This window comes from Sminthopsis crassicaudata, chromosome 5 (assembly GCF_048593235.1).
Source record: "Sminthopsis crassicaudata isolate SCR6 chromosome 5, ASM4859323v1, whole genome shotgun sequence".
Lineage (NCBI taxonomy): Eukaryota > Metazoa > Chordata > Mammalia > Dasyuromorphia > Dasyuridae > Sminthopsis > Sminthopsis crassicaudata.
In genome coordinates, this window is record NC_133621.1 from 266228268 (window position 1) to 266294055 (window position 65788).

Consider the following 65788-nt stretch of genomic DNA (forward strand, 5'->3'; position numbering starts at 1 on the left):
CAGCTGTAGTAGAGTAAGACTGCTGGAGAGGGATAGGAGGGTGGAGGCTCCAAGGCAGGGAAACCTAATTAGGAGCCGGGAGGGAGCAGGAGAAAGTATCGGAGCTTCTTAGTTGAGAAGGACAAAGCATCTGAGTATTCCCAGAGTCCAGCTCTGGTAAGTTAGGAAGGTCTTTCGGGGGATCAGAGTCTCTGCCCAGTTCCCCCTCGGTAAACTTAGGCAGAAACATCCTGCAACTTAACCGCAGTTTGGGATTCTGGGAGAGGCCCCAGAAGGCTTCTACATAAGCAACTTGTGACCATTTGCTGTCGTCTGCAAAATAAATCTAATTCCCTAATAGTAGAGAAATTAATTGAGTGAAAAACTAGGCCAATATGCCTGATTGTCCAGTTTATAGATGGGCTATTCATTGCAAAAATGAATAAGGCTTTCTAATTTTAAATCTTTGATACCTGTACTTCCCCCTAGTCTGCCCTCTCCCAGTTTTACCCAGAAGGAAAAAGAGAAGGCCTCAACTCTGGGAGCAGTTAAGAACTTGGAAGGATGATGGCTCTTACCTGATGGCAGAGAGGTACTGACCAAAGTAAGTATGAGGCAGGTCCTACAGCAACTGCACCAGGGCAGTCACTGGGATGTCCAACCTGTGTGATGCTTTGCTGACAAGGTATGTTTCTCCCGGCCTATATAATATGGCCCCACAACTGGTGGACTAACAAGATTGCTCAATGCCAGAGCCCAAAACGGGGAACGACCTCCAGGAATCAGACCATTCCAAAGCATCCAGGTCGACTTCACTGAGCTGCCACCAGTGGGTCATCTCAAATACTTGCTGGTCATAGTGGACCATCTGACCTCATGGGTGGAGGCATTCCACTCAGGCCGAGCAACTGCCTCCACAGTAAGTAAGATCTTATTAGAACAAATTATTCCCAGATATGGATTGGTGGAGAGGATAGACTCAGATCAGGGAAAACATTTTTCTGCCCAAATATTGCAGAATATGATTGGGGCCTTAGAAATCACTTGGGATCTCTTGTATGCTCTTGGCATCCTCCCTCATCTAGGAAAGTAGAAAGGATGAATCAAGAAATAAAATGACAACTTACTAAATTATCTTTTGAGATCCATCTACTTTGTACTAAATGCCTTCCTCTCATTCTGGTCAGAATCAGAACCAAGCCATGTAGAGATATTAGGCGTTCACTTTATGAATTATTGTATTGTCATCCTTTCCAAGCTTATCATGAAGGAAACTGGGACCCTATTTTAGAAACAAAGGATTTATTTCTTAAGAGATATGTTAAATCTAAGACATTTATAAGAATTTCAACAAAAAGGGTAAATAGCTCAGACTTTTCCTCTAGGTTTCCTTGTTCATAGAATTCAGGTTGGAGATTGGGTGTTGATCTGTTCCTGGAAGGATGAGAAGCTGACTCTGTGCTGGGACGAACACTATCAAGTGATACTGACCTCAGACACTGCGATTCGCACCCAGGAACGAGGCTGGACACCACACCAGAACAAAAGGACTGGTGGCGCCACCTTTATCAAAGTGGAAAGTTGAAGATAAGGGAGACCTCAAATTACATCTGAGGAAGGGACCTCCACTGAATGGGAACACAGATTCTGAATCCAGTACATTGTAACTGTATGACTTTTCTTTTCTTACTTTGAGTCTCTTTGCCTATTTGGAAGCTGATATATTTTCCTTTGGGAATTTCACCTTAATTTCACAGTGTAATAATAGCTGAAGCTCATGGGGCTTTCCCTGAGCCCCTATTTCCCTATTTCCTCATGATAGTCCTAGAAACCAGGCCTTTACCTTCCAGAGATGAGAACCAGTTCCTCTTGCTCATGCAGAATATAGGGAGAACTTTTAACTTATCAAATTAATTGGATCTGTGGTGGATCCCAACAATTGAACCAATGGCCATGGGTACCTGTCTGCTTAAGCCCAGCCTGGATCCTTAGTAACCAGTACCAAATTCATAATGGGACTGGTTTCTGGAACTTAGAAGAGAAACATCAGTGGCCATTGACAGAAGATTGGAAAGGGAAATACTGCTTATATCAGACAGGGCAAGGTTTGAAGCTGGGAAATAGTGTATTTGAATGGACTTATTCAAGAACAGACCTAAAGCCAAAGACAATTGATTGTATGAAAATGTCTAAATATTGGCGGGACATGGGGAGGAATCCTCAATTGAAGTATGGGGAGGACTGAAAAAATTGTACCTTGAATGTACCCAGAAACAGGAGAGCAAGGTACTGCTATCAACAAGTTACTACTGCTGAGTGTAATGAAATAGAGTGGGATGTATTAAGTTGTATAAAAGAGAATGAGAGGAAAGGGAACAAAAAATTGGGTACAGTTATCAGTAGAGTTGGTATAATGTCACCCTGATGAGGTCTAACCAAATGATGAGGTCTAGATAAGGTATACCTAAATAAAATTAGGATTAATTGAGGTCTAGTGGCAGGTTCAGGGTACAGGAGTCAAATGGAGCTCCCCTGTAACTCCTTTGGATTCAGTGCAAGGATACAAAGTTAAATGAGTTCTAGTGGCGGCGCGAGAGTCCCCTGTAAAGGAATTTACAGGCCCGAAAACCTAGATTGATAAAAACAAAGTTTATTGTAGGGTTTGGAAGTAAGGTCTGGTTAATAAAAGGTATTAGAAGAAGAAATATACCAAAAGTAGAGGACAGAGAGTCTGTGATGCAAAGCATGGTGCTTGCATGTTTCAGCTCTCTGCCAAGAGATGATTCCAGCTTGACTCTTTTATTTGCTTGAAGGAGCCTATGGGTGGAGTCCCAGGGTGGAGAGTCAGAGCCCACCTGAGCAGATCATTAGAATGGGGGCTGGGTACAGCCCAAGTTAGCTCAGATACGGAGCTCTCCACTTGGAATACAAAAGGGTGGTTTTTACCAGATCTTGTAAATCAAAGGTCACTCCCAAAGGGGGTTGGAGATCAGAAAGAATCTTAAGGGGGGCTACTGCCTGCATCAACTCCAGGAACACCTGGGAAACATGGGACTCTGTTTCCCACATTTTGGAATACCTCTAACCTAACAGATCAATGACCAGAAGCCAATTGTAGATGGAGGAAGGAGCAAGGTTTATGGAAATATCAGTATGTCACCTTTGTGGGGGAGAGACCCTAGGGATGAGAGACCAATAATATTACCCTTTTACAAGGAATAATTCAGACATATTTTCAATGGAATAACCTGCTCTAACGGGTCTTTATTGGATCTGTGGCTTAACTGCCTAACCTCACCTACCTCTTAATTGGACAGGGATTTGATATATTGGACTAATAAGGCCAAAATTTTTCTTTCTTTCTGAACAGGCAAACCAATATTTAGGGATTCAGTTGTATGAAGATTTGGGAAGAGGAAAACAGAGTTTAGATACCTCCATTACTCAGAATGGAGATGCAAAATGGTTGGGGTGAGAGTACGGGCCAGCCACCTGGGCTCAAGATGGATGTTGGGGACATAGAACCCCAATATATATGTTGAACAGGATAATTAGGCTTCAAGCAGTTGTAGAGATTATCACCAATCAGATGGTTAAGGTACTGGATCTTTTGGCTGATGGAGCTACTCAAACCAGAGAGGCTGTTTTATAACATAGACTTGTGCTGGATTATTTGTTGGCCGAGGAAGGGGGAGTTTGTGTGAAACTAAATTTATCAACATGTTGTATAAAGATTGATGACAATGGCAATCTAGTAAAAGAAATCACTAAGAACATTAGGAAACTTGTTCATATTCCTGTACAGACTTGGATCTCACCGTTCAATACTTCTTGGTGGTCCTGCTTTAGGGAAAGCTGGTGGAAGAAGCTCCTTTGGTTTGGCCTTATAACCCTTAGTGGTGTTATATTATTCCCTATCTGCATACCTTTTTGATCCGATTGATAACCAGAATAGTCCAAAATTCATTATCTAGAATGATTGGGCTGGAAGGGAAAGCTGAAGGGTCTGTTAGATTGATGGTGTTAAAAGGACAAGGGTGGGAACCAGTGGCCCAAGGCCAACAGGAGCCAGAAAGATATGAGGAATTTGATAAGGAATGTGAAGTTATGTTACAAAAATCTGAAGAGATCTCAGTGACAAATAAGAGGAGGGACTGAAAGAAATGAGGTGAGATCTTTCAAGACAGTTGTGAAAATCGAGTAAGGCTTCATCTATTTCAGAGTTTGAGTAGGCCTGAAGGACTTTCTGCTATCCTCTTCTGACATCATTTTCTCCCTATTTCAGCCAAATATGGGCAACTATGTACTTATTGGTCAAGTTCAATTTCTTGGGTAGATCTTGCATTTAGAATATAAGATCCTCAGCCAATGAGGATGAAGGTCAGTGGTGGGAGGGGGTATTTGCATTAGGGATTCAAAGTGTTAACCCTGCCCCAGAAGGAATGTATAATAAACTTTGCTTTGCCTCTAGAGATCTCTCCAGATTTCTTATTAAGTGGTGACCCCCTCACCATTTCTGTACCACACATTCACAAAAAGATTGTGCTTCATTATTATGATTTTCAACTAATGTAAGAAGCATTCATCATCATTTTCAGGAATAGTGTGTAGTGGTGTTGATAATTATCAAGGTGGCCAAAGGTACAAAGGAATGAAGAAGACCTGAGTTTAAATCCAACCTCAAATATTCTCTAAAAAACCCTGGATAAATCACCAAAATTTTCTCAATATCAATTATTTGATCTGTCCAAAGGGGATAATAATGCCAGCTCCCTCACCACCAGTAGTTCTGAGAATTAAATGAGATTTACATAAACAAATTATTTTGAAACTTACACATAGGCTAATTATTGTGTTAGGAATATTCTCAGCAATAATTTTACTCATTGGTTTATTCAACAAAACTGACAAATATTTATGAACTGTATTTTTCTTTTCCCAGTTCCTAAATATTAAAGCCCATTCAATGATTTTAAGAATTATAAGACAAAAAGAAATAAACATGGCATCATCTCCTTTCTATTAATTTAGATTAAGTAACCCTGAGCCTATGTTTTTGTCTTCTAAATAACTGGCCACTTAGAATTTTAAAGTGCTTGTTTTGTGCAAAATTGGATTTATGCAATTAACTTTTAATTAGAGGGAGGAAGTTTTAAGATATAAAAACTTTTTAATCACGGCATCGAAAAGGAAAAAAAATGACCTTTTTTGGACTGTTCAATGTAAGTCTGGAGAAATAAAATTATAGAACTGCTAAAATATTTTAACAGATTGTGGGAGTTTTGAAACTAATCATTAAATTGTTTGGCTCAGTCCCTTTATCAGTTAACTTGAGTTAGTCTATTGTATTTTTAAGTAGGTCTAATTTGTATGATTAAAAGCCTTCTGAGGGCCTGAAGAAAAAAAAAAAAAAAAGCTTTGAAATTTTCCACTTTAAAGAGGCTTATCCTGGATAAACTGGTACCCCTGGATAGCCTGGATTGTTCTGGAGTATCTGTTCTCCAACATCTTTGACATTGCTCCTCAAATTTGTGGCATGGAGGATGAGCTATTCACTGGAGCACAAATCCCCAGGAAGACACCTGGGTCTAAAATTCTCTGACCCTCTCCCCCACGGTCCTAATGTCCAAAAATTTCTTAAGGCCCTTCTATAGCCCTTACACCAAAAAGGAGAGCTCTGCATGTTCCTCTAGCTTGTGTGTGTGTGTGTGTGTGTGTGTGTGTGTGTGTGTGTGTGTGTGTGTTTATACATAGAAAGATATGGTTTATCTGCTCAGCCATGATGCATCCTCTATCCCTTCATCTTTAACTGAAGAAGAGTTGAATTGGATAGAGGGAATTAAAAGTGCAGTTTTCTGCCACCTTAAATTTTGGGGCTGTGTTTAAATTGGAATTCTGATTCTGAAATTGAATGAGATGATAACTATTAACTAGTGCATGCTAAAATTGTGAATTACTTTATTCTGATATAAGATTTTAGAAATATGTATACATTAACATTGAAGTGTTCCTACTAGAAGTTTACATCTGTATTTGATTTGATTTTAAGTTTTAAAAAATCAGTATTAAAACAAAGTTCTTGGTTACAACTAAAGAAGTAATGATATGGTATATCTTCTAGGGAAATATAGTGGTGATTTTGGAGTCCCCTGACATTGGGGGGTGGGGGGGAGGGGAAGGGAGGGAGAAGGGAGGTTCTGTTCTGGCAATCTATCTGATTGCAAAGTCCTCTGGCCCAAGGGCCCCTCCCCGAACCCAAAGTAGGAATGCTATTGTACTGGCAATCTGCTTGATTCTGAAGTTTTCTAGCCTCTGGATAGTCCCACAAATCAAGTTCCTGAGACAAGGATAAATAGACCATTCCTCACTTCATTGCTGTCAGATAGCTAGTATTTTGGCAAGGGAGAAGCAAATTCCACAGACCACTCCTTGGTCTTAGCTCCAGGCCATAAAATGCTGTGCTGGGCAAGGAAAGAATTGAATTAGCTCAAAGGAAGAGGGAGATGCACAAAATTAGAGAAGCCACCTCAAATGTTCATAAAGACTATCTGTGTCTGATCTGTGGTACAGGATTCCAAGGTCATATTGGTCTGATCAGCCACGGTCAGACACACCAACTTAACTAAGTTAAAAATAGCAATGTCATTTTGGTCTTTGAAAATGAAGGATATATAGATGAAGTCTGAATACACATTGAAGCATGCTATTGTCACTTTTTTGTTTGTTTTTCATCACTTTCCCTTTTTTTTTATTCCTTTTTTCACAATATGACTAATGAAGAAATATGTTTATCTGATTGCATATGTATAATCTCTATCAAGATTACTTACCATTTTAGGGGATGGAAGACAGGAGGGAAAGAGGGAAAATTGAAACCCAAAATGCTATAAAATTCTATGTTGAAAATTATCTTTACATGTAATTGAAAAAAATACAATATTATTTTAAAATGTAAAAAAAAAAATGAAGGATAACAACTAGCACCTTACATTATTCTCAGTCACTTGTAGATAAAAGAAATACACAAGAAAGTCAAAGGAAAACTGGTGGACCTCGGAGAAATATAGCTAGTTGTGGCCATATTAGACTCTTTATTTGGGAAGGCCCCCCACTCACTGTATAAGAGAATCTCTCCAATAATTATCATCATCATCATCATTATGCTTACTACATGCAAGGTCCTATGATAACTGTTGTGCCACAGTTCTCTTTTAATGTCCTGACCCAGTTTCCCTAATTGTCCTATTCAGTTACTCTGCATCAGGTTATAATCATTCCCTTTTAATGTTAGGATAAAGGTCTTATATCTTAGACCTTATGTTATACTTATTCCCTCTTAATGTTTGATGGGATGAAGGTCTTTATCCATTTTAGACATCACTAGAATATCAGGAGCCTCTCCAGTACCTCCCTCCATCATGTTGTCCTAGGTGTCTCCCCCCATTAGGTCATCCCCATCCAGGTACCTCCCTCATTATGTCATTATTCTTCTTAACCTATAAAAAATCTTGTGTATCTGACATTAGTGCTGGATTCTTTGAGATGACAGTCTCATTCAGCCGTGGGACCAAATCATGGATCCATTTGGTCCCAGTAAATCTCTCCCTTTCAAATAAATTATTGAAAACTCTCTAATCTCTATCTTGCTCAGTTTTCCCAGCATTACAACACCACCCCTAAAGGAGTTGCTAAGCAGTTTTTGCTAACACAGATGTTCCTTGTGGACTGGAATGAAATAAATTGGAGGCAAGAGGGAAGAGGAGAGAGAGAACAGAGATTGCAACTGGTTCTCAGTCTCCTTCTATCATCACCATCTGTAAGGATTAAAAAGCCTCTAGAAGGAATGCAGTTCAAGGCATGTGGGAGGACCTGAAGGATGAGAGGTTCTGAGGCGCAGGTGAGTCCTACGTGGAGGTGGGGCATAGCCCCAAGAGGTGGTGTTTAACTCCAGGTACCACGCTTTTCTCCTTAGTGCTCTCAAAGCCTAGCACGCCTCCCTCCATCTTCTTGGGCCAATCCCATTATTCCAGGTTCCTAGAGGACTTCCCCCTTCCCCCATATCATCAGTGGGATATAAATATGTGCTATCTCAGAATAAATTTCTCTTTTGCTTCACCCCTACCTAATGGTGGTCTGTCTCTATGGGATCCGGGTTGGTGCCTGAAGATGGGTAAGTGTGGCCTAGCCGTGCCCGTTGACGGACGGGCATTAAGAGTAGCTCTAAGGGGAGCTATCAGGTGTACACCAGGGGTTTAACAATCATCCTCTCACATGAAGAAGATCCATTCTACAAGTCTGAGTTAGATTCCCAGCAGCCACTGGCAGGTGGCTCCCATGTCACATCTAGAGTCATATAAGTAGTAAGCATCTGAGGGTGGTTTTTAATTAAGGTTTTTCTCACTCTCTGTTTTGCACTCAATCCACTGAGTGCCCTAGTTAACCTATAAAAGCAAAGGATTCCAAAATTACCCCAAAAAGTGCTCACAGCAAGTGCAATGGCTAGATACATATCCCTTGGCAGAAGCCACAAAGAACCTTAACCACACTAATGTTTGCCCTTCATCTACCTTCAGCCTTTTCCCAAGGTTCAATTTTGGGCAAAGCTTAATGCTCAAATAGCAGAAGAAAGCAATGAACCTGCAAGCTGCTAGAACATCCTTTAGAACATCCTTCCCTTTTTTTCTACTCACTCCCACCCTACTTCAAAGGGAAAATGGCTATTTACAGGTTTTCCTCAAAGGAGATAAACTAAAAATGCTTTCTCATCCCTTAGATAATAGGTCAGTTTCTTTTCTTCCCACATAGAAAATAATGATGAACATAAGGGAATTAGAGTGTGCATTAAAAGAAAAAGTTAAATATAACTTGTAAATTCAACATATAGCCAAGTTGTAGCTTGTAGTTATCTTCCAGGAGGCAAGTCTTCACATATAATTAGTTCAGTTTGACAATTGTTCAAATTAATGATTTCACATTCTTCATGATAAAGGTTCAAACACTGTGTGTGTGTGTGTGTGTGTGTGTGTGTGTGTGTGTGTGTGTGTTTCCAAGACAGATCATTTCCAGTGGTGACTTTTTCTCAAATGCCAACTCTTCCTTTTTTCCAGCCTGCTGCTACCACCACAACTGACCACTTCAGTAAACAACCATAGCCACCGTCCAGGGCCCCATGACATTCTGAAATTTACATCATCACCTGGGCTCATCCATCTTGAGATTTTGACTCAATGACCTAGTGACTTTGGAAAAAGATCAATTTTCCACCATTCCCTTACTCTACTTTCCCATAAAGTTTTTTGAAGAGTCCTTAGGATGGGAAGCCATAAAACAAAAGAACATTTGGGGAAAAGGGTAGAGGTTGGACCTCCCCATTTGTACTTCAGCCAGTACTGTAGGTATACAGATAACTCTTAATTAGTATAAATAATGATTTCTCTGAAGTTGTCCCACATAGTGACATAATTTGTAGTTATACTTCGGTAAAACACGGCCATTGGTTCTAGTCCAGTTCCACCATGTAGTGTAAATTCAATCATGTATGTTAATCAATTTGTAAGATTCAGTATTTGCATTAATTGTAACCAAACTAAGTTCTGGCTTGAGAAGCAATGAGGAAATATAACTTATATAGACACAATCTGATACAGACAAAATCTATATCTTCTCAAAAACAGCTGAAGAAAAGGGCACCAATACTAATATGTCCCACATGTAGGAAAACCAAGGAAAAAACTTCAAAAGAATAGCTTTACTAAATTTGGCATTTGAAGAACTGGGTTCAAATATAGCCCCTATTATTTAATAGCTTTGTCCCTCGCCATGAAAGAAAGACAACTGCACTTAAAGTGCTATTTCTTGTAAATTTGCAGTAAAAATAGAGTTAATGTAGGTAAAGTCCTATATGAATCATAAAATACTAAGTATGTGGGAGTTAATTATAACAATAATTATAACAACAATAATAACTGTTAGATGAATTCTTTGTCCATTTTCATCCAGTCTATTTTCAACTTCCACAAATTTTATATTAGTTTCAGTCAAAGATCTGTAAGTCATATGATTTTAATTAATGATTTGCCTCTGTATTTGAAGTATTAACTAACTAATATGAAGTTAGTCTTCATATACATTGGCCTTCTCCCCAATTTAAAAAAAATGATTTTTCAAATAATTATATAATTCATTACTTTCTGTCCACAATTTATACACAGTATAATATGTATATAATAATGGAGTCTGTTACTTTCTCAGTAGAGCTTTGAACTAGCCAAGCCATTGTCCAAATGTATTCAAAATACTAGATCATGGTGCTAAATATTAGAAAACATTATAGAGCATCATATGCAAGTTAGAGACAGTATTGAAGTTCTACAGGAAGTCATCAGGTATGACCCAAATAATGGAGAGCATCTATCTTTGAATTAATGAGCCATATACAGTATAACCAACAATGTATTGACCAATGAATTTACAAACTGCTTCACAAATAATCCCCACTAAGACAAAAGACCTACAAGATGAGCTGATGTTTTGGTTGCATGGAAAGGAGGAGAGGGAAAAGACAGGGAGGAGAGGGAAAGGGGGACTAGGAGTAGAAAAGGGAGGAAGGAAAGAAAACGAAAGGGAAAGGGGAGGGGGAAACAGAAGGGAAAAGGAGAAAATGAAAAAAGAGGGGAAAGAGAAGGGAACAAGGAGATGAAGATGAGGAGCAAGAGAAGTAGAGCTAGGAGAAAACCAACAAGCAGCAGCAACAGCGATTCTTCAGGATGGGTATGCAATAGTCAGTTTTTGCAGATTCAGTGAAGAGGACTTCAGATTTCAGAAAAAACAAATAAAAGTGCGTTGATGGTGCAGAAGATACATTTCACATCTTGAATGAAACATAAAGAGGAGGGGAGGGACAGCAGGGAAGGGATAGCAAGAGGGGGTAAAAAGCCAGATCAGCTATAATAATAACCAGTATTGTTTCCCTTTGCAGAAATTTCCTTTCAATTTGGGGGTTAAACACAAGTCGGTAAAACAAAATACTCCAAGATTCTATTCATTATATGTAGCCTTAAAACAAAGCAGATTGTAATGATCACTCCCAATGGAAGCCTGCAACAGTAGGACATAAATTAATACATTGAATCAAAGTATCTCTAGGATATTTGAAAATCGTCATCATATCTTCTTCCCTTAGTCTTCTCTTACCCATATCTCTTGTCTCCGAATTCTTCAAAAGCCCTCCTAGAATGCAGCATGCTTAAAAAAAACAGGATACTCTGGACTGGGGCTTATCAGCCCAGAGTTGAATGGGACCATTATCCTCTATATACCCTCTATAGTCTTAGGATATGTTTAAACCTTCCAACTAAAAGTGACATATCTTTTCTCCCCTGAACTACTGTAATCCCCTTCTTCCTTCTGCCCCTCCACAAATAACAGCATGAATAAGGGAATTTAAATGCTGTATAGGATGGGTTTGAACCCAGGGCTGCCTGGTTGAGAACAGCTCTCCTCTCCATGGGACAGGCTCTCTGTCCCATACAAACCTTCCCAGACACTCTTGACAGCAGTAACGGGGAAGGAAGAATCAGAAGAGGAAGCTAGACTGCATTTGTCTAACCCGGGCCCAAGGATCCTCCTTTTCAGGCTGGGCGCCTCCTTGGTCTTCACAGAACTGTTAGGGGCTGGAGGATATTTGAGAGATTATCTAGTAGAAGTCTTCATTTTACAGGAGAAACCACTGAGACTCACAGAGGAAGTGCTGTGCCCATCAAAGCAAGCAACAGCAGCTCCCGACATTCGAACCCAAGAACTGGAGGTTTGGCCTCGTCCAGCTGTGAACTAACGGATCCCGCACCTGGTGCACTTACCAGGGCGTGACTTGACCATTTCTCCCATCCACATGAGCCAGGGACCTGACAAACGCATGCGCAGTTCACTTCCCCTCCTGCCATTGCCTGGGTTGCTGGCCGCTCTAGGGCTGAATCAGTTATAACTGCTGCGGGCTCACAGCTCTCTAAACCTTCGGCCTAGGCTTACTGACATTTCCCCTTTTAATTCCCCTTCTGTGCAGGCTAAGAGGCCCAAGAGACGACTCCTCTTTGGTCTAGAGAACAACCCTGAGCTTGCCTCCAGGAGGAAGAAGATTTTTCACTTCGGCCCGTTCATCAAGGGGACTAGTTACTTTGGAGTCCAAACCCGATACCCCACCAAAGGATACCTGAGAGAGCAAGGACTTGGAGAAGATCTACAAAGCTGTATTGCTCGCTGATGTGGGGAAAGGTAGTAGAAATAATAGATATGCATTGGATACACTCTGGACTGGGGGTATATCATATTTTGTTTTTTACTTATTTCTTATTTATTTATTTATTTTTTAGCTTCTCTTCCCAGGAAAGCTTGAAAAGAGAAAACATACTGGTCATATCATATCATACTGAATGTAGCAGTACTATGCTCCATCTGTGGGGAGTATGTTGAAAAAGATGAAACAAATGTAGTCTTTTCTCAACTACCTACATGTAAATCCCAGATTCACTGTTATGTCAGGTTGTTCTTTCTGTTTGATATCTGCTAGAAAGATTATGCGCTGTCATTGTGAAGCAGCCTGCTAATAAAAAAGTTAATGCAAACAAATCACTGACATATATCAAATACTTTTAGAAGAACTCTTTCTACCCACAAAATCTTGACTTTATCTATAGCCTAATTCAATTTATATCATGGGTGCTTTTCAGGTCCAAAAAACACATTGTAGCAAAGCTTCACAAATTATATTTTTCACATGGATTTCATATATTGGTGTTGGTGTTTTAATTCTATTTTACTACTTTCTACAATAGTGAAAGAATGTTCCTCAGAAGAATCTATAAGAAAGTTTCATAGCAGATTAATATTTTAATTAATCCTCATGGCCCATTCTCCTAATATTTTTTTCTATCCAAGAGGAAATTAAATCTCATGCCATCCCCAAAAGACATATATGCAATTTAACCTATTTTCACTATCACATTAATCCATGCTTTTACTTCATTATCTTGTACAGAATTAGGTCTACTTAAGAATTAGTGTGTGTATGTGTATACATACATGTACATGTATGCATACATGTATATGCATATATGTATTTTGTGTATACAAAGTAATTACAAAGAAAAGATTATGCAAATAAATGCATTCAGAAACATACACACATATAGGTAAATATGCATTTGTAAATGTTTGCCTACATGCCTAATATACAACATAAATAACAAATAACCATACATACATACATATATACATAAATATGCACAGGTGTGTCAGTGTGCAAAGGCAAGTGTGTATGTGTTTGTGTTTATTTACTTAGCAGAATGCCAACTGTTCTGTGTTATTATCCATCTATGAGGGATTAAATGGCTTGCTTGGATTTACAACACCTCTATGTAAAAATGGTAAAATTTGAATCCATTGTATTTTTCCTTCAAGACCTATCCCTATTCACAATGCCTTAATATAACCATTAAGAAATCATTATTAGGTGAATGAAGACTGAACAAGCTATGTTCTTCCATATGGCCTGCTATGTATTAGCCACATGAGATGCATTACTAAAAAGACTTCTAAGGCACATTTTTTTAGTGCAAATATGTATCATTTTATAATTGTGGAAATTTATTTAAGTGTTCAGACAAAGGAGTTATCAACATGGAGTAGGGATTATTCAGTGGCACCAGGATCTTAAAACTAGACAGGAAAAGAATTTGGAAATTTCTCAACAACAAGGAGAGTAGCAATAGGGCAGAAGTGTTTGATCACTGATTTCTGCTGATTCTTGTGGACAACAGTGGTAGAAAGCTATTTCTCATATTGAGACTTGTGCAGGAATTCTCTAGTTCCCAATTAGAGGTATCTGGGAAAATGGTCAATGCATCTTGGGAAAAGGTAGCAAGTCTGTTAAAAGGACATAATGTCTCTGGAGCTTCTAGAAAGGTGAACAGATGTGGAAAGGCATTAGCTGTAAAAAAGTCAGCTAGGTGGTGTAGCAGATAGAGCACCAGCCCTGAAGTCAGGAGGACTTGAGCTCAAATATGGCCTCAGACACACAACAAAACAAACAAACAAACAAAAAATTATCTGTAAAGGCCACCAACAGGAGTGACTAAGGAGTAACTCATTTCCAGTAAGCTCAGTGATCTGTGGAAAATGACCAGTAAAAGAATAAATCTTAATATAGAAGAAGGCATTAAGACTGGGTGGGGGGGAAAGAAAAAAAAGCTTTTCTACTCTTAATGATCAAGTACAATGAAGTATTGCTAGAAATGATACCAAGTTTTGAAAAAGAAAAAAAAAAAGATAACCTACAAGAAGGGAGGAAGGAGTGTGTCAGGAGGTAGGTGAAAAGAATCACATGCCACAGAAAAGACTGATATTTTGAACCTTTCATCCTACTTTTGTCCAAAGGATGATGGAGCATTAGATAAATGAAGGAAACAAGTAGCAGGTAGGAGAGCAGTTTCTAGTGTCTCAAATTCACATGAAATATTTGTCACAACCACAAAGGATGGCCTTAAAGTGAAACAGCTTAGGGGATAAATCAAATATTATTAAACAAAATGCTTCTAGTGATATGACTTTTTAAAGTCTGGGGAAATGTATGTGATTATGCTTAATAATAAGAACTATTATAAAGAATTATTATTCCACATAATGGAGAAAGGAAGAGCTCTTTTGTGATATTGTGTGATAAGGGGAGAGGGAGAAAGATCAAACTAAAGGAGATAATGACTTGTGAAGCTAATTTAGAAATCAAAAGTTTGAAACTTAATAAAAAAGAAATGTAGGAACTCTTAAGTGTGATGACTGTGTTAGCACCCTGGATACCTTAGAATCAGCCAGAGTCAGGATAAGCAAAAGTCCTTGGTCTTTATTCTTGGTCTTTAGGGGTAGAAGTGAAGAGAATGGACACAGGATCTCTGCAATGTCTCCTCTTCATCTCCTGCCCAGAAGTGATGCTGGCTAGTCTTACTCCACCCCCGAGACCCTCCTACAGTTTTCTGTATACACCAAACGATTGGGCCAGCACAGAATATTGGGAAGGGCCATTTCCCAAGCATATTCTATTAGAGTATTATCCAATTGATAATTAGCCTTAAGTGTTCAGTTGTCCAACCTCAGTGCATCAACTCAGAGTTTCAGCCCTTTACACTTAAGAAACTGATGTGACTTGAGCTGAAGGAGAAATACTCCAAGAAAAAGAGGGAAAGAAAGTGAGCCCCAGAAAAAGGAATTGAAGAAATGGAGGAGGTCACAATGAAGATACAATAAAAGTTACGAGGAGGAAGAATTCAATTGAAAGAGAAGAAGCAGAAGACAGATTTTTAAAGATAAGAAAAAATAAGTAAAGTAAGTTAGCATGTTTAAGGAGAAGGAAAAGAAAATGGGGCTTGCTTGTCAAAAAATTAAAGGTAAAGAAAAAAAAATAGCTGTCACTGTTAACAGATCCTAAGGAGCTGAGAAGAAAAGTACTTTGGAGTTAATGGACAAGAATCTGGGAATAAAGATGAATAGGGTTCAAGTTTCCCTATTGTCTCATAATTGATTTCTGACCCCAAACAGTCACCAAATCCTTGACTGTCTGCAGGAAACTCTATGACATGACACAAAACAGTTGCCCATTTGCATTATTTCCTCTTCGGAAGTTCCCTGTACTCATCAATCCCAAATCATATCCCACCCTACTTGAATTATGGACCCTACTCCTCTTCACCTCAGGTGGATTGATAAATCTGGAATTGAAACTTCTGAAAGCAGATGACCACAGCAACTGTATAAAATGCAGATAAGAAAAAAAGATAAAGACTAATAATTCCTTTTAAAACCTTTTCAAGAATCAAAGATAAATGTTTATAAATTATGGCTAAGATTAATTACTGTTATATTCTGTATCTTATGTGATTGACTAAAATCATGAATAATCATATTATATATATATATATACATATATATATATATATATATGTAAGTTCCAATGATAAAAATTGCATATTTTTTACTTATTTGCATATATATATATATATATATATATATATATATATATATATATTTATATAAAGAATTATTTGTTTTTTTTAGGCCTGCAAAGAATACATTAAGTAAAAATGATAAAGTACTGTGAAAAATATAGAAATATAAATTGGTTTAAAAAATAATGCAATTTTAAACAAAAAAAAATTCTTTTTGCATTATGATGCATCGGAATACTTAATCAGAAAATGAATGTTTATAGATATAATCTTCCTGTGATATGTGTTCATTGTGAATGCCAGATAACAAATGGTTCTGGCTTTTCTTTCATTTCTCCCCATAAATTACATGAAGACTATTTACTAGCTATAAGAGATAGTGTGACTATTTGTGATAATTTTTATAAAGTTGCTAAATAATTCAGCGTCAAGTCCCTTGGTGAATAGTCAAGAAGATCTGAGTTTGCATCCTTTTGGGGCTCTTCCCTACCTTTTTGATTCAGGCCAATCTCTTAAAGCTTATTGGTGCTTTTATAAAATAAGTGAGTAGTGCTTTTGTCATAAAATTGTTGTGAGTATGCCATGAGATAATGTACAGAAAGTGTGATGAAAAGCTTAAAGTGCTACATAAATATTAGTCATTATTATTATTTTTAACTATTTTAAATTAATTTTACATTTTATGTTAAATTTATTATTTTACAATATTTTTGTATATTATAAGAATAAATACAGATGGCTGCAGATGCTCTTGAGGAACTCATTAAATCATTTAACAGAGATACAGAGGATAATTGGGCTCCCTCAAATAATAAGAGTTATTATGTTATTGACTGGGCAACTTAGTGTTGTTTAAAGGTAAGAACATTAAAAAAAATTTTAACAGAATACCAACATTAAGCAGAAACCAAAGACGTGTTTATATCCAAGAAGAGACCATTGAAGTCTTATTCGATTGCCCCATTGCAGTATAGAGGTGTATTTGGGTTCTTGGAGACTCTGACATTGGAGTCTAATCTTTGGCAGACTTCAGCAAGCTAAAAAGGGTTATGTTTGGATCAGGCTGATGATTTTTCAGCCATAGAAGTTCTCAAGAATTTGTTTCTATTTGTTTCAATGCAACATATTTGTTACTATTTGTTTCAATGCAGAAAGAATTAAGACTCTAATGGATCAAATATACAAATTTAAAATAAGACAGAGTCCTGAGCTGAGATGTTTGAGTGAAGCACTGAAAGCTGCTCCAGTTCAACCAGTTTCCCTCGAAAACCACATAAAACCAAGCCTGTGAATAGAGTCTAATTGAATGAAACCATTCTCCAGGTCAAGTTAGATTAGAAAAAAACTTCAGGAACAATCAGTTTCACTGGTATGAAAAAGGTGTTGAGTACCTCGGATGGAGTCAGGGAAATGAAATGAGAGGATCTTCATCACAGCAGATCAACAACTGAAACTCTCAGGGCTGGCTCACAGAGAAGTAGAGCAATGGGGCAGTCCCCACTTCCGGCACAGAAGACAAATTCTGGGAAATCAGGATTTTCATCAAAGAGGCAGGCAAAGCTACCCCCTGCAAACACAGGAAGTCCCTGTGCTCAAACCCAATACCTAAAGCTGCACAGGAAGTTTAGGACAGAGTCTCCTTTACTTGCCAAGCCCAACCTCATAAGTAAAAACAAAACAAAACAAAACAAAACAAAACAAAACAAAACAAAACAAAAAAAAAAAAAAAGAGAAGAAAAAAATACAAAAAGTAAATTAAAAAAAAAAGGAGAAAGAAACATAACAGAAGTTTGACCATAGAAAGCTACTGTGGTAACAGGGAACACCAAAGGAACAACTCAGAAGAAGACAAAATGTCCACAGAGGAAATCCTAGATTGATCTTAAACCCAAAGAGGCTTCTCATTCTTGATCATAAAAATTTTAAGAGACAAATAGGATTGGCAGAAGAAAAAATGAGAAAACAAAAGAAGTATTTGAATAACTCGAGAGTCAAAATCTTAGAAAAAGAAGGCAATTCCTTAAAAAGTACAATTGGGCAAATGCAAAGAAAAAAGGAAAAAAAAAAAAAAACAGTTGAAGAAAACAAAAAACTGAAAAGTAGAATTGACCAAATGGAAAAAAAGAGATACAAGAGCTAACTTAGAAAACCACACATTAAAAACTAGAATGGGACAAATGGAAGGTAATGACTTCAAGAATCACTCAACTAAACAAAAAAGAATGAAACAATGAAAGAAAGAAAATGAATAATACCTCATTTGAAAAACAGCTGACCTGAAAAATAGGTCCAGAAGAGAAATTTTTTTTTTTCTTTTTTTGAGGCTGGGGTTAAGTGACTTGCCCAGGGTCACACAGCTAGGAAGTGTTAAGTTTCTGAGACCAGATTTGAACTCAGGTCCTCCTGAATTCAAGGCTGGTGCTCTACCCACTGTGGTACCTAGCTGCCCCCCCAGAAGAGAAAATTTAAAAACTATTGTTCTACTAGGACACCATGAGCAAAACAAAAAAGGAACCTAGATAGCATTCTTCCATGAAAACTGCCCCAATATTTTAGAATAGAGGGAGAAATAGTCATTGAAAGAATCCATCAATAACTTTTGGAAAGAGATCCCACAAGGAAAACATTAAGGACTCCAGAAGTATAATCACAAGGGAAAAATGCTGCAAGCTGTCTGATAAAAGTGATTCAAATATCAAGTAGCACCAACCAGGATTATCCAGGATCTGGCAGCATCTACAATAAAGGATCAGAAGGCCTGGAATATAATATTTGAGAAGGCAAAGGACCTAGAGTTACTACCAAGCATTAACTACCCAGTGAGAAAGAGTATCTTCTTTCAGGGGAAGTAATAGATAAGGAGACTTTAAATCATTTCTGTTGAAAAAACTAGACCTACACAGAGATTTTAATCTTCAAACATAGAATTCAAGAGGACCCTAGAAAGGTAAATAGGGGAATAATATTTATTATTTAAAGGATAAACTGTTTACATCCCTAGATGGGAAAGGGATATCTTTAACTCTTGAGAATTGTATCTATTTTGGGGGCAGAGTTGGAGCATCACATGGCCTAAGGGTATGTTTGTGAATGGACTCTGATGTGAATGGATTCTGATGTAAAATACATTACCAGGTGGGACCAGGCCAACTAACAGAAGAGGAAAAAGGAGCTATAATGGGACAAACTAGATCAAAGGAAGAGGCAGAAAACACCTCTAACTATTCAGGGAAACAAGGAAAGGGAATGAGCATTTTCTGATGGTGAATCTCATCAGTTTGGGGTCAAAGAGGGAATAACTTAATCATGCAGTTGAGCATTGCTCTTACCCTATAAAGAAGTAGAAGGAGAAAGAAGACAGAAAAATAGAGGCTGGATAGAGGGGAGAAACATTAGGAGAAAGGGATAAGAGAAGGTCAGGAGGTGATAGAAGATATAAGGCAAATAGTGGGAAAAAACCCAACAAATGTCATATGATCTCAGTTGATGTGTTAAAAGCTTCTGACAAAATTTAGCAGCTATTTCTATTAAAAACACTAGAAAACATAGGAATAAAGGCAGTTTTTCCTAAAATATAAGCAGTACCTATCTAAAACCAATAAGAAGCATTATTGGTAATGAAGAAAAGCTAGATGCATTCCCCAGTAAAATCAGTGGTGGAACAAGAATGCTCCATATCACCACTATTACTCGATATTTATTAGAAATATTGGTTTTAGCAATAAGGAAAAGAAGTGAAAAGAGATAAGGCAATGAAGAGATTAAACTATCACTCTTTGCAAATGACATAATGATATAGGGAATCCTAAAAAATCAAATTGAACCTACTTGAAACAAAAGATTTAGCAAAGTTGCAGAATGCAAAATAAGCCCAAGCTAATCATTAGCATTTCTATATATTATTGACAAACTCCAGCAGCAAGAGGTAGAAAGAAAAATTCCACTTAAAATAACAGTAGGTAAAAAAAATTGAGAATATGGGCAAGGTATAAGGCTTCCTCATTTGCTAAGTTAGAGATCACTAGTTACTTTGGAGGGCATTTACACTGAATAATATTAGGTGAGAGCAATTTAAGCTGAGATTGAGAAGAGAAGAAGCTGAGCTAATGAGCATACATTCTAGTTTAGGTGAGAAAGAGATGAAAAAAAGGTGGGGAGTGGAGTCAAGATGGTGGAAAGGAGACATGTCTTTTTCTGAGTTCTCCCCATGACCCTCAAACTAACAGCAAATCCAGACTGTGGACTGGTTTTTGAGTGACAAAACTTATGAATATTGGGAGTGTAAAAAATTTCCAGCAAAAGATAGTTTTGAAAATCTCCAGAAAAGGTCTGTTTCAATTGGGCATGGAGGGAGGCAGAATGAGCGCAGGCAGCCACTTGGTAAAGCCAGAGGAGACAAGCACAAGACATCTACCAGGAAGAATCTACAGCAGTGTTGGCTACTCCTTGCTGGTTGCAAGCCAGTAAATCAGCAGACTATTTTAGACGACATAAGTCACAAATTCAAAAGTCAAATAGTGAACCCCTAAATGCCAGAATTTCATGAGACTTAGTCATACTCACCCAGCATCGGATATAGTAAGTACTGACCCAGCACAGCCACTGTTGCATGTAGATGAAACTTGGACAATTTCCCCTTTGCCTTAAAAGCAGACTTCAACTTTTTAAAAAAATGAGCAAAAAAGCAAAAAATTGTCACCATGATTTTTATGGAGAAAGAGAAGAAAAGATTTCAAACCCTGAGGAGACTAAAAGCAGATTGTCTCCAGAGGAAGTTCAAAAGGATGATATAAATTGGTTCCCTTCACACAAGGCTCTCTTGGAAAAGACAGAAGAAAATTAGGAAAAGGTAATGAGAACTTTGCAAGAGGGTTTGGAAAAGAAAACAGACATTATCTGAAGAAAACTCCTTACAAAATAGATTTAGTAAAATGGAAAAAGCACATAACTCCTTATAAAATAGATTTGACAAAATAGAAAAAATAATTCCCTGAAAAGCAGAATTTGTGAAATAGAAAAAGAAAACAACCCCCTTAAAAACAGAATTTGTGAAATGGAAAAAGAAAATAACCGCCTGAAAAACAGAATTTGTGAAACGGAAAAAAAAAATCCATAGAACAAAACTCATTTAAAAATTCAATTTGCCAAATACCTACCTAAAAAACTAAAAAAGGTAACTGAAGAAAATAATTCACTAAAAATTAGAACTGAATAGAAATGAATGACTTGATGAGACAACAAAAATCAGTCAAACCAAAAAAAAAAAAAAAAAAAAAAATAGAAGAAAATGTAAAATACCTCCTTGGAAAAACAACGAACCTGTTAAAAATAGCTCTAGGAGAGATAATCTAAAGATTATTGGACTTCTTGAAAATCATGATGAAAAAAAGAGCCTAGACATCATCTTTCAGGAAATCATTAAGGAAAACTTCTCTGATGTCTTTGAACCAGAAATAGGTAACATTCACCTATATCATTGAATGTCCACTTTCTTTCCTTGAAAGACAATGCTCATTTTAGCTATATAGCTTATTCTTGGTTGTAATCCAAGGTACTTTGCCTCTTGGAATATCAGATTCCAGGCCCGTTGATTCTTTAAGTTGGAAACTGCTAGGTCCTGGATAATCTAAATTGTTGATCATTGGAATTTAAATTGTTTCTTTCTGGCTGCTTGCAATATCTTTTCTTTGGTGCGATAATTTTGAAACTTAGCCATGATATTCTTGGAGATTTAATTTTGGAGTCTCTTTCAGGAGGTGATCAGTGAATTCTTTCCATGATTATTTTACCATCTGATTCTCAGAGTAATCTTTAGATTGTCTCTCCTAGATGTATTTCCCAGGTCACTTGTTTTTCTTAGGAGATATTTCATTTTTTCTTTTATTTTTTTCCTTTTTTTCTTTCTGCTTGATTCTTGAAGTCTTATTGTGTCATTCACTTCCATTTGTTCAATTCTAATTTCTAGTGTATTTGTTTTCTTCATTTATCTTTTTTATGCCCTTTTGTATTTGGCCAATTGAATTTTTAAATGAGTTGTTTTATTCCTTGCATTTTTTTTTTCCATTTTGCAAATTTTCTTTTTCAATGAATTGTATCTTTTTTCACATCTACTTTGTAAGGCATTATATGCTTTTTTTTCTATTTCATCTAATCTATTTTGTAGGATGTTATATTCTTTTCCCATCCCTTCTTGCAATGATCTTATTTCCTTTCCCCATTTTTCTTGTCTCTTTTAAGATCCTTTATGCAATGTTCCAAGACAGCCTTTTGAAATGGGGACAAGCTCATATCTCCTTTCCAGGCATTATCTGGACTTGATTTGCCTTTAGGAACCTCAGGATTTGAGGTCTGTTCTTCTCTCTCTCTCCATAAAAGATGTCTATGGTGAGAATTGTTTTTCTTTTTTTGTTTATCATTTTTTTAAGGGTTGAGGTCTGTTCTTCATGAATAAGAATGACAGCTGCTTTAGTTTACCTTGGGACAGTTTTTCCAATTGATTTCCAGTGGTGGGTAATCTCGGATAGATCCTGCATTCTTCTGGGCCTCAGTGGCTTACAATTTGACTTTTGTAGGAAACTTGCTTGCAACCAGGACAGAGTAGCCTAAGAGACTTACAGAAGACTCCCAGGTGCATGGAAGCTGTAACTCTCTGACTCTCCATTCAGCTCATTGCCCAGATCTCCCTGTGCTGTGCTCTGAGCTAACCCTAATTCCTGCCCTTTTGAAACAGACTTGTTTTGAAGTTCTTCCAAGATATCTTCTTCTGGAAATATGTTGTACTCCCAATATTTATGTGTTCTTTGACTCCAAAAACCAGTTGAGAGACTTAATCTACTGTTTGTCTGAGAGAAAGTCAGAAGTCATAGCAATATTATCTGCTCCATGCAATTTTAGCTCTGCCCTCGAAGTTTTTCTTTACATGAAAGTTAAATTTGCATCTTTATACCTTCCATTCATGAATAAAACAAGTCTAATATTTCTTCCATCTGACAATGCTTTCAAATAATTGAGAAGTTATTTTTAACAAAATGTGTGTATACACATTCTATCTGATATAAACTCTACAAAGTTTTTAATATATAAATCTATACACAAAGACACTGAAGCCCAGAATTTTTAGGCAATGTAACTTCTCCAAGTGATAAATTCCTGGGTAAGTAGGTGAGGTAACAGAGAAAGCCTGGAGAAAAGATTGTAATATTTCCTGAGGCAAGCAGGGAAGGTCAATGCTAGGATCAACTCACCCTTCCAGTCCTCCTCCCTGAACCCGCCCCCCCAGGCATTTGAAAACCAATCAGAAATTTAAATTGGAATTGTTTCTCCCCCTTTTCTCTCCTCCCCCCCCCTCAAACTACCCTTTAAAGAAAGTCTTCAAGGTGTAAATCTTTTTGAAAATCCCTTTTTAGCCTACCATGCTGACCCTCAGGCTATCTTCTCCCTCCCTCCCTTTTGCTTCAAGGTGTTTTTTTTTTTCCTAGTTATAGTTAACTCTTAGAATGCTCAATCCCTTTTAGAATGCTAAATCCCTTTCAGGTTAGCCAGCTGGTCTTTGTTTGTCTCAGGAAAAATTGTCTTTTCCTTCTTCAAGTTCATTTCATAACATCCTAAGAATTTACAAAAAGACATAGTCTTTTCATTATCAAATAGCACTAATATCGCAGAAGGCAGGTCTCCTAACTAAACTTCCTTAAGAGTAGATGGAATTCTAAGTCAAGACTCTATTAGCAGCTGGTTGCTCTCAGTTTTCAGATTAGTGCTTCTATACAGGTGCTTTCTGATTCATTGCCCTATGACTCACTGTCTGTAACTTGAGACACTAATTCTACTCAGTGACAATTCTTTCTGTCCTTAACTTCTTCTCTTCATGCCACTTCTGTCTTGTGAAATCTCTGCTGCCTTTCAATCCTGCTGCCTTCTTTTTCACTGCCTTCTGCCTTTCCACCTTAGGCTGTTGGCACCTTTTTAATGACATCACACAAAATTGATAAATTGCCAATACAATAAGCATTTGGATCAGATACCTGAAAAAAGTAGTTAGGTAATGTATATGTAATAAATCTGCACATACATTGAGATAACCTCACTCACATAAACACCACCATATTAATTGACATTACAAGAAATTCTGTTACCTCAGAGAAGGACTGTCTCCACCAGGGAAAAGACGTGAGAAACTTTTACTCCAATCTGGGAACTTTGATTTTCTTGGGCCATTTTACCTCTTTTTATTGGGAAAAATTACAGGAATCTGCACTGCCAATTAATAGTGCAATCCCCATTCCCTTGCTAACCTCTTTGCAGGTTGGTCTGTTATACTCCTCTATGGATGTAGCCTGTAACTCAAATATGTATTCCTTTTCTTTTGATTAATTGGGAGTTCCCCTGGGAAACTTGTCTTTTCAATTGTTAATTGTTAAAACACTTTTACTTGCTAACTATCATATTCTTTCTACTGTTTTCCTGAATCTATACTTAGCATTTGGATGTAACCTCTTCTCAAAAACATGGGTAACTTTTGGCAAAGAGAATGCCCATTGTGAATTCTTCAAGGGTACCTTAGGCCTTATATTTTGAATTAGAAACTGCTACCTTGACCCATCACAAATTTCTTTACTGAGACCCTGAGAGCAATAAGAATGGTGTAACTAAGCATTAGAAATAATGTTTTGCCTTCTGAGCATGAGAAATTTTTATATTTTCCCATGACAACTGGTGTGCAAACTCCGGTACATCCATCACCATTTCAAAAGAAAGATAAAGATAAGGAAATGTGACAGAAAGTTGGATATGAAGTCTGAGGGTGAAATTCATTCATCAGCAGTCACAGAAATAAGAATAGTCTGGATAGAGAAACTGCACTTCGATGAGGTGGAGTACAGAGGGCATGGGTGAACATTACAGGCATAGGGCAGAGTAGGAAACAATCCAGTTTGACTATAGAGTAGGTTCTATAAGTGGGGAAAGGCAACATATTGTCACATTTCAAAGGGCCTTCAATGCCAGACCAAGAAATTTTTTAGCTAGCTCAAGTGTCATCTCCTGAACGGAATTTTGCTGATCCCACAAAGTCAGAAGAGATATTTTCCTCCTGCAGGGTCTGATCATATTTTCTTTGAATCATTCCCTAATCAATTACCACACTCTTATTTGTACAACATTTATTTGGGCCCTGCATTACCACTTTTACTAGATTGTAATTACCTTCAGACTTCTTATGGGCAAAAAGCATTATATGACAAATTCAACAGATGTCTAATAATACTTTTTGGATGAATGGTGAAGTAATGAATAAGGAAATAAATGAGGATGGAGAACTAGAAACCTTATAGAAACAACTTATTTGTAGAAATAGTATACTTAACTGGAGACTGTCAAATTTTGTACAATTGTGAACAAAAGATAGTTTAAGGTTCAGATGCTAATATACCATTTTACTTCAAAGATGTATTTAAGAAGCTTTGATTTTCAGCAATAATCTAGCAAATTTTTTTGTTTATTTAGAATCCTATGTACTATAATTATCAAGTGTTAATCTATAAAATGAATTTGTACTTAGCATTTAAATAGTTAAATAGATCAAAGATCTGGGATACAAAAAAAATCAGGAAAAGGAGCACTTCCTTCTAAGAAATTTATATCTGCACATAATCACTCCTTTCTTCATCTCATACATGCATAGTCATCATCTAAAACCAGTAATTTCAAGCCATGATTTCCTTGGTGTAGGAAGACACTGGCTCTCTATTCAAATCTGCAATTTCAAGTCTTACAAAGTTTCATGTCAACACTGAAAGGTTCAGTGACTTCTCCAGGGCCACACAGTCATTACATGGCAGAAACAGTATTTGGATGCAAGTTTTCCAGATTCCAAGTTCACTCTCACTACTAAACTTGATTCTCTCATGATTGGTTCTGGATCAAAAAGCTAGTCAATTTTCCATTTTACAGAAAACCTGTCTTTTGAGAATTCTTTAGAAATACTTTCTTAATTTTTAATTATATGCTACACTAGCAACTGGATATTCAAAAACACAATTCTTAAACAAACAAACAAACAAAACAACCTGATAAAGCACAGTAAGTCAAGATGTGTTTTGAAGGTGTACTTTCTTGACGGTATGGGGTGTGTAGTAAGACTAACATTTTATTGGAATAGAGAACTCTTGATGAGGAATCTCCTTCTAGCAGTGTCTATCAGTGCCAACTCTTCAATGTATAGTTTTAGAGAACTGTGTGGGATACACAAGTAATATGTCAGACATAAAATATGAACCAGATTTTCACAATTTGGAGGCAGGATGTCTATACATTGGATTATACTGCTTCTACCCTAATTCTTGAGGGGATCAAATAATTTGGCATGGGTTTTCTAGCAGTAATTTGTATGACATTCTTTCAAATTCTGCTGATGATTTCCATAAATATGAAAACCAGTTCTTCTGGGAGCAAATCATTCAAACTACTTTCCCACAGCTCCATTTATCATCCCTGTAATACTCAGAACTTAAGTGTTCCTCAGACACTTTGCTTTTGACATTTATATTCCCAGTGTTGAGTACAATTTATTCATTCATCTGAAAATAAGGTCACACTTAAGCAGATTATTCCTCTTTTCCATTGGAAAACTTAAATTATAAAATAATAAACCATTAAAATAAATTGTTGCATTATATTATATTCTGAATACATTTTGGTAGTTTTTCATTTTGATTTTCTCTACAACTAGTTATGGCACTAAATTGGACAAATGCTTTAGCTTTTACTTTTATATATAATCTTTTAACTCATTGATAGACCAGCTGTGACTGTTTAAAGCACAGTCTTATCCTCGAGTCTACATTAGTAATGCCTATACATAAATAAAATTTACCTAATTTTTTCATTTACTTTGTCAGGTAGTAGCCAATTTCATAGATAAAGCTATGTCTTTTTATATTCCAAATATCACTATATTAATCCCCTTTAATTTTACAGGGATATATACGCCATATAATAGACATGTAAAAAATGTATAAATTTAATAGCATAGAATACTTCATCACTGGAGATCATAGCCATCTATAAATCTAAATCCTAAAAAGTTATCTGAGGCAAATAGCTTTAAAATTTCTTGGGATCTTCTAGCTAGTAAATCACAGAGGATGAACTGAACTTAAATTTTCTTAATTCAAAACCAATATACCACACCAAAGATGTCTCATGTAAAATAATCAAGATTAATTTGTTGATTATAAAGCTCATAAAGAAACTCCCACTCTGAGGGATTTTAAAACATGTTTGAAAGTAATGTAACTTTAGGAAAAAATAATCTATCAATTTATGCATTTGACAATTTAGATTTATGCAATTGTCTAAAATACATGTTACTATATTTAACTACTTGGCACTTAGTCTTCTAATACTGCTGCTAATTCATATTTGTTGTTGTTGTTGTTGTTGGGAAGAAGACTGGATTAAGTGCCATGTAAACTAATCCAGACCTCCCTCCCTCCCTCTGTTCATCCATCCATTTATTCTTCCTTCACACTTCTCTGACTCTGTCTTATCAGTCTGTCTCTGTCTCTATGTCTGTATCTCTCTCTCCTTTTCTCTCTCTCTCTCTCTCTCTCTCTCTCTCTCTCTCTCTCTCTCTCTCTCTCTCCTTTCTTTCTCCCTCTCCCTCATTTCTCTCTCCTTTTTCCGTGTCCCTCTACCCCTCTCTTTCTCATAAATATTTTTTATTACTTACTTATATATCAATTCTTTTGGTGCTTGTTTATATGCTAATTTATGTTATAAATCAACATTAACTATTTGGCATTGGCTTCTCAGTGAGACAGCAAATTTTTCAAGAACAGAGAGTTTGGCTTACACATAACATATTCTTTGTAATCTAATCAGAGTCTATCATAGTACAATTTACAGAACTGACATTCACTAAGTGATGGGCTACATGTTGAAACAGTATTTTCATCCAATTCTGATAATAAAAGTCTAGTTATTTGCCTGATCAGGGAAAGAAATTAACTCTGAATGCCAATTAATTAAGCAAATTTATATGGACCAAAATGGGCTATAATTTAACACTTCCTTTCTTTTCCTTCTAAGGTTCAGTTTACACCTTATTATTAGACTGCTGCATCCTGAAGCCAAAGGCCTTTTAAAAAGTTAACATTTTAATCAATATGGTCCAAAAAGAATTGGAGGGAAATAGAGAATGAATGATAGGGAAATTATGTGGGAAACAAAGTGTATTTCAATCCAATATTCATTTCTGAAAACTAAAGCTACTTCCCAAGGATACTAACATGAAAGAAAATGAGGACCAGAACTAGTAATAAATCATTTCTTAGTGAAAACCATCATGCTGAATTTAAGGAGGTAAGAGAACTAGTTGCTTTTGAACATTAGGAGGTGCTTATCAAAATGTAAGACAATGATAACTTTTACAAATAACTAACACTATTGGCTTTTATATTTCTGGAGTAGAGAAACAAGCATTAAGTGCTTATTATGTGCTAGGCACTGTGCTAAGATCTTTACCATTATCTCATTTGATTCTCACAACAAATCTGGGAGGAAGGTGCTACTATCCTTATTTTACAGTTGAAGAAGCTGAAAAAGTCGACTTCCCCAGGATAAGTCTGATGTTATCCAAGGCCACATTTGAAACCACGTTTCTAATTGTAGATAGAAAGTTCTATCTATATTCACACCAAGCAGCCTGTTTGTGTGTGAGTGTGTGTGTGTGTGTGTGTGTGTGTGTGTGACAGAGACAGAGAGAGAGAGAGAGAGAGAGAGAGAGAGAGAGAGAGAGAGAGAGAGAGAGAGAGAGAGAGAGAGAGAGGGAGGGTGAGAATTTATTATTATTATTTAGAAAAAAATCTTATTCCTTTTGTGAGGATAGGTAAACAAAATTATCAACCATGTACAGAGTGAAAACAATTATCCCATTGTTAGTTCAAATGATAGAAACAATTATCAGGAAATCTAATATTGGTAAAAAGAATGTTATAGTGAAAACAGTTTCCATTAAATTGGTGACCAATTACTGTGTTTTTGCGTATATACTTTTGGTTTGATTTAGTTTATTCTTTCCTTTTGATACTGTGACATAAAATTGTGAAACTTCAGTAAAAAGATTTTTTTTTTTTTTTTTTGAGAATCAGAAAATTCTTGTTCAAGCTTTCTTTTTGTATCCATGATACATAGAAATATATACATGGAATGTGTAGTACTGATTTTGTAAATCAATATTAGCCTATGACATACTTTCAAAATTAATTGATATATTATTATATGCCACTTAATTGCATGAACATATCCATGGTTATCATAGATAATTAGGGAGAGTCTTAGTGACTATTTAATGAAACAAGCTAAAAGAAGCCAATGTAAAATTGTGTAAAGAAAATTGGCAAAATTAATTGAATTGTTACAAACTAAATTCTACTGTGAAATGGATAGATTCAACTACATGATTATATAAAAATAAAATCTAAATTTTTATCTAAAATTGTTGCACAGTACAATACTTGGTAGTTTTTACACTCATTATCTGGTAATAAGAAATGCTAATTAGACTACCTTTAACTATCTACCTTTAACAAATGAAAGGCACTGATCCCAGAAACTACAATTCTGGACATTATGCAAAAAGTTATTAGTAAAAATAGAAAAAGTACTGACAAATGTGGAGTTGGAAATCAAAGGCACATTTTTTTTTACATGGCTCTATTACCATGCAAAATAATGCTTAATGCATAATCACAGTCTCTTTGAACAATGTTACTGTTTTATGCTTTAAAGGATAGTAGTTGCTTATCTTTGCCATTTCAATAAAAATATGATTGATATTTCTAAAGTTAGTTCACAATAGTTTGAATTAAAACTAGTCATATTGATAAATCTGATTTTTATCAGTTTTATCATTCCTCTTGCATGTCAGGATTTTTATATTGAAAATATCTTCAACATGCTGAAAATTCAAATTTCCATTTTGAGGAAAATAAATTTGAAATTCATTTTAAAATGTAAAATGCTTGTCAGATGATATTATTTAAAGGCCTACAGCTCTTTCTGCATTCTCATTTTCATATTTATACATTTGTTCTCTTAAATGGCTACATTTATTGATTGACTTTTCAATTCTCTCTTCTATCATAAGATCTTGTTTTCAGTTTCAGCACAAAAGTTCATGGAGAGATCCCTAAAGTGTACGAGGAAACCATTTGATACTATTACATTAAAGGTACCTTTGCTTTGGCCATCTTCCAGCTATTATCAAAGCAAAGTAATTTCACTCTATAGACTGAAAGTAATTTCACTCTATCTTTGGGTTAAAGATCTCTTGCACAGACTCTTTGAGACTAGATCTCTTCAGTTTTTCCTTTTGCCTTTGATATGTCCATTCAAGTTCTTTTGCTTATAGTAATCTAAGTTGATTCTATGTGTTTTCTAAAATTAGTGTCTAAGAAAGCTTTTCAGAAAGTATGCCAATCTTACATGTTGGTTTTCTCCTTTAAAAGAAGCCACTCATCTTGTTCTTGCTGGAAGGTATGTGCAAGGTCTAGTTTTGATATCTGACTTTGTTTTGGATCAAGAATAGCAGAATTTACATGGGAATCTACCAGGACCCCATGTGATACAATTAATTTAAAAGACACCTTTGTTTGGGACATCTTTTATTATTATTATTATTATAGCTTTTTATTGACAGAACATATGAATGGTTAATTTTTCAACATTGACCCTTGCAATCACTTGTGTTCCAACTTTTTCCTTCCTTCCCTCCCCCTAGATGGCAGGCAGTCTCATACAGGTTGAACGAATTAAAATATATGTTAAATACAATATATGTATACATATTTATATAGTTCTCTTGTTGCACAAGAAAAATCTGATTTAAAAAGGTAAAAATAAGTTGGGAAGAAAAACAAAAATGCAGGCAGTTTTTTACACTCTTTTAACAGTGTTCTTTTGCTGGGTGTTCATTACTGATCAATTGGAATTGAATCGGTTCCTCTTGTTGCCAAAGATTGCCACTTCTGTCAGAATGGATCCTTAGATAGTATTATGTTGAAGTGTGTAATGATCTCCTGGTTCTGTTCATTTCACTTAGCATCAGTTCATGTAAGTCTCTGCAAGTCTCTCTGTATTCATCCTGCTGGTCATTTCTTATAGAACAATAATATTTCATAACATTCATATATACTATAATTTACTCAGCCATTCTCCAGCTAATGGGCATCCATTCAGTTTCCAGTTTCTAGCCACTATGAAAAGGGCTGCCACAAATATTTTTGCATATACAGGTCCCTTTCACTTTAATAGTTCTTTGAAATATAAGCCCACTAGTTAACACTATTGGAACAAGGGGTATGCAAAGTTTGATGACTTTTTGAGCAAGTACCAAATTGTTCTCCAGAATGGTTAGAGCTGTTTACAACTCCACCAACAATGTAGTTTCCCACATGCTCTCCAACATTCCTCATTATCTTTTCCTATCATCTTAGCCAAGCTGACAGGTCTATAGTGGTATCTCAGAGTTGTCTTAATTTACATTTCTCTCATCAATAATGATCTTAAACACCTTCTCCTATGAGTAGAAATAGTTTCAATTTCTTCATGTGAAAATTGTCTGTTCATATCCTTTGACCATTTGTCAAGTGCAGAATGGCTTGATTTCTTATAAATTAGAGTCAATTCTTTAGATATTTTGGAAATAAGGCCCTGATCAGAACCTTTAAGTGTAAAAATGTTTTTCCAGTTTATTGCTTCCCTTCTAATCTTATGTGCATTAGTTTTGTTTGTATAAAAGGTTTTTAACTTGATATAATCAAAATTGTATTTTGTGATCAATAATTATCTCTCGTTCTTTTTTGGTCATAAATTCCTCCCTCCTCCACAAGTCTGAGAAGAAAACTATGTTCTTCTAATCATGAACCCATTTTGATCTTATCTTGGTGTATGGTGTTAAGTGTGGGTACATGCCTAGTTTCTGCCATATTAATTTCCAACTTTCCCAGCAGTTTTTGACAAATAGTGAATTCTTATCCCAAAAGTTGGGGTCTTTGGGTTTGTCAAAAAAAAAAAAAAAATCACATCTCTTACTCCCAATCCTCCATTCTTTTTTTTTTATTTTTTTAAATTTTTTTTTATTATTATATATTTTTTTATAATATTATCCCTTGTATTCATTTTTCCAAATTATCCCCCCCCTCCCTCCACTCCCTCCCCCCGATGACAGGCAATCCCATACATTTTACATGTGTTACAATATAACCTAGATACAGTACATGTGTGTAAATACCATTTTCTTGTTGCACAATAAGCATTAGATTCCGAAGGTACATGTAACCTGGGCAGACAGATATTAGTGCTAACAATTTACATTCACTTCCCAGTGTTTCTTCTCTGGGTGTAGCTACCTCTGTCAATCATTGATCAACTGGAAGTGAGTTGACTCTTCCCAATTTGTTTCAGCCTATGCATCCCGGTGGGGCGTGGATGTCTGTAGCAGGTGACGTGAAAAGCGCTCAAACTGGAAGTGTCTGCCAGAAACCACTGTCCCTAGTTCAAAGGTTCCGCTTCTCTGGGACTTCCGGAGCTGAGTTCCACACCCTCCAGCTGAGCTAGGCAGTGTGTGTTGCCTTGGGCCATATCCTCCCACTTGTCAATCTCTTAACTATTCTCAGGTGGGAGCTAGGGGCCACACCCCCCAGTGCCGAGATCTGCTGAGTCACCCCCAGGGTCCGGGAAGATCTAATCTATCTGAATTTTTAAAGTAGTTTAGATTTCTCTTCTGAACTGCTATATTATAAGCAGAGAAGAGCTAACAGCCTGTGCCAGATTCCTTTATCTCAGTGGCTTCTCTAATCCCAGAGCCCCTCCCAGCGCTATCTGCGCAGTGTGCTAGCACCCAGCCGTCTGTGCTGGCCTCTCTTCTTCCTTCCCTGGGAACTGACCTTTTCTGTTGAAACTCCAGATTCTCTTCAGCTGGTAAGTTGTGCTTCCAGTCCTTGTGGTATCTATCAGTCCAGCGCTATTTCTGAGGCTGATTTATTTAATTGGTTGTGAGGGAGTAAGGACGTTCACAGAGTCGTGTGTTTCTTCTCTGGCATCTTGGCTCTGCCCCCGCCCCCCCAATCTTCCATTCTGGAGTGCTTCACAATCCTGAAGTCTGGGCCTCCAATCCTAGGAGGACAATCTTGCCTCTTGCTGTGTTACTGTGTTCTAGAAAGGTAGATTTGCTGGCTCCCATGAGCCAGAGGTTCTGAGTACCTCTCCTGCCAGTACCTCTGGTGAATATGTAGAAACTGGATTTGTCACACAAGTAGCTGAGATGGAGAGATCCAGGTCAGGCTGGCTTTAACAAATTCCCAAGTAGCTCTGAATGCCAAGAGCCATCTAGGAAGATGCTTCCTGAGTCTTTTAGCAGCATGGTGCCTAGCAAAAGATCTTTCCTCCTTCTTCTTCTTCATCCAAATTGTTGATATAATCATAGCTGAAGATCTTGGGGGCCAGCTGCTCCATGTCACAATGGAAGATGTAAAGAGATTGCTGACCACAAGGCCTATTGGAATCAACTGCTTGCTGTTCACGTCAGTGGTGATATCATAGTAAAAATGGAGCTTCATCTCTGATGAGCTGTAAGATCTCTTCCCCTTGTCCACTGCAGCCACATGGAGCTGCATTAGTCTGTTCAGGTAGCTGAGGGCAATAGCCCCTGAACAACCGCAGATGTCCAAGATGAGTGAGCCAGAATGAGGCTGATGACTTTCAGTGCCTTTTACTCTGGGTTCTTGGCACCTCTGAGATTCCTCATGAAATACAAAGTTGAACAGTTCTTCAGTTTCAGGCTGTGCAATGAAGACTGGAGGTGCCATCTTGATGTTGAGGTCCCAGAAATCCAATCACCAATGACATACTGCCAGGCATCCTCTGAAACTTCTGAGTACACAGCTGTGCATTCTGCTCTTGTTGAAGTTTAGTGATGGAGATGATTTTCTTTCTGAAATGTTTTGGCTCCAAGCATATGAACCACTATATGCTCACCGGATTCCTAGGCTTCTCAAATAGCTCAGACCAGTGTTTGACAAGACATTTGCTGTCACAAGAGGAATCCTGCAGCCACTGACCAACCTCAACAAAACAAGAGGTGAATGGAGTCCTCTTTCCATTTTACCCATTGAGGTCTAAAACTCCAAATTTTATTCACCAAAGCCACATGATTTAGAGAAACAGCATCAGCAGTTGGAGTGGTGTTAAAGATCTCTTGGTGCCAAAGATGATCTACTGACTTAGGGCTGGGCTGGCTGCTCTGCATGCTGGATTCTGAGACTGGGGAGTCTCCAGAGCTATAGGTAAATACTGCAAACACCATGCTATTCCACTGCCAACCCCAATACAACCTAATTTCATTCTGCATTTGAGTTAAAATCTCTTGCATGGACTCTTCTTGGAGAACACATGTCTTGGGTTCTTTTGTTTGTTTGTTTCATTTTGTTTTTTTTTTTTTAGATTTTAAGAGGTCTGTAAACTATTTTTTTCCCCTTTTTTATTGTAGCTTTTTATTTACAAAACATATGCATGGGTAATTTTGCAAAACCTTCTGTTCCAACTTTTCCTCTCCTTCCCCCCACTCCCTCCCATAGGTGGAAGGTAGTCCATACATATTAAATATATATATAATGTTAAAGTATATGCTAAATCCAACATATGTATACATATTTATACAGTTATCTTTCTGCACAAGGAAAATCAGATCTAAAAAGAGAAAAAAAAAAAACCAGAAAAGGAAAAACAAAAATGCAAGCAAACCATAATAGAAAGGGTGGAAATGCTATGTGGTGATCCACACTCATTTCCCATAGTTCTCTCTCTGAGTATAGCTGAGTCTCTTCATTATTAAATAATTGGAACTAGTTTGAATCATCTCATTCTTGAAGAGAGCCAAATCCATCAGAATTAATTATCATATAATTTTGTTGTTGCTATGTATAATGATCTTCCGGTTCTGCTCATTTCACTTAACATCAATTCATCTAAGTTTACAGTTTCTAGCCACTAGAAAAATGGCTGACACAAATATTTTTGTACATGTAAGTCCCTTTCCCTTTAAGATCTCTTTGGGACATAAGCCCAGTAGTAACACTGCTGGATCAAAGTGTATTCACAGTTGGATAACTTTTTGAGCATAGTTCCAAATTGCTCCCCAGAATGGTTGGATCTGGTCACAGTTTCACCAACAATGTATCAGTGTCCCAGTTTTCTCACATCCCCTCCAACATCATTATCATTTCCTGTCATCTTAGCCTATCTAACAGATCTGTAGGGGTATCTCAGAGTTGTCTGAATTTGAATTTCTCTGATGAATAGTGATTTGGAGCATCTTTTCATATAACTGGAAATTGTTTCCATTTCTAAATCTGAAAATTGTCACATTGTTCATATCCTTTGACCATTTTATCAAGTGGAAAATGGCTTGATGAGAATACATGTCTTTAGTTGTTTGTTTGTTTGTTTGTTTGTTTTCTTTTGCATTTGATTTGTGCATTCACGATCCTTTACTTTATACTGGTCTGGTTTAATTCTTCCTGTATGTTTACTAAAATTAGTATCTTTTCTCTCAGGAAATCACAAAGTTGCTAAAACTCATTTTCTGCTTCAGAAAGCTTTTCAGAAAGGATGCCTATTTTATAGGTTGTTTTTTTTTTTTTAAAAAAGAAGCCACTGATCATGTTCTTACTGAAAGGTATTATTAAGGCCTAGTTTTTTTCCAAATATTATTTTTTAAATTAATTTTGTAATTATAACAATTCTGACAGTACATATGCATAGGTAATTTTTTACACCATTATCCCTAGTACTCCCTTCTGTTCTGAATTTTTCCTCTCCTTCCCTCCACCCCCTCCCCTAGATGGCAGGCATTCCCATACATATTAAATATGTTATAGTATATCCTAGGTACAATATATATGTGCAGAACCGAATTTTGTTGTTGTTGTTGCAAAGGAAGAATTGGATTCAGAAGGTAAAAATAACCTGGGGAGAAAAAGAAAAAAATGCTAACAGTTTACACTCATTTCCCAGTGTTCCTTCTCTGGGTATAGCTGATTCTGTCCATCATTGATCAGTTGGAATTGGATTAGCTCTTCTCTATGTTGAAGATATCCACTTCCATCAGAATACGTCCTCATATACTATTGTTGTTGAAGTGTATAGTGATCTCCTAGTTCTGCTCATTTCAGTCAGCATCAGTTGATGTAAGTCTCTCCAAGCTTTTCTGTATTCATCCTGTTAGTCATTTCTTACAGAACAATAATATTCTATAACATTCATATACCATAATTTACCCAACCATTCTCCAATTGATGGGCATCCATTCATTTTCCAGTTTCTAGCCACTACATAAAGAGCTGCCACAAACATTTTGGCACATACAGGTCCCTTTCCCTTCTTTAGTATTTCCTTGGGATATAAGCCCAGTAGTAGCAGCACTACTGGATCAAAGGGTATGCACAGTTTGATAACTTTTTGGGCATAATTCCAGATTGTTCTCTAGAATGGTTGGATTCTTTCACAACTCCACCAACAATGCATCAGTGTCCCAGTTTTCCCACAGCCCCTTCAACATTCATCATTATTTGTTCCTGTCATCTTAGCCAATCTGACAGGTGTGTAGTGGTATCTCAGAGTTGTCTTAATTTGCATTTCTCTGACCAATAGTGATTTGGAACACTCTTTCATATGAGTGGATATAGTTTCAATTTCATCATCTGAAAATTGTGTGTTCATATCCTTTGACCATTTATCAATTGGAGAATGGCTTGATTTCTTATAGAGTCAATTCTCTGTATATTTTGGAGATGAGGCCTTTATGTAAAAATGTTTTCCCAATTTGTTACTTCCCTTCTAATCTTTCTTGCATTAGTTTTGTTTGTACAAAAGCTTCTTAATTTGATGTAATCAAAATTTTCTATTCTGTGATCAATAATGATCTTTAGTTCTCCTTTGGACACAAATTCCTTCCTCCTCCACAAGTCTGAGAGGTAAACTATCCTATGTTCCTCTAATTTATTTATGATCTCGTTCTTTATGCCTAAATCATGGACCCATTTTGATCTTATCTTAGTATGTGGTGTTAAGTGTGGGTCCATGCCTAGTTTCTGCCATACTAATTTCCAGTTTTCCCAGCAATTTTTGTCAGATAATGAATTCTTATCCCAAAAGTTGGGATATTTGGGTTTGTCAAACACTAGATTGCTATTCACTATCTTGTCCTGTGAACCTAAACCATTCCACTGATCAACTAGTCTATTTCTTAACTAATACCAAATGGTTTTGTTGACTGCTGCTTTATAATATAGTTCTAGATCAGGTACAGCTAGGCCACCTTCATTTGATTTTTTTTTTTTTCATTACTTCCCTTGAAATTCTCAACCTTTTTTTCTTCCATATGAATTTTGTTGTTATTTTACTAGGTCATTAAAATAGTTTCTTGGAAGTCTGATTGGTATAGCACTAAATAAATAGATTAATTTAGGGGTATTATCATCTTGATTATAATCGCTTGGCCTATCCAAGAGCACTTAATGTCTTTCCACTTATTTAAATTTGACTTTATTTTTGTAGCAAGTGTTTTGAAATTTTGCTCATATAATTCCTGACTTTCCTTTGGTAGATATATTCAGGGGGAATGGCTGAACGACGTTTGATATAGGAAAATGATAGTAGTACTCTTCTATAGAAAATGTTGCATAGCCTCATTTACATATTTGATGTTGAGTGAAGCAAGGAAAACCAAAACATCACCGTATACAGCAATAACAAGATTATGTGATGATCAACCATGAAAGACTTGGCTCTTCTCAGCAATTTAGTGATCCAAAATAATCTCAATAAAGTAAGGATGGAAAACGGCATCTACATGTAGAGAGAAAAATATAGAGACTAAATATAGATCAGCACATACTATTTCTGTCTTCTGTTTTTTCTTATGATCTTTCCCTTTTGTTATGATTTTTATCTCCCAACATGATGCATATAGAAATTTCTTTAAAATGAATGTATGTGCATAATCTTAAAAATGTAAAGCATTAAAGTGTTATATAAATGGCTTAAAAAGAAAAAAAATAATAAAAGATGTAAGTTTCCATGGAAAAAAAATCCAAGTAACAGCCATGTGGAAAAAGTTCTAAGTCATTAGTAATTAGAGAAATGCAAATTGGAATACTCTGAGATTTTAGCTCCTTACCAGTTGATGGGAAAAGATAAAAAGGAAAAAAAATGCTGGAGGGGAAAATGTGGAAATAGTTATAGCCATGTATTGTTGATTGAGTTGTGAGTTGGTCTAGCCATTCTGGAGAGCAATTTCAGACATATACCCCAAAGTATTTAAATTCTGAATACCTTTCACCCAAAGATACTTCTTAAAGGCCAATATGTGATTAAGAGGACCCATGAATATAAAAATACTTAGAAACACTTGGTAGAGGACAACATATGTAGAGTGAAGAAAGCAGGGCCAGGAAAACAATTTACACAATAACAACAGATTTAAAGAACAAGCAATTTTTTACACTTAAAACTATGAACAATGCAATGACCAACCTTGATTCCAGAGTACAAATGACAAACTAAGCAAGATATTTTCTAACAAATAGGTGGTGAATTAAAAATGTAGAAAAATGTGGGATTTAGATTAAACAATGACAGTTAAGAGATTTATTTAATCACTAAATTCATATCTATGGAGTTAATTGCATGAGTTTCTAGAGTAGAGTTTGTATGTGTTTAGAATTTTAAATATGAAGGGTTCCAATCTGGGAAGAAAGGAGATAAGGAAAACAAGTGGAAGATCAATCAATCTGGTCAGGAGATATTTTGTTTAGCACTGGATGTCTCTGTTGTTACCAGGTATCTGGCATGAAATTTTCCAAAGGACGGTATGCAACTCAGTTTTTCCCATTGCTATAAATTCTTGAGACTCTGGGATTTTGGAAATCAGTATGATTTAATAAAATGGAAGTCTACCATGCAACCCTGCTTCAAAACAATGAGAGTTTTAATTTCACATATATCACTGCACCCTAGATAAACAACTGTGTAAGCAATTGCTCTGAATGTTAGATTATTCTTTGGCTACTGAGTTGCCATTGATCATACTCTATTGGCAATATTAGCTTTGATAACAAATTGAACATGCTAAAAATTAAAATCATGGGCCTCAGTTTTTCTTGATTGTAAATTTTTATCACAACCAAAAAGATACATTTATGGGCAGAGACAATGTGGGAATTGGTTTGGTGTGGCTATGCATATTTGATACACTGCTTTTATTATTTTTTTCAAAAGGGGGGGAATGCTGGGAGCTATTTTAGGAAGATAATATTCAGTTTTTGCAGTGCTGCTCTTCCATAGGCAAAGACAATTTTACAATCAACAGAATTTTCTTTCTAAGAAAGAAAATTAATTCTTGTTAAGAGAAAAACTGTAATGCCGGAGAAACTGAGGCAAGATAGAGATTAGAGAGTTGTTTTTTTTTTTTTATTATATATATATATATATATATTTTATAATATTATCCCTTGTATTCATTTTTCCAAATTACCCCCCCTCCCTCTATTCCCTCCCCCCGACGACAGGCAATACCATACATTTTACATGTGTTACAATATAGTCTAGGTACAATACATGTGTGCGAATATCATTTTCTTGTTGCACAATAAACATTAGAATCCGAAGGTACATGCAACCTGGGCAGACAGATATTAGTGCTAACAATTTTCATTCCCCTCCCAGTGTTTCTTCTCTGGGTGTAGCTACCTCTGTCCATCATTGATCAACTGGAAGTGAGTTGGATCTTCTTTATGTTGAAGATTTCCACTTCCATCAGAATACATCCTCATACAGTATTGTTGTTGAAGTGTACAGTGATCTTCTGGTTCTGCTCATTTCACTCAGCATCAGTTGATTTAAGTCTCTCCAGGCCTCTCTATATTCCTCCTGCTGGTCATTTCTTACCGAGCAATAATATTCCATAACCTTCATATACCACAATTTACCCAACCATTCTCCAACTGATGGACATCCATTCATCTTCCAGTTTCTAGCTACAACAAAAAGAGCTGCCACAAACATTTTGGCACATATATGTCTCTTTCCGCTCTTTAGTATTTCTTTGGGATATAATCCCAGTAATAGCGCTGCTGGGTCAAAGGGTATGCACAGTTTGATAACTTTTTGGGCATAATTCCAGATTGCTCTCCAGAATGGCTGGATTCTTTCACAACTCCACCAGCAATGTATTAGTGTCCCAATTTCCCCACATCCCCTCCAACATTTGTCATTATTTGTTCCTGTCATCTTAGCCAATCTGACAGGTGTGTAGTGGTATCTCAGAGTGGTCTTAATTTGCATTTCTCTGATCAGTAGTGATTTGGAACACTCTTTCATGTGAGTGGATATAGTTTCAATTTCTTCCTCTGAGAATTGTCTGTTCATATCCTTTGACCATTTATCAATTGGAGAATGGTTCGGTTTCTTATAAATTATGGTCAGTTCTCTATATATTTTGGAAATGAGACCTTTGTCAGAACCTTTGTTTTTAAAAATATTTTCCCAATTTGTTACTTCCCTTCTAATCTTGTTTGCATTAGTATTATTTGTACAGAAACTTTTTAGTTTGATATAATCAAAATCTTCTATCAATCTTATATCAATAATGATCTCTAGTTCTCCTCTGGTCATAAATTCCTTCCTCCTCCACAAGTCTGAGAGGTAGATTATCCTCTGTTCCTCTAATCTATTTATTATCTCCCTCTTTATGCCTAAATCATGGACCCATTTTGATCTTATCTTGGTATATGGTGTTAAGTGTGGATCCATATCTAATTTCTGCCATACAAATTTCCAGTTTTCCCAACAGTTTTTTCCGAATAATGAATTTTTATCCCTAATGTTGGAATCTTTGGGTTTGTCAAAGATTAGATTGCTATAGATGTACCCTTTTTTGTCCTTTGTATCTAATCTGTTCCACTGATCTACCGGTCTATTTCTTAGCCAATACCAAATGGTTTTGGTGACTGCTGCTATATAATATAGCTTTAGATCAGGTACACTTAGACCACCTTCCTCTGAGTTTTTTTTCATTAGTTCCCTTGCAATTCTTGACCTTTTATTCTTCCATATGAATTTTGTTGTTATTTTTTCTAGGTCATTAAAATAGTTTCTTGGGAGTCTGATTGGTATAGCACTAAATAAATAGATTAGTTTGGGGAGTATTGTCATCTTTATTATATTCGCTCGGCCTATCCAAGAGCACTGAATGTCTTTCCAATTATTTAAATCTGATTTTATTTTTGTGGCAAGTGTTTTGTAATTTTTCTCATATAATTCCTGACTTTTCTTTGGTAGATGGATTCCCAAATATTTTATACTCTCAACATTTGTTTGGAATGGAATTTCTCTTTGTATCTCTTGCTGTTGCATTTTGTTAGTGATATATAAAAATGCCGAGGATTTATGTGGATTTATTTTGTATCCTGCCACTTTGCTGAAATTTTGAATTATTTCTAGTAGCTTTTTAGCAGAGTCTTTGGGGTTCTCTAAGTATACCATCATGTCATCTGCAAAAAGTGATAGTTTAATTTCCTCATTTCCTACTCTAATTCCTTGAATCTCTTTCTCGGCTCTTATTGCCGAGGCTAGCGTTTCTAGTACTATATTGAATAGTAATGGTGATAGTGGGCAACCTTGTTTCACTCCTGATCTTACTGGGAAAGGTTGCAGTTTATTTCTATTGCATATTATGCTTACTGACGGTCTTAAATATATACTCCTGATTATTCTAAGGAAAAATCCATTTATTCCTATACTCTCAAGAGTTTTTAGTAGGAATGGATGTTGGATTTTGTCAAATGCTTTTTCTGCATCTATTGAGATGATCATATGGTTCTTATTAATTTGATTATTAATATGGTCAATTATATTAATAGTTTTCCTAATATTAAACCAGCCCTGCATTCCTGGAATAAATCCTACTTGATCATAGTGTATTATCTTGGAGATGATTTTCTGAAGTCTTTTTGCTAATATCTTATTTAAGATTTTAGCATCAATATTCATTAAGGAGATTGGTCTATAATTTTCTTTCTCAGTTTTCGATCTACCAGGTTTAGGTATCAGTACCATGTCTGTGTCATAAAAGGAATTTGGTAGGACTCCTTCATCCCCTATTTTTTCAAATAATTTATATAACATTGGGGCTAATTGTTCTTTAAATGTTTGGTAGAATTCACATGTGAATCCATCTGGCCCTGGGGATTTTTTCCTGGGGAGTTGATTAATAGCTTGTTCTATTTCTTTTTCTGAAATGGGACTATTTAAGCAATTTATCTCCTCCTCTGTTAATCTAGGGAGCCTATATTTTTGGAGAAAGTCATCCATTTCACTTAAGTTATCAAATTTATTGGCATAAAGTTGGGCAAAGTAACTCCTTATTATTTCTCTAATTTCCTCTTCATTGGTGGAAAGATCCCCCTTTTCATTTGTAAGACTATCAATTTGATTTTCCTCTTTCTTTTTTTTGATCAAATTTACTAAAGGTTTATCTATTTTATTGGCTTTTTCATAAAACCAACTCTTGGTTTTATTTATTAATTCAATAGTTTTTTTACTTTCAATTTTATTGATTTCTCCTTTTAATTTTTGTATTTCGAGTTTAATTTTTGGTTGGGGGTTTATAATTTGGTCTTTTTCTAGCCTTTTAAGTTGTAAGCCCAATTCGTTAATCTTCTCTTTCTCAATTTTCTTCAAATAAGCCTCTAAAGATATAAAATTTCCCCTTATTACTGCTTTAGCTGCATCCCAAAGATTTTGATATGATGTCTCATCATTATCATTATCTTGGGTGAAATTGTTAATTGTTTCTATAATTTGCTCTTTCACCCAGTCATTCTTTAAGATGAGATTATTCAGTTTCCAATTACTTTTTGGTCTATTTACCCCTAACTTTTTACTGAATGTAGCTTTTATTGCATTGTGATCTGAGAAGAAGGTATTTATTATTTCTGCCTTCCTACATTTAATTTTGAGATCTTTATGTCCTAATATATGGTCAATTTTTGTATAGGATCCATGAACTGCTGAGAAGAAAGTATATTCCTTCCTATTGCCATTCAGTTTTCTCCAAAGGTCTATCATACCTAGTTTTTCTAATGTTCTATTTACTTTTTTAATTTCTTTCTTGTTTGTTTTGTGGTTTGATTTGTCTAAATCTGAGAGTGCAAGGTTGAGATCTCCCACTATTATAGTTTTACTGTCTATTTCTTCTTGCAGTTCTCTTAACTTTTCCTTTAGAAAGTTAGATGCTATACCACTTGGTGCATATATGTTTAGTATTGATATGGCTTCATTATTTATGCTACCTTTCAGCAGGATATAGTTTCCTTCCTTATCTTTTTTAACGAGATCTACTTCTGCTTTTGCTTGATCTGAGATAAGGATAGCTACCCCTGCTTTTTTGGCTTTACCTGAAGCATAATAGGCTCTGTTCCAACCTTTTACCTTTACTCTGTATGTATCTCCCTGCTTTAAGTGTGTTTCCTGTAGACAACATATTGTAGGGTTCTGCTTTTTGATCCAATCTGCTATCCGTCTCCGTTTGATGGGATCGTTCATCCCATTTACATTTACAGTTAAAATTACTAATTCTGTGTTTCCTGCCATCGTATTATCCCCAGATTATACTTTTTTCCCTTGACCCCCCTGATCCCCCTCCCCGATATTTAATTTACAGACCCCCCTTGTGACGCGCAACCCTCCCCTTTTTTTTTTTTTTTTAGGATCCCTCCCCCCTCCCTCCAAGTCCCTTCACTTATTCTCCTTTTCCTTTCCCCTTTTCCTCTCCCCCCTTTTAATGAGGTGAGAGAAAATTCTCTGAAAAACAAATATGTTAATTATTTACTCTTTGAGCCTCTTCTGATGAGAGTAAGATTCACACAATGATTCTCCCCCTCACTAAGTTCCCTCAGATATGGTGTATTTTCTATGTCTCTTCCTGGGATGTAGTTTCCCTCTTTTTATCACTCCTTCCCCTTTTTCTGAACCGACCTCCTTCCCTTTACTACACCCCCCTTTTTTTCTTTTATATCAGTAAAATCAAATTATCCTTGAGTATTTTTTATATACCCACAACAAAGTTACAGTTCTCAAGGGTTCTGTGTACCTTTTTCTGTTTCTCTTCAGTCTTGTGGATGTAGATCAAATTTTTTGTTTAAGTCTGGTTTTTTTCTTAGAAACATATAGAATTCCTCTGTTTCATTGAATGACCATCTTCTTCCATGGAAAAAGATGCTAAACTTAGCTGGGTAGTTCATTCTTGGTTGCAGTCCTTGATCTTTTGCCTTTCGGAATATCAGGTTCCAGGCCCTTCTATCTTTTAATGTGGAGGCAGCCAGATCTTGGGTGACCCTTATTGTGGCACCTTGGTATTTAAATTGTTTTTTTCTAGCTGCTTGCAGGATTTTCTCCTTTGTGTGGTAATTCTGCAGCTTAGCCACAATATTCCGTGGTGTTCTTTTTTTAGGGTCTATTTCAGAAGGAGTTCGATGAATTCTTTCCACATCTACTTTCCCTTCTGTTTCTATTATCTCTGGACAGTTCTCTTTGATAATTTCCTGTAAAATAGAATCTAGGCTCTTTTTTTGGTCATAGTTTTCTGGAAGTCCAATAATCCGCAGATTATCTCTCCTAGATCTATTTTCCAGGTCTATAGATTTTCCCAGTAAGTATTTGACGTTGTTCTCCAGCTTCTCATTTTTTTTGTTTTGTTTGACTGATTCTTGGGTTCTCTGTGAATCATTCATTTCTATTTGTTCCATCCTGACTTTTAAGGAGTTATTTTCTTCTTTCACAGTTTTTAGTTCTTTTTGTAAATGCCCAATTTCGTTTTTAAATGAATTATTTTGCTCTATTGAGTTTTTTTCCATTTCCCTAATTTTTTTTTTTTGAGAATTATTTTCTTTTTCCAATTCAGAAATTCTATTTTCTTGAGACTTTTTTATCTTTTCCAATTCAGAAATCCTACTTTCCTGTGTTTTTTTAACCTTTTCTAATTCACTAATTTTGTTTCCCTGCATGTCCTGTGAATTCTTTATTTTTTCCAACTCCAATTTCAGGACGTTGTTATTCTCTATCATAACTTCCCTTTCTTTTCCCCATTTTTCTTCGATCTCCCTCAATTTTTTAAGAGCTTCTTCTAGGAGAGAGTTATGTGATGGGGGGCAGGAATCGTTCCCCTTTAGGTTGTTGTCTGTTGATTCTCTGCTGTCAACTTCCTCGGGGTTGGATACCCGCTCTTTCTCTGTGTAGAAGGAATCTATGGTTTTTCTAGCTTTTTTGCTCATACTTAAAAAAATCTTTTGGGGTCTGTCTCTGGGGTAGGAAATTATTTACTTCTTTACCAGCATCCTCCCAGACTGGATGGATGCAGCGGCTCCTGAGCCTGAGCTAAGAGAGAGCTCTGGGAGAGAGTTCCCCACCCCCTCCCTGGAAGTGCCTCAGAGGTGATTAGCACTACTGTGCTTCGAGGGCGTAGAATAGTGAAGACAGCACGAAGCCCAGCCTATGTGTCCGCGTGGGGAGTGGATGTCTGCAGCAGGTGATGTGAGAAGCCCCTGCGCTCAAACTGGAAGTGTCTGCCAGAAACTGCGGTCCCTAGTTCAAAGGTTCCGCTTCTCTGGGACTTCCTGGAGCTGAGTTCCACTCCCTCCAGCTAAGGTAGGCAGTGTGTGTTGCCTTGGGCCGTATCCACCCAATTGTCAATTTCTTAACTATTCTCAGGTGGTAGCTGAGGCCACACCCCCCTGGTGCCGAGTCTACTGAGTCACCCCCAGGGTCCGGGGAAAATGTAATCTGAGTTTTAAAATATTTTGGCTTTCTCCTCTGAACTGCTAAATAATTAGCAGAGAAGAGCTAACAGCCTGTGCCAGATTCCTTTACCTCAGTGCTTTCTCTGATCCCAGAGCCCTTCCCAGCGCAATGGGCGCAGTGTGCCCCTACCCCACCGTCTGTGCTGGTCTTTCTTATTACTCCCCTGAGAACTGACCTTTCCTGTTGAAACTCCAGATTCTCTTCAGCTGGTAAGTCGTGCTTCCAGTCCTTGTGGTATCTATCAGTCCTGAGCTAATTTTGAGACTTAATTTATCTAATTGGTTGTGAGGGAGTGAGGACGTTCACTGAGTCGTGTGTTTCTTCTCCGCCATCTTGGCTCCGCCCCCTGTTTTTTTTTTTTTTTTAATATTTTATTAATTGGAGAGTTTAATTGACTGGACAGGACTCTCGTCTCAAAGTATCCAGTAATGAATGGGGGAACGATGAACACTTTTATAGCTCTTCAGACAAAGGGAAGGAAAAAGCGGGAAAATCAGGATTGGGGGGAAGTTATAAATTTTTACTAAAAGCCAGAGTCAGGATGTTTGAATAACAGAAGTCAAGATGTCAGTGAAGTATCTGTGATAGTCTTATCTTTTGGAATATCTTAGAGGGGCAGTGTCATAAATTCTTGGGGGCAGAAGGAGCTAGGAGCCAGGAAGTCTGATCTGCTCCTCATTTCCCATTGACAATTTATAATTTTAGAGCAAATGGTCCTCAGTCTTAAGGAACCAGGGGGGGTTTATGACTTAGGGGACTGAGGCAGGACAGTTAAGGAAACTGAGATAGAACAATTCATGGAAACTCAGTCAGAACAATGAGGGAAACTAGTGCAGGGAAACTGAGGTAGAACAGCTCAAGGAGATTGTGGCACAACAAAACAAAATAAAATTAAGATTAAAAAAAAAAAGAAAACTTTTGTTGTTCTATAAATTGCTTTCCTGGTTCTATTCCTTTTATCTTGCACCAGCAGATACAAGTCTCTTCAAGACTTTTTCATCCTTTCATTTCTTTTGGTTTTAGATTTTTATAACATTTTATTTCTTAGAAATACATTTTCTTCTCCCTGAAAATTAACTTTAAAATGGCAAAGCCCAGCAGAATACAACTTGTCTTGACTTATCACTGTACTTTTTGTTCATACTCGATAAAACATAGGAAAAAAGCTTTACAAAATCCAATAAGAGACTTGTTCTGTAAAACTACAAACTACTACAGACTACAAATCCTGCTCTGTCTGGACAGAGCGGAACAGGAACAAGAATTTCCATGTTCATGAGAAATATTAAGAGTGGTACTGAGTATAAAACTGGTTTCCCCAAGCTTATACTATTTTGCCCAGGAGAAGATGAATTTCTCTAATTTCTCCTGGCTCCACAGAACCCCAATCAGCCAGGGATACTCTTTATCCACTCAGGATAAGATCTAGAGCAGGAGCAAGTGAAGCCTAGTATAGTTCAAACAGAATGAAGCTTTTAGTTGAAAACTCGCAATAAAAATTCAGTCAAGTGATAAGCATTTCTCAGGCACCTACTATGTTTCAAGAAATTATCCTAGATGCTAGACACAGAAACACAAGAGGTGGAGCAAAGTTTGAAGATCAGGGTCCAAAGGGGTAACTAAAAAGCAGACCTCATAACTCAGTCCATGTCAGCTATTGCTTGCAGCTGTCATTACATTTTGCTTTTGTAATGAATGAAATTAATATGTTTCTTGTCCCATTAAAAGCCAATTAAGTCAGTGACAGATTTTTATGGACATACTTAAAACCAAAATTGAAATCTACAAAGCAGAATTTATGAAAATATTCTAAAGCTGGTTCTGTTTATTGCTCTTATGCCTACGCATTATCATTCAATTATGTAAATTATACTTTGTATAATTGTGAAGCACAATAATTGTTTGTTTAAAAAGGATTGTTCTTTCATTATTATGATTTTCAACTAATATGCTAATCACGAATCAACATTTTCAGGAATACTTAGTAGTGTTGTTGATAATTACAGAGATAGCACAAGGTGTATAGGGTTGGACAGTAAGAAGATCTGAGTTTAAATCTAACCTCAAATATTCTCTAAATGTGTGTTCCTGGACAAATCATCAAATCTTTCTCAGTATCAGATATTTGATCTCTAAAATGGAGATAATAATAGCTCCCTCACCACGAGGATGTTGTGAGGATGAAATGAGATTTATGCAAAGTACTTTGAAATCTATATAACAGCTAATTATTATTATAAGCTTATTCTCAGCAAGATCTTACTTGAGAATGTTGTTGAATTCAAAGCTAGTTTCTCCAGGTTTGGTACTATTTTGCCTAGAAGAAAATGAACTTCCTTAACTTTTCCTGCCTTAGCAGTTGCCCAGTCAGTCAGCTGTCCTCTCCATCCACTCAGGATAATATCTACCTTAGCAATTAGTGAGGTATGGCTTAGCTGAGGCTCCAAGTGCCAAGAACTTGGGCCAATGACAGGCTTTCACTTGCCATGGCGATTTTTACAAGTTTCCGCCCTGGATTTGGAAGATTGACTTTTCAATAGAGGATCTAGTAATAATAGTCTCCTCAACTCCAGGAACAATTCTATACTTGAACTGTAACACAGCCTTTGATTTCCTGTGGAAAAAAAGAAAAATAGCTTTTAAAAACAATCCTAATATGGACCAAACAGCTTTCTCACCAAACAAAAATGAAAGTGCTAAATAATAAAGAATTATAGAATGATTAGGCAGGAATCCAGGAATTCATCACTATTAGCTATTTTTAGGAAGGTAATAGTTTTTGCAGTGTTGTTCTTCAACAGGCCAAGACATTTTAAATTCAGCAGACTTTTATTTCTGATTTTTAATCTTTGTCTTTCTTTCTCTTCCTATTTTTCTTTTTCAATTTCTGAATGGGATCATCTGAGTGAAGACCTCTAATAAGAAGGGGGTCTCAATTTATGCTCTAAGTGTGACTTGAAACTTTGCAGTAACAAGCTGAGCTATAGCTAAAAGCTACAGGTGTTTGATTATCATAGATAAATTTACATTCTCTTCCTGTTGCCTCCTATTCTCTTTTTTTCATTAGCATTAAGAGTGTGTTATTGGCTAGTATTCTTGGCTCTGGGTAGATTAGTATGTAAGGCTGGGCTCCTCCAGCCAATGAGAGAAAAGATCAGAAGGGGGTGGAGGTTACTGCATTAGGGTCCATGTACTACTGCATTTGCACCACAACTGACCACTTCGGTTAAACACTACAGCCACAGATTTAGTGGCCTTCCAGGGCCTCATGACTTATTGAAATTTCCAAGGTCACTTGGGCTCATCCATCTTGAGGTATAGACTCATTGAACTAGTGAATCTGGAAAAGATAAATCTTCCACAATTTCCTTACCCTATTTTCCCATGAATCTTTTTGAAGAGACCTTGATATTGGGAAATCATAAGGGAAAAAGAACATTTGGGTAGGGGGACAGGGGACTGAACCTCCCTACTGGTTCTTCAGTCAGCACTGTGGATATACAGATAACCCTTGATTAGTACAAATAATGACTTCTCTAAAGTTGGACCACAAAATCACTCTATTTGAAGCTATAGTTATGTAAAATATGGCCATTGGTATTAGCCCAATTCAACCCCATAGTGCAAATCCCACTGATGTATGTGACCAATTCAGAAGATTCAATATTTTCATTAATTGGAACCAAACTCAGCTCTGTCTGGAGAAACAATAGGATAACTTAATATAATCTATGCCTTCTCAGAAACAGTTGGAGAGAAGGGCACACAACACAAATGTGTGTCCTGAGTAGGAAAACCAAGGAGAAATTTGAAAAGAATGAGTTTATTAAATTTGTCATCTGTAGAAGTGGCTTCAAATCTAGTCCTTTTCATTTACCAGCTATGTCCCTAGCCAGGAATGATAACAGAACTTAAACTATTTTAACTACAACTATTTGGTGGAAATTTGCAGCAAAAATAGAGATAAATTATATAAAGTGCTGTATGAATCCTGTACGATGATGGAGTCTGTTATTTGCTCAATGGGGCTTTGAACTAGCCAAATATTGTCCAAACTTATTCAAAATGTATCATGGTGCTAAATGTTAGAAAATATTATAGAACATCCTATGAAATTTAGAGACAACATTGAAGTTCTGCAGGATATCATCAGGTAAGTCACAAACAATGGAGAGAATCTATCCCTTGAGTAGATATTGACTAGTCATGTCACAAGTATAACCAACATTTTGACCACAGGTTTTACAAACTGGATCACAAATAATCTCTACTGACCCCAAAAGAAGAACTGACATTTTGGTTTGTTGAACAGGAGGAGAAGGAAAAGCAATAGAGGGGAAGGAAAAGAGAATTAGGGGAAGGGAAAGGGGGACTAGGAGAAGGAGAAGAAAGAAGAAAAGAAGAGGAAAAAAAGAGGAAAACGAAAGAGATAGTGGAAAGGAGAAGGGGACAAAGGAACAGAGATGAGGAAGGAGGAAGGGGGAAGACAAGAAAGGCTAAGAAGAACCAAAACCAGCAGCAACAACAGCAGCAACAACAGTGGGGGTGGTAGTGGAGAAAGGAGGATCATTAGGGTGGTTATGGATTATTTCTGTATTCTCAGGTTCAAATGAATCTGGAGCTGAACAACGCAAGGAGCAGAGGATACATTTCATACCATGAATGGAACAAGAGAAGCAGCAGGGAAAAGCAGAAGGGGGGGGGGGAGGAAGGCCAAGACTAGTTAGATAATAACCAGAATTGTTTCCCTTTGCAGAAATTTCCTTAAGGATTGGAGGTTGACCCCAAATCACTAGAATGTAGCGACAAAATACTGCTACCTTCTACTCCACCTTATATGTGACTTAAAAACAGACTTTGATGATCTCTCCTAATGGAAGCATGCAACACTATGATATAAAGTAACACAGAGAATCCCTGTAGGATATTTGAAAATAGTCATACCTTCCCTTAGTCTTCTCTCTCTTATCCGTATCTCATCTCTGAATTTATCAGTGTCCCTCCTAGAATGTAACATCGTTAAAAACGCCATTTTCTGAACAGGATCTCATCAGCCCAGAGTTGAATGGGTCTATTACCTTCTATATACCCTCTGAAGTCTCTGGGTATGTTTACATCTTTCAAGTAAAAGTGATAAATCTTTTTCTATTCAACTGCTGAAATCCCTCTCTGACCCCTCCCCACCTCCATTAATAATAGCAGCAATAAGGCTAATTATGTAGAGGATGGACTTGAACCCAGGGCAGCCTGGTTGAGGCCAGCTGTCCCTCTTCTACAAATCCTTCCCGACACACTTTCAGGCAGTAACCGGGAAGGAAGAATCAGAAGAGACTACATTTGTCCATCCGGGCCTCTAGGGTCCTTTTCAGGCTGGCTCCGCCTTTAGCTTCACAGAATTGTTAAAGGCTTGCAAGAGACTTGGCAGATTACCGAGTAGAATCTGATTTTACAGAAGAAACCGACGCTCAGAGAGGACGAGCTTTGCCTAATACAAAAGTAAGCAACAGAGCAGGTGCCGAGATTCGAATGGGAGACCAGGAGCTCACCCACCCTCGAGCGACCTCGAGCTGTAGATTCCTCGAGCTGAGAGTTAAGGGACCCAGCACCCGAGCACTCACCAGTGCGTGACTTGACTATCGCATCCCCGTGAGCGAGGAGCCGACAAAGGCACGTGCAGTTCAGTTCCCCTCTCGCCGTTGCCAGTGTAGCAGTCGGCTCTAGGGCTGAATCGGTTCTAACAGCTGCGGCCTCAGGTCTCAACCTCTGGCCTCGGGTTATTGGCATTCCCCCCTTTTAGTTCCCCTTTAACTGCCCCTTTAATTCCCCTTTTAACTCCCATTTTAGTTCCCCCTTCAATTTTTCTTTAATTCCCCTCCCCCACCCCCACCCCTAACAGGCTTCAGGGCCGGGAGAGAACTCCCCCGTGGGTTCTCCCTCCCGGCCCTGAAGCCTGCTTCCAGGATGAAGATTTTTGATTTCGGCAAGAAAAAGCAGTTTCCACCTTGCCCCCCCTTTAAGCTGCCGTATTTCGTTGGGGTCCAAACATCCAACTACATCCCAGGATACGTTATCCAGAACAAGGACCTCCGGAAGATCCACAAAGCTGCCTTGTTAGGGGATGTGGGCACAGTGCAACATCTGCTGATGTTCGGAAAAAACAGTGTAAACGAAGCAGATAGAGAGAAGCGGTAAGAGCAAAAGTTGGGGGAGGAGGAGGAGACAAGGCTCCACCCGAGGAGCCCAGGATATTCCTCCTCCCCAATCCCTGGACTTGAGTCCGTGTCCCCCACCCTCATTAATTCCCGGGAAATTAAACCCCCTCAGCACCTGGGACAGGGTCAGGGTCAGGTTTTGCTTCCTAAAGATTGGATAGCAAGTCCCAAAAGCTGGTGTCATCTCCTTCCTTCTTCCTGTCCCTTTTTATTGAATTGGAGACACCTTCCTTTCGCTTTTAGCCAGGATCCAACTGGCATATTCTTAATCAGTAGCAACGTGGGAGCAAATACGAATCTTTCCTGCTGAAGTTTTGACCTTTCTAAAGCAACTGTGTCTGACTATCCATAAAGATATGTGAGGGATTTTCTTGCCAAAGTTACTGGAATGGTTTGCCATTTCCCTCTTCAGCTCATTTTGATAGATGAGGAAATGGAGGCAAACAAGGTTAAACAACCTGACCAGGATCACACAACTTTAAATAGTTGACATCAGATTTGAACTCAGGAAGATGTCTTCCTGACTCCAAACAGGACTCAGAACAGCAGATACAAAGGAAATTGGGGATCAGGGATTGCCCCTACATTCTAGGAGGTCAGTAAGGTAAGGGAGCTAATCAAAAAGGCAGCCTCTGAGGCAGAACAGCTATTTGGGAAGAGAACTAAGAGAGTAGTGTTGAGAGAGAGAGAGAGAGAGAGAGAGAGAGAGAGAGAGAGAGAGAGAGAGAGAGAGAGAGAGAGAGAGAGAGAGAGAGAGAGAGAGAGAGAGAGACAGACAGAGAGAGAGAGAGAGAGAGAGAGAGACAGAGAGAGACAGAGAGAGAGAGAGAGAGAGAGAGAGAGAGAGAGAGAGAGAGAGAGAGAGAGAGAGAGAGACAGAGAGAGAGAGACAGAGAGAGAGAGAGAAAGAGAAAGGCTGTAGTTTGAAAAGCTTCAGAAAAGCAAAAAGAGAATTGAGAAAAGAATTAGATTTGGAAATTAAGCGATCCATTAACATCTGTAAAGAATTTAGAAGAAAGATGAGTATTAAAAGAAAATGGCAGGAGAGGAAATGGAGATACCTCTTGTCAAGACCTCTCTCATGGCATTTAGCTACAAAAGACTGGTGAGATGTGGGATGATAGTAGGGATGAATTGATCAAGTAAAGTTTCTTTGGGGACTGGGAGAGAAGACATGGGCATGTTTGTAGGCAGCAGAGAAATAGCCAGGATGTAGTGAAAGATTGAAGATAAGTGAGAAGACGAATGATAGGGAAGAAAGAATGCTATCTCTTGGATATGTAGGAACATTTTCATTGGCAAGGAAAGGGCTACCTCTTCATGTGAGATAGGTGAAGGAAAATATTCATAGAAGGCTTTTATAGATGAATTAGGTGAAAAGGAGGGCAAAAGAGGGAGATGGTTATTCTCCATAAATATGAGCCAAGATTTTTAGCTGAAAAGGTCCAGTAGATTGTGCAGCAGATGGGAGAAGGGATGAAAAGGTTTGGAAGAGCTGTTGTGGTAAGTGGCATAATGAATCATTTAGAGAAGTATAATATGAAAGGATTGCCTTGGATCAGTGAAAGCCTAATTGAAGTCATATGACATAAATTTGCAGTGGCCCTGGTAAGCACAGTTACATGATTTTCTCCAGCATCATTGACAATATGTGCATAGAAAGGCTGAGCCTTAGGAAAATGTTGGCAATATGATACATGAGCAATACATTCAAGGGAAGGCAAGGAACAGTTGAACAGCCATAAGGGAAGGAAATGGAGAGTTGGATAGCCATTATGAATGGTTCACAAGTAGTCAAGAAGCAGAAAGAAGAGTGTAGCTAATGCAGGAGTTAGGGCCTTGGATTAGAAATCATGGTCTGTCTGAAAAGCAAAGGAAGACATGGAAAGACAATAGATTGTGATCGGAGAAACTGAGGATTTGAAAGTATGGGAGTGCTGGGTTTGTGGGTGGTCAGAGGTCTATCTGGCTGAAATAGGATGAAGTAGTAAATCATATGAAATGAAGTTGAGCAACTGGGAAGTGAGCATGTTTTGAGAGAGTGATAATCTGTATATTGAAGTATAATGCTTTGGAAAGGAGAGATTGAAAGCTAAGACATGGGTGCAAATATCTATGTGTAAACAAGATGACATGCAAGCTGAAGTGGGAGTAGTCTCAGTGGGACAGCACTGGGTTTAAAGGAGATGACTAAAGGCTTCTGATAGAAGGCAAGACTTTTGCTGAAAGCAGGAGGTGGAAATGTGGAGCATTCCAGTCATGGGGACAGCAAGAAAAGTTACTTAGTGTCAGAAGATGGAGCGCTATGTGTGAGGAAAGGTCAGTGGACAAATACTTATTTAAATGTTTACTATGTAACTGACAACTCTGCTAAGATCTTGGAATACAAAGAATGGTCAAAGACAGGCCCTGCAGTCAGAGCACTCACGTTTCAAAGAAGAAGATAACATGAAAACAACTAAGTACAAACATGATACTCAATACGGGATAAAGCAGGAATAATCAACAGAGGAAGACAACAATTTTAATGGGGATTGGGAAAAACTTCTTGTAGAAGTTAGCATTTTAGCCAGGCTAGGGCAAGAGGTGAAGGCAAGAGAAGAATATTCCATGAGTGGGGGGCCATCTAGTAAAAATTCCTGGAATCTGAAAGTAGAAGTGTCTTGTGCTAGGATGGGCAGTGTCTGCTCACTCCATGTTTACTCTCTCAACCAAACTACTGGGCACAACGGGCCAATCTGTTGTACACAGTATAGAGGGGAAAGGAGACCCTAGTAATCTTAGAAAATGCAACTCAACCTAAAACTTGCTCACAGTATTTTATATCTATATTGAAGTATAATATATTCAAAGGCTTATCTCTTCAATTTATTTTTCTTTAAATAATTTCTAAAAGTATTTCCCCTACAATCCAATAATCCTAATTTTTTGAAAACAGATTTTTAATCTATATTTTAAAGTTAACATTTTGAACATGATTTCATATACAGGTGAAAAACAGGGATGAAGTTATGACTAATGGAAGATTTTTTTTTTTCATGTGTAGTTTATAGAATCAACTTCATTACTCTCTTAGCATACCTTATATAGTTGTCCAATGAAAAGCATAAGAGTTTCTCATGGGATGAGGACTGTTTATATAGTTTTATTGAGAAGAGGGAATTCCCATGACTGCAGGTCAGTATCTTCTCTGCAACTTTACATTTTAGAAAATTGTATTGGTCAGTAAGAGGTTACCTGTTTTGCCGAGGTTCCACAAAGCCAGTGTATGTGAGATGTAAGCACTAGCAGGTCTTGCAAACAACTTCCAGGATAGTTTTCCATCCACCATACTGTGCTGCCTCTCTTGATTTTATGAAACAATATATGCAAGAGAGTCTTTTATCATGAGTCACAAAAATTATACATAGGGAATTTAAATTCCATATATATTTTGCAAAGGACTTTTTTGTTAATTAAATATGAAAATCTGTGAAATCCTGTTTGGAAGTTTGCTGGTTGTAAATATATCATGCACTTGTCAAAGATGAATTTTATATTGTTTCTTAATTAGTGAAAATATGCAAGTAATTAAATGTGTTTTTAGAAACAATGAAGCCTTGTCCTGATTTAAACTTAATTTTTCATGTCATTTCCAATATCAGTTATTCATTAGCTTTCAAAGTTAAAAAAAGGGGTATATTTTGATGTTTTTCTTAATATTTTCCCTTCTCTTAAAAGCCAAGAAATAAAGGCATTGGCATGGTACTTGTGCACATACAGCCATACTTCAATGTACCTGGCTTAACATTTACAAAGCCTCAGTAGGTGTGGATAAGTGAGAACAGCCCCATAGGTTAAAGCAACAGAGGTATTGGCTCCCTGAAATGACTGAAGCCAAAGGCCTTCATAGTTGACTGACTATCCTTACTGACCTTCTTCTTATAGATAAGATAATTTGCAGTTGAATTAGTTTCAGAATATATAAATAGATATAAAATAAATCTGCATGTATGCATAGTTTTTTGATATGATTATTAAAATTTATTGAAATATATTAATGATCATGGAAATGATTATAAGTAACTGTTGGTTTAAAATATTTTTTTCTAAAACTAAAGAAAAACCAAAATCCTATAACCGCACAGTATGACAATTGAAAAAAAAAAAAGTTAATCCCTTAGATCAGAGAGCCCATGCCAAATGAGCCTAAACAGAATATCACTAATTATCTACCAGTCTGAAGTTTGACTAAATGTGGAGACACACTCAAAGTGAAGAACTTTGAACTTCTGGCCATCAGCTTCTTGTTAATTGAAAATTGTCAAGGATTCTTCCCTTCTCCCCTCTCCGTTTTTGGTTATATTCTACCCTAAAATGCACAACAACCAAATTGCCCTCCCAACTGGGTGTCACTCAGTTAGCATGATGGTTTACCAAGCATCTTTTTCACCCTTTTTTCCTCCATTATGAGAATTTTTTGCTGCTTTGCTTCCTTCCTTTCACTACTCATTATACAGTTTCCCGCTTAAGCAATTTCACAAATATAAACACCTTTTAAAAATTCCATTCCCCTTTTCTGCCAACTCCTTCCCTGGAATATCATTCTTGTATCCTGTCTTCCTTTAATTTTGCTTATCCCTTTTTTGAGTAAAAGATGGAGTCCATCTGGATTAAGAAAGATAAAATTAGTGTAGACTGAATTAACAAATCTCAATTTTAAAAAAATTCCCTTCATATTCTCAATAATAAAAGGCTTCATTTCATTTCCCCCTTTTCTAAAAAAACTTGAAAATCATTAGCAGTTAACTTTTTAACATGCAAATGTCTTATGTGTTGTTTTTCTGTTTTATTTCATTACTGATTTAAGAATTTGTATTACTGATAAATACTAATTATAGAAAGACCTGGATTCATATATATGTTCTAGTTATGTGACCCTGAGCAAATTTGTTTATCAGTTTCTTTAGTGTCCTCAAGTATGAGGATGATAATAATACCTACTCCCCAAAGATCAAATGATACAATATTTGTAAAATGCTGAACACAGTTTCTGGGACATAGTAGATACATAATAGATGCTAGTTTTCCTTCTTATCAAGATACATCCAAGCATGTCACCATTGCAGCTGGGAGTATGGGGGAGAAGAAATCTCTTCCCTTCTGACTATCTTAGACACTCTGGAAGAAGGCCAGAAGCAAAAGGCAAAAGGGCAGTTCTGAAAAACAAGAAAAAAATTAAAATATATTTATATGAAAATTTATATAAACATTCATTACTTCAGTAATACATGATTTTGTTGTTTTGGATATTTCCTCCACTAACACATAACACAACCTCTTTACAACTTGGTGTAGAAGGTCAGCTATGAGCAGGAGGTTTTCAATGAATAGAATGCTGGGCTTGGAGTCAGGAAGACTCATCTTGGTGGAGTTCAAGTCTGGTATCAGATACTAGCTGTGTGGCTCTGGGCAAGACTCTCAATTCGTTTGCCTCAGTTTCCTCATATGTAAAATGAGCTGGACAAGGAAATGGCAAACTACTCCAGTATCTTTAGCAAGAAAACTCAACATGAGGAGGCATGACTAAACAACAAAGATGCACTTTGAAATATATCATCAATAAACAATTCATCCTCCTTTGACCAACCTGGCAATATCTTTATGACCTTAGTTAGGTTGGTTGATGGATAACAGATATACCAGGCCCTTCCTGCAAACCCTTTCCACCATGGCAGAACTACCAAAATGCTTATCCTGCCGGAATACCCTGTGGCAACCTAGAGCCACTTCAACCGTACAATGCTGCATTTCAGTGAGTGTTGGTAGAGAATGCACACACGTGCACATGTGCTAGTACAAAGATCCTATATGTAAATGTCTAAGGGATTTTAATGAGGCAGCTGCTTCACTAAATATTTTGTAGTTGCAGATGGATAACTTAATGGAAAAAGTTATTAGACTTAACAACCAAGCAGGGTGAAGCCCACCTATAATCCCAGTTACAGGGAGGCTGAGGCTCATGAGTTCTGGGTTGCAGTGGGCCATGCCAGTAGGGTCTCTGCTCTATTTGGCGTTAGTATGGGTAATCCCAAAGTACAAGGGGCCAGAAAGTTACCTCAGGAGAGTTAAGCAGTCCAGGTCAGAACTTGAGCAAAATTCCCCTGCTATTCTATAGTGAAATCTACATCAATCTGCTAGATATATTTCTCCTGCTCTAGCGATTTTGTGTATCATATCCAGCAATGAGAGTTAATGCATATTTTGTATTTATTTAGGTGATATTAGTGGGCATTTATTTTGGAAAATATTTACAATTTAGGCATAAGAATAACGCATTATTAATTTAATTAAAATTATCCTAACACTGGTACAATATTGATTGCTGTAGTAGATTATCAAACAATCATATTGCTCTCTTATCTCTACAGAACATGTCTTCATCTGGCCTGTGCTAATGGAATCCAGATATTGTGTCTCTCTTAATAGAGAGAAAATGTAAACTGAATTTGTTGGACAAAGAGAGTCGAACACCTTTCATGAAGGTACACATTAGTTAACCATGCTGTTCATTGAAATGGATTTGGATTTCTGTCTTTGATTAAGAAAATCAAAAGTTTGTAAATAACTTATTTAAATATCACTAATTATGTTTGAATATATTCAATTTTACATTACATTATTATTTCTTTGTATATATTATGCTGACAGGCAATACAGTGTGAGAAAGAAGAGTGTGCAACTATCTTGCTTCAACATGGTGCGGATCCTAATCTTGGGGATGGCAAAAACAATGCTCTTCACTATGTTGCCTTTTATATGGACATAGACCTAGCAGCAAAACTGCTTCACTATAAAGCTGATATTGAAGCAAAAAACAAGGTAGAAACCAACAATCTTGTATAATAAAATAGATTATCAGCTAAAAAATCATAGTGTCCAATGTACATATTTTATAATTCATTTATTTATGAAAGCATATTTTTAATGAAAATAAAGTTATTCTCTAATCAAAGTTCATTAGTCTTTGGGATTTTCTAATGTAGGATGGAGGAGTGAGGAAGGCCGGGAGAGTACACATGACACTGGGAGACATTTCATTCACAGTGGAATTCCTGAGAAGGAAATTCCCTCCACTAATTTAGCTCAGGGCTTGCTCTAAGTTTTAATCTTAGAATATGGATTCTTCAACTGGGATTCATTAACTTTAAAAAGACTACATTAAGTTTATGCTTATTTCAATGTAATTGGTTTTGTTTATTTTCTATGTATTTTAGGCATTTAAGAACATTCTAAAAAGGGAGTCCATGACAGAGAAAAAATTAAGAAACCCAATGTTAGGGAGAGTCCTGGAGTCTAGGTGTTACTAGTTAGCTGACTATTTTATCCATCTCTCCAGAATTCTCTTTGCGTGATATATTAGGTATGCTCCCCAGAATGCAGTAGTATTACCAGATATTATTTACAATGCTTTTCTACATTTAGAACTTTGCAATGCGAATTTGTCATGAAGAAATGCCATAATTTTTTAGGAAAAACCTTTTGAAATTTGTTCCTGCTAAAACTAATTACACAGAGGCAGAATTTTCACAGGAAAAAAATAAATACATGTTTCCCTTATCCTAATGACTGCACATTTTTCTTTCTAGAACTGCTGAATGACTCCTGATTTTTTAAGTAAAGGCTTAATTCTTTGTCATTGCCACTTGGGAGAGGAAAAACAAGGAATATATTAGGAGGGTGGTAAGAGAGGCAAAGTGCTAGGTGAATGATTTTCTTCCAGGTTTAACTTATTCAGGGCAAGATTCTTTTTTTAATTTGTTTTATTTGCTGTTATTATTATTGTTGTTGAATTTGTTTGTATCTGAAGAGAATAGGTAAAAATCACTAGTCCACTTCAAACCCAGCTGGGATATAGCTTTACCTTAATAGAATTTTGAGGAAATAAGTTGGACAATAATCTGGCAAGAACTGAAGATACTTATGAAATAATATGAACTGGTATCTTATAAATTCTGAATTTCTATCTTCTAATTACATAGTAATAGCTAGAAAGAATCCAAAAGAGATCTAATTTCATTTTATCATTTTACACATAAGGAAACTGATGGCCCAGAGAGCTAAAATAATTTGCTTTGTGATGTCATAGCTATTAACAATAGAAGTAAGATTTATGCCCTAGTCTTCTCATTCCAATGTTCCATTGTTCCTTGCTTTCTTATCATGTTATTAGCAAATTCACATAATGTCATAAGTTTAATTAAAGTAAATATAGAATGCTAACTTAATGTAACAATATCTTTCTTGTAACTTTTGCAGGAAGGCCTTACACCACTTTTTTTTTTTTTTTTTTTTTGCTATTAGAGGACAGAACTATGATATGGCAGAATTTCTCCTAAAAATGGAGCAAATGTTAATGCCTTGGATGGCTCTAAAAGGTACAGTAATAAAAGCTTTAAAATACAACAACATTTCTAGAGGAATAAAAACAACTTAAATCATGGAACACTTAGTGAACAACAATAATTGAAATTGAATATCATTACAAAGGGGTGAAAAAAGTACACATCATGTTTGAAAAGAAAAAATCCCTATTTATGAATATGCAAGAGAAAAAAAGCAGTTCATATGAGCATATTAACCATTGTTTATTGGTGATTACTATTTTCAGTTTTCTTTATTGATTTTGAATTAGTTGAGATTATCCCATAGAAGTTTTGAACTTTCATAATTCAGTTGATTCTCTTTATGAAATAATCTTAATAAAACCCATGAGGATTGTAGCATGTATTTTCTGTTCCATGTTTCAATTTCCCTTAAGAATATGCACATTGATAAATGCAAATAAAGAAATGATATGATAAAATACTTTGATGGATCCTTGAGCTTATCATTATGCATACTCTTGCTACTGATTCAGATATTCATCCTTCCATCCAATCTCATCCACAAGATTTTTGTCATAAAGGATCCAGGTAATACACTGAATTGTCCCCTTGTTTCTTCTAATATTTGAGAACCAGTGCAAGCTTTCATTTTCAATACAAGATCAGCCTACCGCTTTTTCTATTCATTTTTTTCTTTGCCATTACTTACTACATCAAAGTCATCAAAATCACCTATGTATACTCACCATATATATGGCCATGGATTTTTGGGATTCTCTAAAATTTTGATTCATAAAAGATTATGTTTTTGTGTTTTGGATTTGTAAAAATCTACTGTGGCCAAATATCATTCCTGAAAAATATTGGTGTTTATAAAATAAGCTTTTGTGGCATATGATCCTTAGAGAAGTGCTGTGTAGTTTCTCAAATGAGATCCTATTGGATCTCCTTTCCCCAATAATCTATATGTATAAATACATCTACAAAAATATAGATATACCAACTAGTTGGAGCTGTTCAGTAAAGTTTACGGAATCTGGGAAATTTACTTTTTCAGTATGGGTTCTTTGACCAATCTCTTTATACTAAATAGGGGCCTTTTTTATGTTCAAAGGCTTGACACAGATAGTAATATGTTGTCCTAAATAGAAGCATTTGGAAATCTTTTCCATGATATACAATCTATTCTATTTAGACTCTGTACAGAGCATCCTACATAGCACTGGCTTCCTTCTTTGATATTTTCTTTTCATTTATAACATTGATATTCTTGCTGTTTTTTTTTTCTAGCACATGATTTTTGTTTTTGTTTTGCTTGTTTCCCTAGCTCTATCAAATGGTTTTTTGATAGTTGGTTTCTATGCACTGAATAACTAAATTAATGTAGATAAAAGGATCATTTTAATTATATTGCCTGGTCCTACCCATAAACAATAATATTAATTGGTCATGGGTAAAGCCTGCCCATATAATTTTTTTGGTGTCAAAAGTGTTTTGTAATTGTATTCAGACAGTTCCTGGGTTTGTTTTGGCAGTAGACTCCCCAAATTTTATATTGTTTATAGTTATTCGGAATGGAATTTTTCTTTCTATCTCTTGCTTCTGGGCTTTGTTGATCATATAAAGAAATGCAAATGATTCATGTGGGTTTATCTGCAACTCTCCCAAAGTTGTTAGTTATTTCATATAGAGTTTTAGCTAATTTAGGTTCTATAAATTTACAGTTATGCATAATCTGCAAAGAGTGATCATTTTGTTTCCTTATTGCCTGTTCTAATTTCTTCTATTTTTCTTCTTTTATTGCTGTAGCTAAGATTTTTAATACTATGTCAAAAAATAGGGGTGACAGTGGACATCCTGGATTCACCCCTGATTTTACTGGGAAGTTTTTGAAATTATCTCCATTACAGATATTGTTTGTTGATGTTTTTAGATAGATTCTGATTATCATTTAATTTTTAATTTTTTAAATTATAGTTTTTTATTTACAAGATATATGCATGGGTAATTTTGCAGCATTGACAATTGCCAAACCTTTTGTTCCAATTTTTCCCCTCGTTTCTTCCACCCACTCCCTCAGATAGCAGGTTGACCAATGCATGTTAAATATGTTAAAGTATAAATTAAATACAATATATGTATACATGTCTAAACAGTGATTTTGGTGTAATAGGATTTGAAATAGTGTACAAATATCCTGTGATGGAAATCAAAAATGCAGGTGGACAAAAATAGAGGGATTGAGAATTCTATGTAGTGATTCATAGTCATCTCCCAGAGTTCTTTCTCTGGATATAGCTGATTCAATTCATTACTGCTCTATTGGAACTGATTTGGTTCATCTCATTGTTGAAGATGGCCACATCCATCAGAATTGATCATCATATAGTATTGTTGTTGAAGTATATAATGATCTCCTGATCCTGCTCATTTCACTCAGCATCAGTTCATGTAAGTCTCTCCAGGCCTTTCTGAAATCATCCTGTTGGTCATTTCTTAAAGAACAATAATATTCCATAATATTCATATACCACAATTTATTCAGCCATTCTCCAATTGATGGGCATGCACTCAGTTTCCAGTTTCTGACCACTACAAAGAGGGCTGCCACAAACATTCTTGAACATATAGGTCTCTTTCACTTCTTTAAAATCTCTTTGGGATATAAGCCCACTAGTTACACTGTTGGATGAAAGGGGATGCACAGTTTGATAACTTTTTGAACATAGTTCCAAATTGCTCTTCAGAATGGCTGGATGTATTCACAATTCCACCAACAATGTATCAGTGTCCCTGTTTTCCCACATCCCCTTCAACATTGCACATTATCTTTCCCTGTCATTCTAGCCAATCTGAAAGGTATGTAGTGGTCTGATTATCATTTTAAAGAATGTCAGCTGTTTTTATTCTCTCTAATGCTTTTAACAGGAATGGGTACTGTATTTTATCAAAAACTTTTAAAAGCATCTTTTGAGATAATCATGATTTCTGTTGCTTTTGTTTTTGATATAGACAATTCAATTGATATTTTCCCTAATATTGATCCAACTTTGCATTCCTGGTATAAAGTCGACCTAGCCATAGTGTATAATCCTTATCATACATTACTGCAATCTTCTTGTTCTTATTTGAGTTGAAGTTTTTGCATTGCTATTCCTTTGGGAAAATAGTGTATAATTTTCTTTCTCTGTCTAGGCCTTTCTGATTTAGGTATAGTATCATATTTGTGCCATAAAAGGAATAGTAGAATTCTTTCTTTGCCTGTTTTCCCAAATGATTTATATAGTATTAGAATTAAGGTTTTTTTGAATGTTTATTAGAATTCCAGAGTGAATCCATCTAGCACTGTGGATTATTTTTCTTAAGGGGTCCAATAAGGGCTTGCTAAATTTCTTTTTCTAAAATGGAATTATTTAATCAGGCATCCAGTTTCCTGATTTATTAATTGGAGTAATGTATATTTTCCTAATTCATTGATTTTTCTCATATGTTAAGATTTATTAGTGAAGAATTGGGCAAAATATTTTCTAATGATTATTTTAATATCTTCTGATAATTTTACTTTTTTATTTTTTGATATTGGACAGTTAGCTTTTAATAAATAAAATTAACTTGTATCATTTATTTTTCATTAAAAGAGCTATTAGATTTATTTATTAATCTATACTCCCCTTATATACTTTTGTTTTCTTTAAATATTTTGAAACTCACATTTGATTGTGAGGATTTTCAATTTGGTACTCAGTTGGGGATTTTAAATTCATTATCTTATTAGGTTTTTTGATTTGTTTTGTTTTAATATATTTTGTATTTGGTTTTAGTTTGATGCTCAATTCATTGATCTGTTCTTTGTGTATTTCACTTATATAAGAATTTAGGGAAGCAAATTTTACCCTAAATACTATTTTGGCTGCACCTCATAAATTTTGGCATGTTATCTCATCGGTATCATTCTCTTTTATGTGAATTTATTTTATATCCTACTATTTTGCTAAAGTTTTTAATTCTTGCTAGTATATCATATGCAAAGAGTGATAGTTTTGTTTTCTCATCACCGACTTTAATTGCTTCAATTTCTTTTTTTTTTTTTTTCTCCATGATAAGCTAACATTTCTACTACAATATTAAATAGTATTGGTGAAAAGGGGCAACCTCATTTCACCTCTAATCTTATTGGGAATGCTTCTCCCTGATTCCCATTCTATATAATGCTTGATGATAGTTTTTAATAGATGTTAGTTATCATTTTAAGGAAAACTCAATTTATTTCTATGCTCTCCTGTTGTTATTGTTGTTGTTTTTTAATAGGAATGGGTATTGTATTTTGTCAAATGCTTTTTTTCTGTGTCTGTTGAGATAATCATAATTTCTGTTAGTTTGATTGTTGATATAGTTAATTATGCCGACAGTTTATCTGCTATTGAGTCAGCTTTGTAATTCTGGTATTAGTACCACTTGGCCATTTTGTATTATCCTGGTGATAAATTCCTATAATCTCTTTTTTTTTTTTAATTTCCTTTATTTATAATTACTCTCCAGTTACATTTCAAACAATTTTTTACATTTGTTTTTTAAAGTTTTGAGTTTCAGATTCTCTCCTTGGTGTCTACCGACAGTCCCTTTAAAATATCACATGTGAAGTTATGCGATACATTTTCATAAAAGTCATGTTGAGAAAGAAAACATAGATTTTCCATCATAAAAAAGAAAAAAAGCCTTCAAGAAAAATAAAGTTAAAAAGAGAGAAAGACAGAAAGGATAGAGAGGAAGAGGGAGAAAAAGAGGAAATACTGCTGAGAATAGCAAAGACATTTAAAATAGATCATCTCAAAATACTGCTATTAAATTGTATATACTTCATTTCACTTTGCTTGAATTCATGAAGGGCTTTCCAGTTTTTACTGAGCCCAACATTTTATAAAAAATAATATTCCATGAGAATCATATACCATAATTTATTCAGTCATTCCCCAATTGGTGGGCTTCTCCTTGATTTCCATTTTTTCTCCTGACAAGAAAGCTCTTACAAATATTTGTGTACTTAGAAGACCTTTTACTTAAAGGAAAAAAAAAAAAAACTCTTTGTATTTATAGGTAGTAGTGGTATTGTTAGGTCAAAGGATATGCATGAATTTATAGCTATATAGAGAGTGGCTGCCCTGTGGAAGTGCCATTCCCATGGGCAGAGCCCTTTGGTGTGAAATGCAGCTATGCAGCTGTACTGTGATAATGCTGAGTCACTCCTGATGCTGGGTGGGTGTGGCAAGGTCCTATTAAACTCTGGCATTTTGGAGTACACTTTACCTTTGGCGATTGTGTAACT

The 65788-nt window shown here is 36.3% G+C and overlaps 1 long non-coding RNA gene and 1 pseudogene across 3 annotated transcripts; one reads left to right on the plus strand and one right to left on the minus strand.

Moving 5' to 3' along the window:
• Positions 1–11857: 11857 nt before the first annotated feature.
• LOC141543027 (uncharacterized) lies at positions 11858–60548 on the plus strand. 3 transcript variants are annotated; one of them, XR_012482301.1, is made up of 4 exons: positions 11858–12249; positions 58510–58623; positions 58790–58960; positions 60443–60548. It is a non-coding gene; the product is annotated as an uncharacterized LOC141543027 (long non-coding RNA). The 3 variants fall into 3 exon arrangements; XR_012482302.1 differs by having other exon boundaries at positions 60398–60447; XR_012482300.1 differs by lacking the exon at positions 60443–60548 and having other exon boundaries at positions 58790–59008.
• Positions 33176–34181, minus strand: LOC141542723 (MTRF1L release factor glutamine methyltransferase-like; annotated as a pseudogene).
• Positions 60549–65788: the final 5240 nt, after the last annotated feature.